This window comes from Podarcis cretensis, assembly GCF_951804945.1.
Source record: "Podarcis cretensis genome assembly, chromosome: 3".
Taxonomy (NCBI): domain Eukaryota; kingdom Metazoa; phylum Chordata; class Lepidosauria; order Squamata; family Lacertidae; genus Podarcis; species Podarcis cretensis.
This window is the reverse complement of record NC_137172.1, coordinates 8,231,366-8,303,454: the sequence shown is the minus strand read 5'-3', so window position 1 is coordinate 8,303,454 and position 72,089 is coordinate 8,231,366. Positions and strand designations below refer to the sequence as shown.

Here is a 72,089-nt window from a genome sequence, read left to right as displayed (position 1 = left end):
CAATTAAGAGTTCCACCCCTTACCTCCCTAGCCACACATGTCACTACCGCGTCTTGCCACCTGGTCTTGCAACCACTGTGCTTTCTGTGCTGCCACCTTATCTGCTCTCCTTGACCTTGGGCTGAGTGGGTGAACGCTTTCCTTTTTTTAAAATAAATATTTATTAAGCATTTTTTAAAACAATCAAAGACATAGGTAATAACATTGTATTTTCAAATATCCATGTTTCATGCACCTCCTTGGACTTCCTCACAGCTCTTGCTCCTGCATTCTAGACTTATAAATTTTGCTAGCAAATTATTAAATTAGTTCCATTCATATGATAAAATTTCCCCAAATTAATTCTCAAATTTCGGAATTTAAAATCACACTTATAAAGTACTTAATTATAAAATACTGTTTAACCAAAATTTATCTTTTCTTCCAATTACGCTTAAATTTATGTTTTTTATGTTTGATTTGTTGAAGCCATGTTGTTACTAATCTTACATCTTTCTTAACATTCATACAATTTGCAATATTTTTGTAAATAGTCCTTAAATTTGTTCCAATCCTCCTCCACCAGTTCTTCTCCCAGGTTTCGGATTCTGCCCGTCATTTCCGCCAATTCCATATAGTCCATCAGTTGCATCTGCCATTCTTCCAGTGTGGGCAAGTCTTGAGTTTTCCAGCATTTAGCGATGAGTATCCTTGCTGCTGTTGTAGCATACATAAAGAAAGTTCGATCCTTCTTTTGCACACTCTGGCCGACAATGCCTAAAAGAAAGGCCTCTGGTTTCTTAGGGAAGGTATACTTAAATACCTTTTTCAGCTCATTATATATCATTTCCCAGAAAGCCTTCACTCTAGGGCAGGTCCACCAGAGGTGAAAGAATGTTCCTTCAGCTTCTTTACACTTCCAACATTTATTATCAGACACATGGTATATCTTTGCAAGCTTGACTGGAGTCATGTACCACCTGTATATCATTTTCATAAAGTTTTCTTTCAAGGCATTACATGCCGTAAATTTCAAACCTGTGGTCCATAACTTTTCCCAGTCAGCAAACATGATGTTATGCCCTATGTCCTGTGCCCATTTTATCATAGCTGATTTGACCGTTTCATCCTGTGTATTCCATTTTAACAGCAAGTTATACATTCTTGAAAGTGTCTTAGAGCTGGATTCTAACAGTTCTGTTTCTAACTTTGATTTTTCCACCTGGAATCCTATCTTTTTGTCCAACTTGAAAACTTCTTTAATCTCAGCATAGTGTAACCAATCTCGCACTTTATCTTTTGTTTTCTCCAAACTGCAACCTCCAATTATCTCCATCTTTTTCTATTATTTCCCAATATTTCGGCCATTTGGCCTCCATATTGAGTCTTTTCGGGGCCTTAGCCTCCATTGGTGATAACCACCTTGGGGTCTTGTTTTCCAATAAATCTTTATATTTCAACCAGACATTAAACACTGCTTTTCTGACAACATGATTCTTGAAGTTCTTATGTATTTTAACCTTGTCGTACCACAGATATGCATGCCAACCAAAAGCATTGCTGAATCCTTCCAAATCCAAAACATCAGTGTTTTCAAGAAGTAGCCAATCCTTCAACCAGCAGAAAGCTGCTGATTCATAGTACAATTTTAAGTCTGGCAGGGCAAAGCCCCCTCTTTCTTTAGCATCAGTTAGTATTTTAAACTTAATTCTGGGCTTTTTGCCCTGCCAGACAAATTTAGAGATATCTCTTTGCCACTTCCGGAAACTTTCCATTTTATCCACAATCTGCAAAGTTTGAAACAAAAACAACATTTTTGGCAATACATTCATCTTAATAGCAGCAATACGTCCTGACAAGGAAAGTTTCAATCTTGACCAAACATCTAGATCCCTTTTGATTTCAGACCAACATTTTTCATAGTTATCCTTAAACAAGTTTCTGTTCTTCGCTGTTATATTTACCCCTAGATATCTTACTTTTTTGACCACATTTAATTCTGTCTCTTTCTGAAACCTTTCTGATTCTGAAAAAGTCAAGTTTTTTTCTAAAACCTTGGTTTTTTGCTTATTAAGTTTAAATCCCGCCACTCGACCAAACTCATGAATCAATTGCAAAACCCTTTTAGTACTAGGCTCTGGCTCCTGTAAGGTCAATACTAGGTCATCTGCAAATGCTTTCAGTTTATACTGTTTCTCTCCGACCTGAATACCCTCTACCAACCGGTCTCCTCTAATCATGTTTAAGAGCACTTCCAGGACCGATCTAAATAACAAAGGGGATATAGGGCAACCTTGTCGTGTACCTTTTTCAATTCTAAACTCTTCTGTCACCACATTGTTCACTATCAGTTTAGCCTTTTGCTCTGAATAAATTGCCTCTATCCCATTCTGGAACCCCCTCCCCACTCCCATTCCTTCCAAATTCTTCTTCATAAACTTCCAGGAGATATTATCAAAGGCCTTCTCCGCATCTATAAATATCAAAACTGCTTTCGTGTTGATATTTGTTTGCAAGAGTTCCAAAATGTCAATAATGTTCCTTGTATTATCAAACAAATGTCTACCTGGGAGAAAGCCTGCCTGGTCCTTATGAATTACTTCATTCAAAACTTTTTTAAATCTCCTTGCTAAAATGGGGTGAACGCTTTCCAATGACATTGAGTCTGTTAACTCTCTCTCTCTCTCTCTCTCTCTCTCTCTCTCTCTCAGTTCTCCTCCTCCTAGCTGTTCCCCACCCATTTCTTCTCAGCTTCTGCCTTCTGAACTATGCCCCTCTGCAAACCACTGTTCAAAATCTATACTGTCCTCCTGCTCCTGGGAAGATTCAGGATCCTGATCAGGAGCAGGGGGAGGCTCCTACCATTCCTCCTCTGTGCAGCCCTCCTCAACACGGTCCCTGACAGCAGCTGGCTCACGCAACGTAAAAGCCACTTCTGGGTGTGGCTTTTCCATTGTGTGGATGATGTGATGTTGATTAGCCAAATGGCGGAAATGTGTGATATGTGGAATGAAGGAGTTGGCAAAATGGCAGGGGTTCTTTAAAAGCCCATTCATGGATGGGATAATTGGCCCAGGCACCAGTCACTCATATCTGACTTTGTTTCAGCGGTGCCTGTTTTTGCATCGCTCCTCCCAGCTCTTTCCAGGGCTTGAAAGGGCAGAAGCTTTGAACACAACCCAGACTGCCAATGATGTGGTGAGTCCTTTCAATTCCAACCTCCTGGTCATGCCCTCCAGCTCCCATCAGATCCAGCCAGTATGACCAATAATCAGGAATGATGGGAGTTCCAGCCCAACAACATCTGCAGGCATGATGTTGGCTAATCCTGGGTTAGAGGGACTCAGAGTTCTATTGCCGGGGTGCAATCCAGACTCTGTGGACCACTCTCTGAGGTTCAGTTCCCATGAGGGTAAACCGCAAGGCTCTAAACTGTGCTACAACCTTGCCCCCTCCTTCAAAAACAGAAGGAATCACGGTTAAGCAGTTGCTCAGTGACAATGCTTTAAAGCAAACAAAGTCAAGATTTTTCTGTGGGGTTCATGAAAAACTCACAAGGAAGAAGAAGAAGAAGAAGAAGAAGAAGAAGAAGAAGAAGAAGATGATTTTGGATTTGATATCCCACCTTTCATTCCCTTTAAGGAGTCTCAAAGCGGCTAACATTCTCTTTTCCCTTCCTCCCTCACAACAAACACTCTGTGAGGTGAGTAGGGCTGAGAGACTTCAGAGAAGTGTGACTGGCCCAAGGTCACCCAGCAGCTGCATGTGGAGGAGCGGAGACACGAACCCGGTTCCCCAGATTACGAGACTACCGCTCTTAACCACTACACCACACTGTCTTCCAGGCTGCCATGGTAGCTGGAGGTGATGGTTTTCCAAGCAAAGCTGCGTGGGACATCTTCCTTCAGTCGTTGACTCTTAAAAACAAGAGAATGTGGGACTGCTGATTAATCACCAGGAAGGAAATTGTTACAGATCCAGTCCTGATTTCAAACCTCTAATCTGCACTGGTGGCGCTGTGGGTTGAACCACAGAGCCTAGGACTTGCCAATCGGAAGGTCGGCGGTTCAAATCCCCGCAACGGGGTGAGCCCCCGATGCTCGGTCCCTGCTCCTGCCAACCTAGCAGTTTGAAAGCACGTCAAAGTGCAAGTAGATAAATAGGTACCACTCCGGCGGGAAGGTAAACAGCGTTTCCATGCGCTGCTCTGGTTCGCCAGAAGCGGCTTAGTCATGCTGGCCACATGACCTGAAAGCTGTACGCCGGCTCCCTCAGCCAGTAAAGTGAGATGAGCGCCGCAACCCCAGAGTTGGCCACGACTGGACCTAACAGTCGGGAGTCCCCTTACCTTTTACCTTAATCTGCATAGCCCCGATTAAACATACATAGAATAATAGAATGGCAGAGTTGAAAGGGACCCCACTCCAACCCCCTGCAATGCAACATCTCAACCCTTTCCGCTCTTTTCTAAAAATACTAATTGAGACATTTATATAATGACTTAAACATCCACATTTCTAATCACTGTTTTTATACACATTACCTCTCTTCTGATGCATAAAGTCTGGCTCTCATCTCTACTGCTCTTTCATACTAAAACAACTTCTCCATCTCCATTTGTCCAGTTGCTTCCCTGTCCTAACTGAATATGAGGATTTAGTCCTACACATTGCCTGCATGTAGAGCATTCACATATTTAATTTGAACACCCTTTATGTTTTATGCCCCCTATCCCAATTTACATCATGCCCCCTTTCTCCAATGGCTGCATGTGACTGGAGAAATGCCTGCAGAGGGATCCTAACACTCAAGCAGTTTAAGCTCCCTGAAGTGAACTTCTTCAGCCAAGCCTTCTCAGAAACACCCAAAGGACCTTCTCATACACAGAAATTGTTTGACTGCTTTACCCCCTCTGATGGTCACAGCTCAGACTACAGCCACATTCACCTCTATGACGAAGCCATATGATACACTTTAAACAGTCACGGCTTTCCCCAAAGAATTCTGGGCACTGTAGATTATTAAGGGTGCTGAGAGTTGTTAGGAGACCCCTATTCCCCTTCCAGAGCTGTAACCCTAGGTACCACTGTACTGTCTTAGCAATAATTGTAAAAGACCACTAATATTGGCCAGTACTGAATTTATTTCTCCTGCACTGTTGGAGAGAGAGTGGTGGCGGAGAAAACCTGTCTCCATCATGTGCTGAATGAATTGTAGCTCCTTACAGACTCATTGGGAAATGTGATAAGAACGCCCTTTGCTGCAAAAAGAAAGTTACTTATATGGCAAGTATAGATTTCCTTCTAAATAATAATAACAATAATAATAATAATAATAATAATAATAATAATAATAATATATTATTATTATTATTATTATTATTATTATTATTATTATTATTTATACCCCGCCCATCTGGCTGGGCTTCCCCAGCCACTCTGGGTGCCTTCCAACAAAATATTAAAATACAGTAATCCATTAAACATTAAAAGCTTCCCTAAACAAGGCTGCCTTCAGATGTCTTCTAAAAGTCTCCCACTTCGGTGGGAGATGATGGCTGGCAACTATCAACAGATAAAAGCTTGCCTCCATCATGGACTGTGTGTGAGATCCCTCTGCTAAACCCCAGTCCTTTGCCTCGGAGGACTAAAGTGGACTCTGTTGACAAGGAGGAACATAAGGAGAGCCTGCTGAGTCAGGCCAATGGCGCATCCTAGACTAGCATCCTGTTCTCATAGTTGTCAGCCTGTGGGAAACCTGAAAGCAGGACCTTAGTGCTACAACACTCTCTCTTCCCATGGTTTCCTGCAATGCCAAGCAGAGCATAGGGACCGTGGCTAGTAGCCACTGATAACTTTCTCTGAGAATTTGTGCAATCCTCTTCTAAAGTCATCTAGGTTGATTGCTATCATTGCCTCCATAGTTTGACTATGTGCTGTGTGAAGAAATGTGGAAGGCATGTGTCCATTGGGACACCATGTTTTCTCTGTATTGTTATCAATCTTGATTGGGATTTTTCTTCAGGGAACCACTTTGAGGGTTTTTTAAAAACTGATGTTAAGAGAAGATTTTTTCAAGTGTAATTGTTATCTGATAAGGGGTGGTGGTGGATCTTTGCAGACACTGCAGCTAGGGAAGATAGGGTTAATACCCCTCCACAGCTGCAAAAATCCTCTCCCAGTAGGATCTTTCTCTCTCTCACACACAAATGAAATCTGATGAAATCCCTGTGCATACCGACTGATATATCACAAAATGGAGCAAATCCAGTTGCTCCACAGATGCCTTTCCACTGCATGCCTCGGGTAAGTTCTCTGAAAAGTGGTTTGTTGAAAAACCTTGCTCCAATAAAATGAATTTTCTGGGACATTCCCACATCTCATGGACAGCTGTTGGTTGTCATGAAACTTACCTGGTGTAATGAGGAGAACCAAAAGAGAGTGGAAGAAGTCTTCATGGTTTTAAGTCGTCTCGTGTCTTAAAATCATGTAGAGATAATAAAACAGCATAGCCTGAGAACAAGTCCGGTATTTATAGGTGGTTGTGAGATTGTGGAATGGTAGATTGTGCAATAGCATACATGGAGGGCGTATATGTGTTGGTCAGAGATTCGACAAAGCTGCACCAGATTAGCTGAGTGAAGCTAATCATTTTTGCAGGGTGTTGTGTGATTTCATGAAAATGTTAACCCACAGACCTGTTTTTCCTTTTCATAAATAGCTAACATATTCCATATCATCCTAAAGATAATTTCCATAGTTTCATTATCTGGCCGCAGTTTTTCAAAATGACATCTATGTGTGTGTAAATCAATCAGAACAGTGACATTCAAGATGACTCAGAATTCCTCTCTCTTTCCCCCCTCTAAAGTTCAGTTAAAGACCTCTCCAAGAAAACACACAACAGGTTCATAGCCCAAGATTGTATTGATAATTTTGCTTTCTCATTTGGTGAAATGACAAACAATTTAGCGTTAGGAGCAAAACCAGAGTATTTAGGACAATAAAACTTTGGCTGGTTGAACATGTTGCAATAGTTACCCCCCCCCCAAAAAAAAAAAAACACCCCTCAACAAATGAAAATAAATATTTTAATATATATTAACGTTATTCTTGTCTTTGAAGTTCTGAGGTTCTTTGGATTGGTTGGCATCCATCTGTCTCTTGGGAGACAATGGAGGAGTGCGCCTTTGTGCATGAAGTCAGCTCTGCCTCTGGTTCCTCCCAAAGTCCTCACAATGTTAGCCCTCCAAAAAAAATTCCCTCGCAAGCCGGTGCCTCTATTCATGGCCAACACATATACAGTATGAAGGCTTTGACACTGCAGGTTCATTCTCCAAGCTGTACTGGCCTCACCATATATGTGTAGAGCCCTAATGGCTCACAAGGTTAAAACCCACACAGCTGCGCCAGATACTTGTTCTCAAATGCAGTGAAGCCAACCTGTGATTGTGATTCAGTTTCTGAAGTTGTTCATGAATGGCAACAAAATGAGAAATATCACCTTTTTGGGGGGTGGGGTGGGGGGAGAGTTCACAGTGAGTTGGATTTCAGATGCCTATTTCTGCTTCCTCAAAGCACTGATGGTGGATTTCCCCACAGACTATGAAAGTGCCCAGCTAAACCGCAATGTGTTAACATAGCTAGATTACATACTGATTCTATCTCTTATCTAAACTAAACAAAGGTTTATGGTGCCCTGTCGAACTTCCACTAACTTGGTGTATGCTTCCATGTGCAGCAAAGGAATTGACCAAACGATCTGAGCAACATAGTTGAAATGTATTGCCTCCTGCAGCTTTGCTTTTCAGATGGGCCATAGATTTGGTTACGTGGCCACATATTTGCCCAATAGATGCAAGTTCTTGTGCAACGTTGGGTTTCTTTGTTTTTAGGTTTAAAATGTTTAAGTTATAGATATGTGTGTGTGTGTGTGTGTGTGTGTGAGAGAGAGAGAGAGAGAGAGATATATTAGAAGGTTGGTGGTTCGAATCTGCACAACGGGGTGAGCTCCTGTTGCTCTGCCCCAGCCCCTGCCTACCTAGCAGTTCAAAAGCACGCCAGTGCAAGTAGATAAATAGGTACAGCTGTGGCGGGAAGGTAAACGGAATTTCTGTGCGCTCTGGTTTCCATCACAGTGTCCTGTTGCACCAGAAGTGGTTTAGTCCTGCTGGCCACTGGAGTTCTGCAGTGACTGATGGGATACAATCAGTTGTAAAAAGTGATCTACCTGGTAACAACATTCTATGCTAATCGAAGTTTCCAAACACCTTTCAGAGCCAGGCCCATCTATAGCATTTTGGAGTGGCCTAACCTGGGCCGAGATCAAGAATTCAGAAACCATGATGATGGTTATTCTCTGCCCCCATGGCTGAAGGAAGTACTGCTTCTGCCACCACAGAAGGGGAGAGTGATCTTGTTCATGAATCCTATTTGTGGGTTTCCCTTTGAAGCATTTGCCACTGAGAGAACAGGATGCTGGAGTATATGGGCCTTTGGCCAGACCCAGCAGGCTCTTTGTACGTTCCTACAAAGGGGTGCAGCTTGCAAGCTATCATCAGGAGGTATTTTGATCTATGGTCATCTCATGTACGCAATTGAACTGCAGGGGTTGATCTTACAGCACAACCTGAGTCAAGATTGATAGAAGAACAAATCCCCAATGAACGTTATCACCTCCAAATGACACTTCTGTCCTGCCTGGATTGAGCTTCAGAATATTACCCCCCATGCCACCCCAATCCAATATATTACATAAGAATGCAAACTGGGTTAATGATTTCTTGCACCTGTTCACAGTTCCCCATTCTCTCACCTTGGTCAAATGAAAAGGAGAAGCAGAGTTTGTTGTCATGTGTTGATAGCCTCATTATAGTCAATTGGGTCATATGAAGCCTTCGATTTTCTACGACGATGGTTCATTTTTTATTTTTTTAAGCAATTTTTTTATCATGACAATAGACACATTTACTTGTCTTCTGACAATGGTTCCTTTCTGAGCCAAACTGTGTTGTGCCCAAGGCGTTCTGAGCTGAAGTGACTCACTTTCCAAGGTGACATGGGTTCAGAATTGAATCTTATTTTAGGTGCACCCCCTTAGGGCATATATCTCAAGACCTAACGTTCCAGAGGGACATCCCACAAGCCATGCAGGGACCTCACCACTCATGTATTGTGGCTTCATAAGAACAGCCCTGCTGGATCAGGGAAAACACATGCTTCCTGCAATGGCCAAACAAGGTGTTCTGGGAAGCAGAACATAAGCAAAACAGAAATATCCTACTCATGATCCCCACTTAGAGACCTACTGGAAGTAATATAACCACGGACTTCCGGTTGGCGCCAGCGCTGAATGGCGGCTCTTTCCCCGATCTCCGGAGAAAGAGCTGCTTCACGAGTTCGGGTCTGACCGCTACGGCGAAGCGGAGACCCCTAAAATCACAGGCGCGGAAGCCTGTGAACAAGGAGACTCGGTGGGCACCTTTTGCGCCCCCCTTTACTGCAAAAGAGCCTTTTTAAAGGCTCCGGAGGAGCATTGGGGGATCGTGCGGTGCTGAGAGTCGCTACCCAGCCCGTGAAGTGAAGCCGCGTCGCCATAAGCAGAGAGCGCCGATTCCTTCCTGAAATCTGGACTGAAATTGAAATACCCGTAAGTAGGATTGGGAAACCTACTGGGATTACAAAAAAAAAGCTTGAAATTTGACTGAAAACGGGGTTGGTAAATAAAGGAAGTCTGCCTCCCCCGGTTTGCATGGCTTTTAAAGCAACGGAACTGGAGAGCTGCAATTGAAGGAAAGGTAACTTTGAACTTTTGAATCACCTAACTTTGGCATTGAACTTTAACTACCCCTCCAGCAAGCAGGAGCAGGCGGGGAAGAAAATGAAATTTGGCTTAACCTGCGAGAGAGGAAATTTAAGTGATTAATTTCTGCTGTCTCTGACTCTGGGAACGGACTGCCTGGGTGAAGCGCTTTGACAGGAACTGTCTGATAGAACCTGCTGCAAAGCGGAGAGCTTAAACAGATACAATTTTTGGGACTTTACAGATACAATTTGTGGGACTTTACAGAAATAAATACTGTTGCAATTAGAAGATTGAAAGCTCTCTTTCTAAGAGGGCTTTTGTTTTTTTTTGTTTTTTTTCTGCTTATTGGATATAATGTACTGCTCCCTCTAGAGGGTGGAAAGGTTACAATTTGTAACATAGACTGTCAAATAAAAACAAGTCACTGGATTTTTCCACTTAAGAGCTGTTCCTGTGGGAACGACCTTGGGACATGAGTGGTTCCGCAGAAGACATAACAACCAGATCTAAGGCTAAAGCTGCACAAAAGAAAAGAGGCTCAATATCAGGCTTAGTTGGACAGGAGAAAGGAACAAACGTATTCATGGAATCAGTGACTCAAGCATTACTCAAAATAAATGAATCTTTAGAAAACCTGACCAAGCAGAGCACGGAGAATACCAAACAACTGACAGAACTTACAACAAAATTGGACTTGAATACGAAAAGTATTACATCTAACACAGAAACCATAAATAAATTGGTTCAAGAAAACGCTACAATTCGAAAAATTGCAGAAGAGGCTAAAGCCACGGCTGAAAATACACAGGAAAGATTAATACCAGTCTGCAAGAAGTTGGACCAACATGAGGCGGCCCTGTCTTTGTGGGAGATGCAGAGGAAAGAGAGGAATTTGAGATTTAGGCTGGTCCCTGAAAGTGAAGGGGACAACCTAGTGGACTTTCTCAAAAAAGAGTTATCAGAATTCTGGCAGGTAAATACAGAGGGAGATGACTTCAAGATAACAACCGCCTTCAGATTGGGCAGAAGGGAAGGCAGGAAGATTCTAAGGGATTGTCTGATAACTCTGAGATCCAAAGAGGAAAGAGATAAAATTTTAAATTTACATTACCAGAGAACCCCTCAGATTGGAAATGCTTCTGTTCAAATTTACAAGGATATCCCAAAATACATTCTGGAGGTAAGAACTTATTTTAAGAATCTGGTTGACCTGCTGAAGAAGAACAACATACCTTTCAGGTGGGAATTTCCACAAGGCTTGTCTTTTAATTACAAAGGAAAAAAAGTCAAAATAAGAACAGTGCAAGATAAAGAACGATTCCTAGACAGAAACGAGGAGGACCTTGTGAAAGGAGCCCTTGAATTGACCTCTGATGCAGACCTTGGAAACTTGACATTTGGACTGAAATCACCTTTGGAAGAAGATCAGCTGCAGGGAGCAGCTGGAGGCAACTAACTAAAAATGTCTCTGCAATTTTTAACCTGGAACTGTAATGGGCTTAACCTTCCCAGAAAAAGGCGTGAAGTTTTTCATATTTTGAAAAGAGAACAATTGGATTTGATATGTCTACAAGAAACTCACATAACAAGGGCACATAGAAGACTACTTATAAATAAAAGATTAGGACAGGAATTTATTTCATCAGATAAAGTCAAGAAAAGAGGAGTGGTGATCTATGCAAAGGAAAAATTGGCCCCAAAATTGATCTTTAAAGATGAATATGGGAGAATTTTGGCAATTGAGATACAAATCCAAGGAGAAAAAATCTTGATAGTTGGCATCTATGCACCTAATGAAGGGAAGGCAGAATTTTACAAGAAATTGCATGAGACATTAATGGATTACTTGGATCATAAGGTGATTTTACTAGGAGATATGAATGGCGTGGTCTCTACAAATATGGATAAAGCACAAAGACAGGTGGTCTCTAAAGACGGGAGACTACCTAAGACCTTCTTTGAAATGACTGAAAATATGGACCTGATTGATATCTGGAGAACAAGAAACCCTCTTGAGAGAGAGGGAACATTCTTTTCAGAGGCACAAATGACATGGACAAGAATAGATCAAATATGGACTACTAGTGGAATGGCTCCAAGGATAAAGAAGGTGGAAATCTGCCCAAAGACATGCTCCGACCATAACGCAGTGAAGATGGAAATGAAACTAACAACAGCTGGATCCTTCAGATGGAGAATGAATGACACCCTATTTAGAGATGTGGAGATTTACAAAAAGGCCCAAAAAACCTTGAAGGACTACTTTGAGATAAATCTGAGGACAGATGTTGAGAAAAGAGTGATCTGGGACGCAAGTAAGGCCATGATGTGAGGTTTTCTGATACAACAGAACTCTTTAAAGAGAAAGAAACAAAATGAAAGGAAGGATAAGATTTTGGAAAAAATAAAAGAAGGAGAAAAGAAACTGAGGTCTAAACCAAAGTCTCATGAGATTCTGAGAGAAATTAAGTTTTATCAGATGCAATATATGGAATTGATGAATCAGGAGATAGAATGGAAAATTAAGCAAATGAGACAGAGGACATTTGAATCGGCGGATAAATGTGGGAAACTTCTAGCATGGCAATTGAAGAAGAGACAGAAATTAAATACAGTCACAAGTTTGGAGGTGGATGGAAAGAACATTTTTAAACCAAATGAGATTAGTAATTCCTTTCAGAGTTATTTCAGGAGATTATATTCACAAGGGCCGGAAAATGAAGGAGACATGGAAGATTTTCTTAAGAAATATGGATTACAAAAAATTTCGCAACAAAGTAGGCTGATTTTAAATGAGAAAATAACAGACCAAGAAGTGGAGGGTGCCATTCAAAACATGCAACTAGGGAAATCTCCAGGACCAGACGGGCTAACCTCCAGATATTATAAAGCATTGAAAGAATGGTTAATACAGCCGCTGAAGGAGGTTTGTAATGAAATATTAGAGGGGAAAAAGGCACCTGAATGGTGAAAAGAAGCTTTTATCACACTTATACCAAAGACTGAAACTGAAATAAACCAGATCAAGAACTACCGCCCTATATCATTACTTAATGTGGATTACAAAATATTTGCTGACATTTTAGCAAAAAGACTGAAGAGGGTGTTAATGGAGGAGATTCATAAGGACCAGGCAGGCTTTCTCCCAGGAAGACACTTATCAGATAATGTAAGGAACATAATTGATATTATGGAACTGCTAACTGTAAATATTAACACGAAGGCAGTCCTGATTTTTGTGGATGCGGAGAAAGCCTTTGATAATATTTCTTGGAAGTTTATGAAGAAGAATCTCCATGGGATGGGGGTAGGCCAAAGGTTTGAAAATGGTATAAGTGCAATATATTCTGAACAAAAGGCTAAGTTAATTGTAAATAACGTGGTTACTGATGAACTATCCATAGAAAAAGGGACACGGCAGGGGTGCCCGATATCCCCATTACTTTTTATATCAGTCCTGGAGGTTTTGTTGAACATGATCAGGGGGGACCAGCTGGTAAAAGGAGTTCAGGTCGGAGCTAAACATTATAAATTGAAGGCATTTGCAGATGACCTAGTATTGACGTTACAAGAGCCAGACACTAGTTCAAAAAGAGTCTTAGAGTTAATTCAATTCTTTGGCCAGGTGGCAGGATTCAAGCTGAACAAACAAAAAACTAAAGTTCTGGAAAAAAACTTAACAAATGTTGAAAGAGAGAGATTCCAAAATGAAACTGGGTTAATGGTGGCAAAGAAAGTAAAATATTTGGGGATTAACATGACATCTAAAAATGTGAATTTATTTAAAGACAATTATGACAAATGTTGGACAGAGGTAAAGAAAGATCTAGAAATATGGTCGAATTTGAAGCTTTCCTTGTTAGGCCGAATTGCAGTGATTAAAATGAATGTACTGCCTAGAATGTTATTTTTGTTTCAGACATTACAAATTGTGGATAAACTGGATTGCTTCAAGAAGTGGCAGAAAGATATATCTAAATTTATCTGGCAGGGCAAAAAGCCCAGAATAAAATTTAAGATACTTACTGATGTTAAAGAAAGAGGGGGGTTTGCCCTGCCGGATTTGAGACTGTACTATGAATCGGCAGCTTTCTGCTGGTTGAAAGATTGGCTACTTCTTGAGAATGCAGATATTCTGGATTTGGAAGGATTTGATAATAGGTTTGGTTGGCATGCATATTTATGGTACGACAAGGTTAAAGTTCATAAGGGTTTTAAAAACCATATTGTTAGGAAAGCATTATATAATGTTTGGATTCGGTACAAGGATTTGTTGGAAAATAAAACTCCTAGGTGGTTATCACCTATGGAGGCTAAGGAGGTGAAGAAACTCAATATGGAATCCAAATGGCCAAAATACTCTGAAATCTTAGAACAAGAAAGCGGTGAATTTAAACTACAGAGTTTTGAGAAACTAAAGCCCAAGGTGTGAGATTGGCTTCATTATTATCAAATAATGGAAACTTTTAAACAAGACAGGAAAATTGGCTTCCAGGTGGAGAAATCGAAATTGGAAACAGAATTGCTAGAACCCAATACTAAGAATGTATCAAGAATGTATAATTTGTTGCTGAAGTGGAATTCAATAGATGAGACAGTTAAATCAGCTGCACCAGATTAGCTGAGTGAAGCTAATCATTTTTGCAGGGCGTTGTGTGATTTCATGAAAATGTTAACCCACAGACCTGTTTTTCCTTTTCATAAATAGCTAACATATTCCATATCATTCTAAAGATAATTTCCATAGTTTCATTATCTGGCCGCAGTTTTTCAAAATGACATCTATGTGTGTGTAAATCAATCAGAACAGTGACATTCAAGATGACTCAGAATTCCTCTCTCTTTCCCCCCTCTAAAGTTCAGTTAAAGACCTCTCCAAGAAAACACACAACAGGTTCATAGCCCAAGATTGTATTGATAATTTTGCTTTCTCATTTGGTGAAATGACAAACAATTTAGCGTTAGGAGCAAAACCAGAGTATTTAGGACAATAAAACTTTGGCTGGTTGAACATGTTGCAATAGTTACCCCCCCCAAAAAAAAACACCCCTCAACAAATGAAAATAAATATTTTAATATATATTAACGTTATTCTTGTCTTTGAAGTTCTGAGGTTCTTTGGATTGGTTGGCATCCATCTGTCTCTTGGGAGACAATGGAGGAGTGCGCCTTTGTGCATGAAGTCAGCTCTGCCTCTGGTTCCTCCCAAAGTCCTCACAATGTTAGCCCTCCAAAAAAAATTCCCTCGCAAGCCGGTGCCTCTATTCATGGCCAACACATATACAGTATGAAGGCTTTGACACTGCAGGTTCATTCTCCAAGCTGTACTGGCCTCACCATATATGTGTAGAGCCCTAATGGCTCACAAGGTTAAAACCCACACAGCTGCGCCAGATCCTTGTTCTCAAATGCAGTGAAGCCAACCTGTGATTGTGATTCAGTTTCTGAAGTTGTTCATGAATGGCAACAAAATGAGAAATATCACCTTTTTGGGGGGTGGGGTGGGGGGAGAGTTCACAGTGAGTTGGATTTCAGATGCCTATTTCTGCTTCCTCAAAGCACTGATGGTGGATTTCCCCACAGACTATGAAAGTGCCCAGCTAAACCGCAATGTGTTAACATAGCTAGATTACATACTGATTCTATCTCTTATCTAAACTAAACAAAGGTTTATGGTGCCCTGTCGAACTTCCACTAACTTGGTGTATGCTTCCATGTGCAGCAAAGGAATTGACCAAACGATCTGAGCAACATAGTTGAAATGTATTGCCTCCTGCAGCTTTGCTTTTCAGATGGGCCATAGATTTGGTTACGTGGCCACATATTTGCCCAATAGATGCAAGTTCTTGTGCAACGTTGGGTTTCTTTGTTTTTAGGTTTAAAATGTTTAAGTTATAGATATGTGTGTGTGTGTGTGTGTGTGTGTGTGAGAGAGAGAGAGAGAGAGAGAGAGAGAGAGAGAGATATTAGAAGGTTGGTGGTTCGAATCTGCACAACGGGGTGAGCTCCTGTTGCTCTGCCCCGGCCCCTGCCTACCTAGCAGTTCAAAAGCACGCCAGTGCAAGTAGATAAATAGGTACAGCTGTGGCGGGAAGGTAAACGGAATTTCTGTGCGCTCTGGTTTCCATCACAGTGTCCTGTTGCACCAGAAGTGGTTTAGTCCTGCTGGCCACTGGAGTTCTGCAGTGACTGATGGGATACAATCAGTTGTAAAAAGTGATCTACCTGGTAACAACATTCTATGCTAATCGAAGTTTCCAAACACCTTTCAGAGCCAGGCCCATCTATAGCATTTTGGAGTGGCCTAACCTGGGCCGAGATCAAGAATTCAGAAACCATGATGATGGTTATTCTCTGCCCCCATGGCTGAAGGAAGTACTGCTTCTGCCACCACAGAAGGGGAGAGTGATCTTGTTCATGAATCCTATTTGTGGGTTTCCCTTTGAAGCATTTGCCACTGAGAGAACAGGATGCTGGAGTATATGGGCCTTTGGCCAGACCCAGCAGGCTCTTTGTACGTTCCTACAAAGGGGTGCAGCTTGCAAGCTATCATCAGGAGGTATTTTGATCTATGGTCATCTCATGTACGCAATTGAACTGCAGGGGTTGATCTTACAGCACAACCTGAGTCAAGTTTGATAGAAGAACAAATCCCCAATGAACGTTATCACCTCCAAATGACACTTCTGTCCTGCCTGGATTGAGCTTCAGAATATTACCCCCCATGCCACCCCAATCCAATATATTACATAAGAATGCAAACTGGGTTAATGATTTCTTGCACCTGTTCACAGTTCCCCATTCTCTCACCTTGGTCAAATGAAAAGGAGAAGCAGAGTTTGTTGTCATGTGTTGATAGCCTCATTATAGTCAATTGGGTCATATGAAGCCTTCGATTTTCTACGACGATGGTTCCTTTTTTATTTTTTTAAGCAATTTTTTTATCATGACAATAGACACATTTACTTGTCTTCTGACAATGGTTCCTTTCTGAGCCAAACTGTGTCGTGCCCAAGGCGTTCTGAGCTGAAGTGACTCACTTTCCAAGGTGACATGGGTTCAGAATTGAATCTTATTTTAGGTGCACCCCCTTAGGGCATATATCTCAAGACCTAACGTTCCAGAGGGACATCCCACAAGCCATGCAGGGACCTCACCACTCATGTATTGTGGCTTCATAAGAACATCCCTGCTGGATCAGGGAAAACACATGCTTCCTGCAATGGCCAAACAGGGTGTTCTGGGAAGCAGAACATAAGCAAAACAGAAATATCCTACTCATGATCCCCACTTAGAGACCTACTGGAAGTAATATAGCCACATGGTTAAAGGTAAAGGTAAAGGTACCCCTGACCATTAGGTCCAGTCATGACCGACTCTGGGGTTGCGGCACTCATCTCGCTTTATTGGCCGAGGGAGCCGGCGTACAGCTTCCGGGGTCATGTGGCCAGCATGACTAAGCCGCTTCTGGCGAACCAGAGCAGCGCACGGAAACACCGTTTACCTTCCCGCCGGAGCGGTACCTATTTATCTACTTGCACTTTGACGTGCTTTTGAACTGCTAGGTTGGCAGGAGCAGGGACCGAGCATCAGGAGCTCACCCCATCACAGGGATTCGAACCGCCGACCTTCTGATTGGCAAGTCCTAGGCTCTGTGGTTTAACCCACAGCGCCACCCGCATCCCCTAGCCACATGATTAGAAGCCATTAAAAACCTTACTCTTCAATAATGGGCGTGTGTGTGTATGTGTGCATGTGTTTTAGAAAAATCTCTTTTGGTACAAGAGCGAAGTGTGTCTTCAGTGGGAATCCCAGAAACAATCATAATCACCTCTAACCAGCTTTTTGGGGAGAATGAAGGGGAAACTGCTTTTAAACTTGTAGTTCCCTTCCATCTCCTCAAACAGTTGATGGTGTATTTATTGAGAGCTTAAATGTTCACAGCCAGGTTTCAGAATGCTCTTGTAGAATATGCTGAATTAGGTCGTCTCTCGAAAAGATTAAAGGTAAGCCAAAACATGAGTTCATTGATAACTGGGAACCTCTAAAGAGCTATTTTAAAAATAAGTGTTGCACTTTAAAATCATTTGCAGCGTTTGAGTAATCTCTGTAGATAATTAAGGATATAAGGATAAAAATAGACACATAGACACAGATGTATGTTGTTGTTTAGTCATTTAGTCATGTCCGACTCTTCGTGACCCCATGTATCTTATTAGTTTATTATTAATACGTTAATATCTTAAGATAATAGGTTTACTAGAGTGAAAAGATGTTGAAAAGGATGGGAAGTCAAAAATATGTTCTAATTTTATGATCTGAAGACTTACATTTTTCTGTTTGAATTTTATTTTGATAACTTTGATATATAGATAGTGATATGTCTTGGATGTATGGATGCAATTATGGATAATAAAGAGTTGGGGAAGAGATTTTTAACATTTTATAGCTTAAAAAAAATAAATGAATGAAACTCTTTCCCCCTCTTTACAATGCCTATCTGTTTCCAGCAGTAGAAGAATTAGAACTGTTTATTGCATTCCTTATTTGTGCAAACGAAGAACTGGCCCATAACAGCAAGGGACCACCCAGGCAGCATATTTGAAATTCATGGCCTCCTGCTTATCTGCTTTGCAGATGGACCACAGATTTGGGCCATGAGTGACCTGCTCATCTTTTTGCCTAATGAAAGAAAGTTGTCTTGCAACTTTGTTTCTGAAAGTATGATGATATGGAGGCGATGGTTCATAACAAGTTGGCCACAATGCAAAAATCCCACATTCTATTATTCATTCATTCATTGCATTTATTTCCCATCTCTTTTTCCAAGTACCTCCAAGTGATGTACATCATTCTTCCCCTCCTCAATTAATCCCCACAACAACCCTGTGAGGTAGGTTAGACTGAGAGGCAGTGACAGGCCCAAGGTCACCCAGTGAGCTCCATGGCTGCATGGTGATTGGAAGGTTGGGTTGCCTGGATAAATTGACATTGTCAAAGAGAAAGTTAGGCACTAAAATAAATGATATGTCTAGGCTGTGTCAACAGACCTATAATGTCTAGATCAGGGGCCAGCAAGCTTTTTCAGCAGGGGCCGGTCCACTGTCCCTCATATCTTGTGGGGGGCCGGACTATATTTTGGGAAAGAAAAAATAGAGAATGAATTCCTATGTCCCACAAATAAGTTCCATGCAATTCTGGTGCTCAGAAGTCTTTGCTCCTTTTCTACACCTGTTTCAGTACTCATCTGGCCAAGCTCATGGAGTTCATCTCTGGATATGGCTGAACCCTCTCAGACCAGATCAAGGGTTCTCTTTGATCCAGCTGTGTCACTGGGGATATAAATTACATCAGGTGGTTGGTGACAATCTTTCAGCCATGGTCTTGTATGGATCACTGGCCATGATCATTCAAACTCTCTTAGTCTCCAAATGGACTAGAGTCGTATGTTTCTCAGAGTTGCCTTTGAAAACTATTTTGCTAAGACAGCTAATCCAAAATGCAGTTGGGAGCCTCTTGAACACAACAATAGTCACCTGGATTTTGAGAAAGTTCAAACCTGAACAGGAAACATCAGGAACATTCTATAATGTAATTGGGATGGAGTCGTATCTTGCAACACAAATTTTAAAAATAACTTTCACACCTGCATTATTTTTTACATGTTTTTATTGAGTGGAATACACTGCTTTATCTGTGTTGAGCTGAAATAAGCTTTCTTGGCTTCCGCGACCGAAGATCCATTTCTTCTTTTCAGGTAGTCAAGGTTAGGAAACATGCACTGGCCAGGAGCTGCACATCATTTTTACGTGCAGCACACTTGACCACTGGGACAGTCGCTTTTGATGATGTGTTTTTCTTTGGGGCAATTTCCATTCTTAGAAATGCAACTGCCTCCATAGTGTTCACAAAACCTTCCATTAATTCCTGTAAGAGGGGGAAATGGAACAATTTAGACAAATAAATAAGGAGAATGCGATTCAGACTTGCAAGGCAGTCTGATTAAAGAAAGAGAGAACAGGTGACTGAAAGAGAGAATATGAACAGAGTGAGATAGCATAGAGAGATTTATTGCTGTAATTGTTTTCCTTATTTTCCACATTTATTTTAAATTGGCCGTCACCAAATTGGACCCTGCTGCCTGGTGCATTGGTGTCGCCTATTCTTAGTTGACTAAAGTATTTTCCTTATTTTCCCATATTTACTTTAATTAGGATTGTCACCCAATTGAAGAAATATAATTCACTGAATTGAAGAATTGATTGAATTTCAATAAATTTGCTTGTAAGCAAATTCAGAGTCAGCATGCATCCACTAACTGTATATGATGTACTTATGTATATCGTCTTAGAGGAAACACCCTCAAGGGTGAAAACGTGGTTCTTTCCATCCATAGTTTTTAATGGAACATTATACCAAATTAAAAAATGCTGCCTGTTTAATTATTCTTATAATTATTTAACTGATTCAGTTAGGTTAGGAATGGTCAGTGCTATTTTTCCAGGAAAAGAGTTGCTAGAACTCACCACAAATGCCTCCCTTGTTCTCTTATAAGTTATAACAGCAATGGTGCCCACCTGAGAGGTTCTGGACCTGAGTTCTGGTGGGTTCAAGCTGAAAAAGGCTCTGGAGATGGGAAAATGTTGTTGCCACCCACAGTCAGCAAAGCCCATGAAGGGAGTTATATTCCAGAAACATCTCAAGGTCCACAGGTTTCCCATCCCCTGATCTATGCACATTACAGACACATATTTTATATTTTGTATTTATGATTAAATATCCAAGGAGAGCAATTAAGAATTGATTGACAAGATAGAAAGGTTAATTATCAAGTACTTAGGAATCAACAAAATATTACTGAACTGTCAAAAAATATACATACATTTTATAGATAAAAAAAAAGCTAATGGAAAAGAGCTGGAAGGAGAAATAAAATTCCTCAATGTAGTAAAGTATAATGTTAGGCCCAACATTTGTAAGGTTCAGAAAAACAATTTATCAACTTTCTTAAGAACTGAGATCAGGCAAAAGGGCAAAAAGAAGAACGACCCAGAGCCTGTAAGTATTTTTCATTCTCCCATTGCTGTTGGATCTCGTGATCCACACTGTTTACATTCCATACTTCTGGAAGTGAGAGAACGGAAGCTTAGACACTGAACTTCCTGTTAGGATATTCCGTTCCACCTTGAGAACAGTTGTGTGGATTGTTCTTTGTCACATGTCTGTTTACACTCCAGCACAGCTTGCTGGGAACTTCCGTTTTGTGTATAGCAATTGCTTATGCCGCTTGCTTGGACATGAAGGGGAGAAGACATGTTTTTTCTTTTGCCTTGATGTATGCTGGGATGCAGGTGGCGCTGTGGGTTAAACCACAGAGCCTAGGACTTGCCGATCAGAAGGTCGGCAGTTTGAATCCCCACGACGGGGTGAGCTCCCATTGCTCGGTCCCAGCTCCTGCCAACCTAGCAGTTCGAAAGCACGTCAAAGTGCAAGTAGATAAATAGGTACCACTCCAGCGGGAAGGTAAACGGCATTTCCGTGAGCTGCTCTGGTTCGCCAGAAGCGGCTTAGTCATGCTGGCCACATGACCCGGAAGCTGTACACTGGCTCCCTCGGCCAATAAAGCGAGATGAGCGCCGCAACCCCAGAGTCGGTCACCACTGGACCTAATGGTCATGGGTCCCTTTACTGTATGCTGAATAAACTGCTTGTAAATATGCTCATCACAGCCTCTCCCTGCCACCTCTGTTGCGTAGAGTTTACTCTGCTGATTAGAGCGTGCTCCAGCTTCTAAAGCTGGGGTCACTGACACTGAACCAAGGACTGGAGATTGCCTGGCACATCGGCCGGTGGGCTGGCGCCAGCTGGGGGCTTGCAAATTGCCCCCGTTTCCTTGGCTGCATCCCAACACTTCCATACTATGTGCTTTTGTTTTTGGGCTCTTTGTTCTGTCTCCTGGACAGACAGGATGTTTGTGTGAGCTTCTGCTCACAATGTTGTTATTTTCTTTACTATGGTTTGCTTTAATTTGGTTTGATTTGATGTACAGCAATAAAATTAGTGATACTACATACTTCCACAGCCAAGCTTTCGTTTACTCTGCTGTTTGCGTGCGCATATGAGCAGATATGGGTCGTTGAGAGAAGGACTGTTGCTGAACTCTTCTGTTACCGGAGGGAGAGGCTCCAATAGAGCCCCTCAGTTTACCACACATAATAAGGAAGGGCTATAGCTCAGTGCCAGAGCATTGGGGTGTGGATTTCTAATGAACAAACTTCTCTCTTTAAGGTTCAACGTCCCAGGTTCAATATAACCATTGCATAATAATAATAATAATAATAATAATAATAATAATAATAATAAATTTTATTTATATCCCGCCCACCCCAGCCGAAGCTGGGCTCAGGGCAGCTAACAATAATCAAATAATCAAACAATCAAATAATCACACATTCTAAAAATATTTCATTATAAAAATTAATTAAAATCAAATTAATGGCAACCGATTAAGCAAAATTCTGTGCAGGTTGCCAGAGGAGGGAGTCAGGCTGCGCCCTGACCAAAGGCCTGGTGGAACAACTCTGTCTTGCAGGCCCTGCGGAAAGATGTCAGGTCCCGCAGGTCCCTAGTCTCTTGTGACAGAGTGTTCCACCAGATTGGAGCCGCAGCCGAGAAGGCCCTGGCTCTAGTTGAGGCCAGCCTAACCTCTCTGAGGCCTGGGACCTTGAGGATGTTATTATTTGCAGACTGTAGGTTTCTCTGTGGGGCATACCAGGAGAGTCGGTCCCGTAGGTACGAGGGTCCTAGGCCGTATACGGCTTTAAAGGTTAAAACCAGCACCTTGAACCTGATCCTGTACTCCACCGGGAGCCAGTGCAGCTGGTATAGTACCGGATGAATGTGATCTTGCAGCGAAGACCCCATAAGGAGTCTCGCCGCGGCATTCTGCACCCGCTGGAGTTTCTGGGTCAGTCTCAAGGGCAGCCCCACGTAGAGCGAGTTACAATAATCCAGTCTGGAGGTGACCGTCGCATGGATCACAGTGGCTAGGTCAGGGCGAGAGAGATAAGGGGCCAACTGCTTATCTTGGTGGAGATGAAAAAATGCAGCCTTTGTTATAGCTGTAATCTGCGACTCCATAGAGAGGTAGGTATCGAAGATTACACCCAAACTCTTAACGGACGGTGCTGGCACTAATTGCACCCCCGCAAGAGATGGGAGTTGCCCCCTCAATCCCATATCGTCCCACCCCTGCCAGAGGACCTCTGTCTTCAAAGGATTTAACTTCAACCGGCTCCCATGTAAACATCCAGCCACAGCTTCCAGACATCTGGTCAGTGTGTCTGGGGCCGAGTCAGGATGGCCATCCATCAACAGATAGAGTTGGGTGTCATCGGCATACTGATGGCAACCCAGCCCCAAACTCCGGACAAGCTGGGTGAGGGGGCGCATAAAGATGTTAAAAAGCATCGGGGAGAGAATCGCACCCTAGGCACTCCACATACCAAGGAGTGGCGCGATGACAATTCCCCCCCAAGCGCCACCCTCTGTCCCCGACCAGAGAGAAACGAGGGCAGCCATTGAAGGACTGTGCCCTGGATCCCCACGTCGGCAAAGCGGTGGTCCAGGAGTTCGTGATCGACCATGTCGAAGGCTGCTGACAGATCTAAAAGAATCAGCAGCCCTGACCCGCCTCGATCCAGCTGCCTGCGGAGATCATCTGTTAGGGCGACCAGAGCCGTCTCGGTCCCATGACCAGCGCGGAAGCCGGGCAGGAATGGATCCAGAGCAGATGTTTCATCCAGAAACCTACCAAGCTGTTCAGCAACCGCTCTCTCAATCACCTTACCCAGGAATGGAAGATTCGAGACCGGGCGGTAATTGGATAGATCTAAGGGATCTAATGATGTTTTCTTTAAGAGCGGACGCACCACTGCCTCCTTCAGTACCCCTGGGAATATCCCGGTGCCAAGGGACAAATTGATGATATCCCCCAGGGGGGCCCGCACCTCGTCTGGACACGCTCTAATCAGCCATGACGGGCACGGGTCAAGAGGACAGGTGGTGGGCTTTCCAGCTCGGAGGAGTCTGTCCACATCGGCTGGAGATATCCGCTCAAAGTGGTCCAATACTGGACCCGAGGACAGTCGAGGGGCCTCCAGTTCCTTTATTGTATCCAAATTGGCAGGGAGGTCATGGCGGAGCAACAGGCAGCCCAAGATATTCGGAATAACTTTTATACTGATGTTACAGGTATTTATAATACAGTGGTACCTCGGGTTAAGTACTTAATTTACTCTGGAGGTCCATTCTTAACCTGAAGCACCACTTTAGCTAATGGGGTCTCCCACTGCCACTGCGTGATTTCTGTTCTCATCCTGAAGCAAAGTTCTTAACCCACAGTACTATTTCTGGGCTAGCGGAGTCTGTAAGTGAATCGTCTGTAACCTAAAGTGTATTTAACCTGAGGTACCACTGTCTATGTCTATGTACAGGGGCGGCCCATACTGTTTCACCGCCTGAGGCGAAAAGGGAAGATGGCTTCCCGTGCTGTCCGTCCCCACCAAAGCCTAGGTAACCTGGGTTGTGCAGTTGTGGCTTCCATAAGCCAGTGAGATCTCAAGGGGCTCCCATGAGATCTCTATGGAAACCAGAAGCCTCCTCAGCCATTTGTGCTCGCTTCTCCATTGGCACAGGAGGCAACTGTGGAGGTACCCACAGAGGGAAGAAGAAGAAGAGTTTGGATTTGATATCCCGCCTTTCACTCCCCTTCAGGAGTCTCAAAGCGGCTAACATTCTCCTTTCCCTTCCTCCCCCACAACAAACACTCTGTGAGGTGAGTGGGGCTGAGAGACTTCAAAGAAGTGTGACTGGCCCAAGGTCACCCAGCAGCTGCATGTGGAGGAGCGGAGACACGAACCCGGTTCCCCAGATTACGAAACTACCGCTCTTAACCACTACACCACACTGGCAGAGGGGCCCCTTGAATTAGGCCACCCGAGGCACCTACCTCAGCCTGCCTCATGGAGGGGACCAGGAGTAGTACATGCTTCCAGCCCTATTTTTTTTCTTTTGTCATTTATGTCCAAATGCTTTTAATTTCAATAAATGTTTTACCTGCGGAAAATGTGATCATCCCAGAAAACAGAAGGGCAACCATGAAGAGCCAGCGCAATTGCATTGTTGAAGCTTGACTTGGATCTCAAGTTGAGCAGCAAGAGCAGAATCTTGAGGCAGAATGTTCTGGTGAGAGTTCTGTGTCCTCTGAATGCCCAACTATTCATAGGGATTCGTGATATACTGACACGGAAGCCCTCTGCATGGATGAACTGGCATGAAATATGTGATGACAAAATCTATTCAGCAAGAAGAACCCAAAAAAGTTAATTACCGTATATGTTGCACATTATTCTTCAGAAAGCCATAATATTCAAAGATCAGAAAGTAAAATTCATGTCATTAAGCATGATGTGCACTCATAGCTCAGTGGTCCTCTGTCATCCCCTTCTCCTTGTGCCCTCCATCTTTCCCAACGTCAGGGTCTTTTCCAGGGAGTCTTCTCTTCTCATGAGGTGGCCAAAGTATTGGAGTCTCAGCTTCAGGATCTGTCCTTCCAGTGAACACTCAGGGCTGATTTCACAGAACCAAATGCCTTGAATGCAAAAGTGCTCAGTTTGCATAGGAGACTGTAGGAAAGATCTTGTTTTGGTGCTCTGAGAGCATCCACAATATGGTTGAATGCAACTGGGGGAGATTTCATAACAAGAAGAAACTACATTGCATTTAGTCAAATCATTATTTCCTTGCTATGGTACACTGTGTCTCCTTGAGGGGTACTAGGCATGGACTGCAGGAAATAACATATAGGCGGAAACTTTTAAAACAATAGATGCTATTGAACCCCAGAACCCTGAATAAATATAATGGATAATGCAATGGACTTTACTGTCTGCTCCTTGAACATTATGGCTTCCCAATGAATAAAATACAGAATATATGGCGATTAACTCTTTTTTGGTCTCCTTGATTAAGTTTATGTCATCACGAGTAATACATTTGAATCATCCATTCATAGGGCTTAGATGTCAGTACGTTAGAAAACCTCATCAATAGATCAGCATTCAGCCTTCCATAAGACACAGAACATTAATCAAAGTATTCTGCCTCAGTAGTGAACTTCTGCACCCAGGGCATGTGGGCCTGTATATGACAGCAGCCTCCCTAATTATTCCACTCAGTTGCCAAGCAAAGGGTCTGAAATGGAATTTACAGCTCACAGAATGCTGAATGTTAATGCACTGATCAGCACTTCCTTGATTTGGTACTGTATACTGTGTCTCCTTGAGCAGTAGTAGACATGGACCACATCACTTATATAATCCGAAATTGAGCAGCAAGAGCAGATTAGTGAAACAGAATGCTCTGGTGGGAGTTCTGTGTCTTCTGAATGCTCAACTATTTATAGGGATTCGTGATATACTGACACGTAAGCCCTCTGCATGGATGAACTGGCATGAAAGACATGATGACAAAATCTATTCACCAAGAGGAACCCAAAAAAGTTAATTACCATATATGTTGCACATTATTCTTCAGAAAGCCATAATATTCAAAGATCAGATAGTAAAATTCATGTCGTTGAGCATGATGTGCACTCATAGCTCAGTGGTTCTATAGCACTTATTGTTTTGAAAGTTTCTGTCTATATATTATTTCCTGCTTTGGGTATTGTGGTCCATGACTGCAACCACTCACGAAGACACATTGTACCAAAGCAAGGAAATACTGAACAGTGCATTAACCTGATGAAATCTTCGGGATTCAGTGGGCTGTCTGGAGGAGGTCAACGGCTTTGGAGGAGCCAGCCAATGAAGTTGAGCCGTGCGGTATGGTCATTAAGGTTTGAACTTGAGAAAAGACTTCATTCGGTGCAAAAGATGGTGTGGGGGGAGGGGAGCCTATGGTTTCTTTATAGAAAGTTTTCTTCTCTACATTTATGATTTGCCAACCCTCCCTTTGAATATTATTTCAAAATTATATTTCTACAGGTGAGGAGGGAAGAATTTGGATTACTGATATGGAATATGACATTAAACAGAACTATGTGTGTAAAAAACAGAAAAATTGAGGGAAGCTCTATATTGACAGAGGTTTACGGTGGAAACTTAGAGCTGACTCTTCTCCATCCTTTATATTATTCATGGAGTGAACTGAATAATGCTGAAAGGACTTTGAATTTCATTTAATTGGAAGTATAATACAGTGGTACCTCGGGACACGAACGGGATCCATTCTGGAGCCCTGTTCGCATCCTGAACATAACCTAAGATGCGACAGTGCGTCTGTGCGTGCTCGGGTTGCATTTCGTCGCTTCTGCGCATGCACGTTTTGCCGCTTCTGCACATGCGCGTTTCGCCACTTCCGCACGTGCGCGGGTGATGTCATTTTGACCATCTGCTCATGCACGAGCGCGAAATCTGGAAGTTTGGGACGCTTTACTCACTTTTGTATGGTTTAAGGTATCCAAATGTTTCTTGTACCTATGTAGAAAATATAATCCACTCAACAGAAGTTGCATCCACACCTACTAAAGCCCCTCCCCGCAGTGCGGTTAAGTCCAGTGAGAGGCGACTATGGGGTTTTGGCGCTCAGCTTGCTTTCAGGCTAAGGGAGCCTTTGTTTGTCCACAGGGAGCTTTCTGGGTCATGTGGCCAGCATGACTAAACGGGTTCTGGTGCAACAGGACACTGTGAAGAGTGCCAGAGTGCACAGAAACGCCATTTACCTTCCCGCCGCAGTGGCACCTATTTATCTATTTGCATTGGTGTGCTTTTAAACTGCAGAAGCTGGGACAGAGCAATGGGAGCTCACCCCGTTGCATGGATTCAAACTGCCGACCTTCTGATTGGCAAGTCCAAGAAACTCAGTGGTTTAGACCACAGCGCTACCTGCTCCCTTGCTGAATGGGGGCCTAAATAGCTGGATTAGATGCAAAGTCCCCCTGCGATTAATCCAATCTTCATTCTCAGGCATGAATGTGGATATGCATAGCTGTATTGTGCCTTTGAAATGGGGGCACCTGCCATTATAAAGTTTGGTTATAAATTGTGTCATGAAGAATAATGCATTCTCCTCCCACCTCCTTTTAACCCAAAGAGAAACGTGATCAATTGTTTAGATGACTGCAATGCTTTTATTGAGCAAAGAGTACTAAAGCAAACAAAGTCTAATTATCTTATCATTCTTTTGCTGAAGTTCAGCAGGTCAGGAGACGATTCTTTTAGCAGAATTGAGGCATCGATTAGATCCGCTCCAATCAGTTATTTCCTGGTGAGAGAAGGAATATGATAATCTAGGTTAGTGTCCACAAACACAATTTGACAATTTAATTGTCCTGCCATTGTTCCAAAGCTCTGTACACTTGATGATAGACATATCATCCCAGTTCATCTCCACACATCTATTAACAAAATCCTTTACTGCAAACTTCAGGTCTCTGCTATTCCACCTGCCCATCAGTATTCACCAAGTTGCTCAGTTGCCCACATTCAATTCCATCCATGAGTTCATGGACATGTTGAACCTGCACAATCATGTCTGATGTGGTTACATCCAAGGCTACCTAATTTGGCCTTCACATGTCACCACCCAGGTCCAAACTTTAGAGAAGCAATGCAAAATCTAAAAAGGAAGCATTGTGCTCCAGTGATGTAAACATGGTATTCATACAGCCTTGGGGTGGGGGCTTAATTGAGTTACACAGTTCGGAACATAATGCTCCTTCTGTATGGGCACTTGGGACAGAAGCTTTGCAGAGATAATGGTAATACAGTAGACATTCATTTCCATGAGCATCACATACTTATGGGTGATCAAACAGATTTTGCAGGGGGCTTCTGGAGCACCACAAAAGCCTGTTGCACCTAAGAGGAGCTCTACTGGATGAGGCCGATGGCCCATCAAGTCCAGCATCCTGTTCTCACAGTGGCCAACCAGATGCCTGGGGGAAGTTCACACATGCAAGATTTGAGCACAAGAACAATCTCCTCTCCTGTGGTTTTCAGCAACTGCTGTTCAGAAGCATTGCTGCCTCAAAGTGTCATGGTGTCATGTTGTGACAGAGGCCTTGGACCCGTCTAAGGCTCAGCTTCGAGGCTTCCACCAAGGCCCAGCATGGACACAGGCGTACCCCGGAAGCACGTCTGTGGCCAGAGTGTGCTCCAACATAGGCCCCTTGGCAGAGGCCCAGTCACCACTGTGGTGCTGGAGAGCCAGAAGGAAGGCAGTGGCTGGCAGCAGCGGCCGGCAGCTGGGAACCTACAGGGAAAATTTGGTGGGTGCTCGGGCCCCCAAGGGCCCCTGGAAATGGCTCCAGTGTTCCAACTTATACATTGATTTCTGGGTTCTGTGCTTTACCCCTTGCTTTTTAACATCTACATGCAGTCGCTGGGAGAGATTATCAGGGGGTTTGGGCTGGGTGTCCATCAATATGCGGATGATACCCAGCTCTACTTCTCTTTCAGATCAGAACAAGTGAAGGCGGTGAAGGTCTTGCATCAGTGTCTGGAGGTGGTTGGAGGATGGATGGTGGCTAACGGATTGAATCCTGACAAGACAGAAGTATTGTTTTTGAGGGACAGGAGGCAGGTGGGTGGGTGTGGAGGGCTCACTGGTCCTGAATGGGGAAACTGTGCCCCTGAAGAACCAGGTGCGCAGCCTGGGACTCACAGATCAAGTCTGTGTCCAGGGTAGCTGCTTACCAGCTCCATCTGGTATGCAGGCTGAGACCCTATCTGCGTGCGGACTGTCTCACCAGACTGGTGCATGCTCTAGTTATCCCTTGCTTGGATTACTACAATGCGCTCTACGTGGGGCTACCTTTGAAGGTGACCTGGAAACTACAACTAATTCAGAATGTGGCAGCTAGACTGGTGACTGGGAGCAGCCGCCGAGACCACATAACACAGGGTCTTGAAAGATTTACATTGGCTCCCAGTACGTTTCTGAGCACAATTCCAAGTGTTGGTGCTGACCTTTAAAGCCCTAGACGGCCTTGGTCCAGTATACCTGAAGGAGCGTCTCCACCCTCCTCGTTCTGCCTGGACACTGAAGTCCAGTGCCGAGGGCCTTCCCTCACTGCGAGAAGCCAAGTTACAGGGAACCAGGCAGAGGGCCTTCTCGGTAGTGGCACCCGCCCTGTGGAACGCCCTCTCACCAGATGTAAAAGAGAAGAACAACTACCAGACTTTTAGAAGCCATCTGAAGGCAGCCCTCTTTAGGGAAGCTTTTAATGTTTAACAGACCACTGTATTTTAAAACTTTGTTGGAGGCTGCCCAGAGTGTCTGGGGAAACCCAGCCAGATGGGCGGGGTATAAATAAATTATTATTATTATTGTTATTATTATTATTATTATTATTATTATTATTATTATTATTATTAATATTAAGAAGGAAATGTATACTTGCCATTTAAGTAGTTCACTTTTTGCAACAATGGGTGTTCTTATCACATTTCCCAATGGGTTTGTAAGGTGATAGACATTGTTTAAAACGCATGCAGCTCCCCCTTTTTTTTGAACACTGCCAAGCATTGTCTATTTTTTGAGAGGATGCTGCATACAGACAAAACAAAAGGAAGAAGAACTGGTCAGATAACAGCGTTGTCAACATTGCCATTAACCAACATATCTAATTCCTTTAGAATTAGCTAAGTGTAATGTACTTCATAAAATTTATATTCCACATGATTGTAAAAACAAACAAACCCTCAAAGCGGTTTACAAAACGCCCCCAGTAAAACTAAGAAAAAAATATGACCGTACTTTAAGACATACGTACGTTAAAGCGCTAACAGAAATTAGAATTACTTCAACTTTCTAAGCATTTGTGCAGGCTAGTCAAAACAAGAATGTTTTTAGCAGGCGCTGAAAGAGGGACTGCTTGGTTTCAATAGGAGTTTCAAAATGCAGGTTCTGCCCCACTAAACAATTGATCTGATTGATTGCAAAGCAATCTCGCAAGTAAGTGGCCCCAAGCTGTTAAGAGCTTTATATGCTAAGCAGAGCAATATTGTCCCTCATACCAGGCCTTTGACTCACCTGAAGAAATGAAGAGTAGAAGGAGGGAAAGCAGGAAGAGGCTGCAGAAGGTCTTCATGGTTTCCACAAACTGTCTTGTGTGCCTTAAGATCTTCCCAAAGGAGATGACAGGAGGTGAGACTGGAGAAATCTGCAGTCACTCTGTATTTATTGGAGAGTTTGTCAATAGTAGACGATGGTGACATTTGAGATGCTTGAGAAACCTGTCAGTAAAATATTTCATGAAGCTGATTGCAGCAAGGGACTGCTGTTTTTTTTAAAAAATAAAAAAATCTTCATACTTTGCATAGTGTGAGCTATGGCTTCAAGATAGGCCAAGTTCTTATTTTATTTTACAAGAAGAGAACTGAGGGTTGGAGAAAAGCAATGTGCTGAAAGAAACCCCCACCAACAAAACTAGTATTATTTATGCTATTTACCTCACTTGAGTCTCCTAGGTATTCAAAGGAACTCAGCATGAGACAATCTTTTTCACTCCTCACCATCAATCTAATCTTCCTTGGGGGGGTATTATGAGGTGAGTGATGTGAAAAATCATAAAGAAATGTGAGCCCTGAAAGTACTGTAAAAATTGTGACAAGTCACAATTCTTAGGCACACAAAATTTAGATACAGCGGTACCTCTAGTTGTGGACACGATCCATTCCAGAGTGTCATTTGCACCCCAAAAAGTCTGCAACTAGTGTGGCACTTCTGTGCAAGCGTGGAGTATGATAAAGCGCTTCTGCGCATGTGCGAAGCGCGCAGAACTCTTCCGCGCACATGCACGCAGTGAACCCCGGAAGTAAACACTTCAGGGTTTGCAGCGTTGGCAAGCCGAAAAGACGCAACATGAGCCTAACGCAACACGAGGTATGACTGTACAGGTTTTCATTCTCTGCCTCCCAAGGTAGTGGGCTTTTCTGTAGCTAGATTGACAGCTCTAAAGATGCTTTGCCAAAATTAAGTACAGTGGTACCTCGGGTTGCATACGCTTCAGGTTACAGACTCCGCTAACCCAGAAATATTACCTCGGGTTAAGAACTTTGCTTCAGGATGAGAACAGACATCGTGCTCCAGCGGCGCAGCAGCAGCAGGAGGCCCCATAGGCTAAAGTGGTGCTTCAGGTTAAGAACAGTTTCAGGTTAAGAACGGACCTCCAGAACGAATTAAGTACTTAACCCGAGGTACCACTGTGATGAGAAGAGGAGCCTGGGGAAGAGGAGGTTAAGGGGTGATATGATAGCCATGTTCAAATATATAAAAGGATGTCACATAGAGGAGCTCCCATTGCTCGGTCCCAGCTCCTGCCAACCTCCTGCCAGAGGAGGGCAACCAAAATGGTCAAAGGCCTGGAAACGATGCCTTATGAGGAACGGCTAAGGGAGCTGGGCATGTTTAGCCTGGAGAAGAGGAGGTTAAGGGGTGATATGATAGCCATGTTCAAATATATAAAAGGATGTCACATAGAGGAGGGAGAAAGGTTGTTTTCTGCTGCTCCAGAGAAGCGGACACGGAGCAATGGATCCAAACTACAAGAAAGAAGATTCCACCTAAACATTAGGAAAAACTTCCTGACAGTAAGAGCTGTTCGAGAGTGGAATTTGCTGCCAAGGAGTGTGGTGGAGTCTCCTTCTTTGGAGGTCTTTAAGCAGAGGCTTGACAACCATATGTCAGGAGTGCTCTGATGGTGTTTCCTGCTTGGCAGGGGGTTGGACTCGATGGCCCTTGTGGTCTCTTCCAACTCTATGATTCTATGATTCTATGATCACTGATGAATGCAGCAAGCAATAGAATGGACTCCCTTGGGAGGTTGTGGACTCTCCTTCCTTGGAGGTTTTTAAGCAGTCATGGATGCTTTAGCTGAGATTCCTGCTTCGCAGAGGGTTGGACTAGATGACCATTGGGTCCCTTCCAACTCTACAATTTTATGATGGAAATTGAAGACCGTGGTATCATAATGTATGGTGTGAATGTACCCCAGGCCTGCTGCTACCTGCCTTGAGGTTGCTATGACTTTGTTGAATTGTATTAATCATGTTGATGAATGATTTCTGATCTATGATTTTATTGAATCGCATTAATCATTTTGCTGAATTTATTATTTGCCTCATTTATGTGCCGTTGTGTTTGATCGTGTTGTGATTGCAATGTTTGTTGCTTTTTAATGCTACTGTGAATGTTGTGAGCTGCTTTGAGCTTGGCATTTGTCGCTGGAAAAGCGGGACACAAATATTAAATCAAATCAAATATCCCGAGGCCCAAAATTTGAATTAAAATGAAGAAATGCACCCTTCTTCCACTGTGAAGTTGGGGAAGTGTTATTTGAAATACACATGGACTCAGTGAGGCTCAGTAGACTTTGCCCACACAATTCGAGTGTTTGGCCCAGAAATAGGAAGGCCTGCTTTCTCAAAATATAGTGCTGCACCTCTCTTTCTCAACAAAAACAAATATCACAGTGCATTTTTTCAGTGAAAGAAATAAATTGACCCATGACTCTCATCCACCTAAGCAGCATATTTGAAATTCATTGCCCCCTGCTTCTTTGCTCTTCAGATTTGGGTTGTAAATTTAAAGTCACCAGGTCAGCTTTGAGGTCTATAAAACCAATTTCTCGTGCAGCTTTGGTTTTGAAATATTGGTGTGCACAGGGCAATGAGAAGATTCTGGTTCTACAGGTTCACCTGTATTTTGGATAAATATTAGTTCTCAGTTGGATGTGGGATGCAGAGTGCATCGTGTATATAGGACATTTTTTAAAAAAATGTTTAGCTTTTTATAATTTTATAATAGGCAAAAATAAAGATGGATAAATCTTAATCTCAGGGTTGTGGGTTTGAGCCCCATGTTGGGCAAAAGATTCCTGCATTGCAGGGGCTGGACTAGATGACCCTTGTGGGTCATCTATGATTCTATGATTATTTGGGCTTATTTCTAACTTTACAGTTCTGATTATTTGGGTTTCCTTTCTGCACACGAATTATTCGGCCAGCAAATGTCAACATAAAACATGTTCAAACTATTGCAATTGTCTGTGCTGCTTATCAATCTGACATAACTGTTGAATTTGCTGAAAGATAAATATTCTTGGGGCCATCCAATGCAGTATTCAGAACAGACAAAAGAAAAGCGTCTCAGCACATACATAAAAAATGGGAATCGCTCCTATAAGATGTGGAGACGGCTGCCAACATGAAAGGGTTTCAAAGAGTATAAAGAATATAAAGGGTTTTAAAGAGTGTAAATCCTAGTCTCCAAAAACAGATTTAGAGGCAGGATTGGGTAGGACTACAATGCAAAGTGCTGCTAAGATATCTACAAGAACAGAATGAATCTACAGAACACTTTGAATTGTGCTAAGAAACGTAATGGGAGCCAATGTATGTCTTTCAGGACCAGTGTTATATGGTCCTGGTGGCCACTCCCAATCACCAGTCTAGCTGCTGCATTCTGGATTAGTTGCAGTTTCCAGGTCACCTTCAAAGGTAGCCCCACGTAGAGTGCGTTGCAGTAGTCCAAGTTGGAGATAACCAGAGCATGCACCACTCTGGCAAGACAGTCTGCGGGCAGGTAGGGTCTCAGCCTGTGTACCAGATGGAGCTGGTAGACAGGTGCCCTGGACATCAAATTGACCTGTGCCTCCATGGACACCTGTAAGTCCAAAATGTCTCCCAGGCTGTGCACCTGCTCCTTCAGGGGCACAGTGATCCCATTCAGGACCAGGGAGTCCTCCACACCCACCTGCCTGCCCCATTCCCACAAAAACAGTACTTCTGTCTTATCAGGATTCAACCTCAAACTGTTAGCCACCATCCATCCTCCAACCGCCTCCAGGCACTCACACAGAACCTTCACCGCCTTCACTGGTTCCGATTTTAAAGACAGATAGAGCTGGGTATCATCCGCATACTGATGAACACCCAGCCCAAATCTGCTGATGATCTCTCCCAGTGGCTTCATATAGATGTTAAAAATCATGGGGGAGAGGATGAAACTCTGAGGTACCCCACAAGTGAGAGCACTCCACTGTTGGAGACAATATGGCTCTGAATGCTTGTCCGAAATCGCAAATGGAGAGAGTGCTGTCACACTTGTGAACTTCCCTTAGGTTGACCATTGCAAGAACAGGGTGCTGCAGTAGATGAGCCTTGTCCAACATGACTTTTCTTATGTTCAAATCCCTCCCCCCTTATTTTCATGTTCCAAAGACTCTGCATTTTATCTGAGTACTTTATTTACACCTGCCAATGTAGCATTTCAATTAACCCACCATTTACATTGTGGTTTTTATTTCTGCATTGTTACCAGCTGGTTATGAACAATAGCCGCAATTTGTTTCAGAAATGAAGTTGCTTTCCTTTCGGGGGGGGGGCAAAAAGATGAGGTCACTCACAGAGCAAATCTCTGATCCATCTGCAAAGTAAATGAGCAGGAGGCAATGAATGTAAAACATTCTGCTCATGTGGGGTTTTCCTTGGTGAGTTAATTTTTTCCATATATAAGGAATGCAATGAAATCTTTATCTTCGGCTGAAGATGATAACAGACCATCGTAAAGGGAGAAAATACTTCTCTTAAGTTAACATTTTAAAACTTGCAAAACACTGGTTAAAATGTAAGTGTAATAAATCAGCCCAGTTCAGCTGGAAGAGCAAACTGGATATGTGTGTTTAGGCCTCATCAGAAGATGCGCCACCTTAGAGCAGGAAGAAAAAGGAAATTACCTGTCTATCCAGGCTCCTCTGAACTCTCCCAAAATGACATTGTGACATTGACAGTTTTTTATTTTCCATTCCTTCCAAATGATATCTAGCATGGAATTTTCCTTTTTCATAGCTGCTGAAATCCCCAAGTTCTCGTTCCTGAGCAATCACTGCCAGTTCAAACTCCATGAGTGTATATGCGAAATTAATATTATTTTTAAAAGCCAGCAAAACTTGTCCTCCTTGAATTGCATGTGCCATTTTACTCCCCATTCGCTCAGTATGCAGAGCTCCTTTTGCAGCTCTTCACAATCTCTTTTTGCATTGTACGTAGAGCTGCCTCTGAAAACGGTTTGGAAACTTCAGCTGGTGCAGAATTCAGCGGTCAGGTTGCTCACTGGAACAAGACGGTCTGAGCATATTACACCTATCCTGGTCTGACTGCACTGGCTACCAATGAGTTTCCGGGCCCAATTCAAAGTGCTTGTTTTAGACCTATAAACCTTAATGGGCTCAGGATCACAATACCTCAAGGCCCGCCTCTTTCCATATGAACCACCCCAGACCCTGAGATCACCTTTTGAGGCCCTCCTTCGTGTGCCTCCTCCTTGAGAGGTCCAAATGGTGGCAACACGAGAACAGGGCCTTCTCTGCAGTGGCTCCCCATCTGTGGCATGTTCTCCCCAGGGAAGTTCGTCTGGCACATTCATCATGCACCTTTAGGCACCAGGCAAAAACGTTCCTTTTTAACCAGGCCTTTGGTTGATGTGTTTGACATCCTGTACCCTTTTAAAATATGGTTGTTTTCTGGAGGGGTGTTATTGGGTTGTTGTTTATATTTCTAATTATATATGTTGTGATCTTTTCTGTGAACTGCCCTGAAACTCTGGGTATAGGGTGGTAAATAAACTCAGTAAACAACAACAACAACAACAACAACAACAACAACAATTTATTACCAAAACTCAGCAACAAGAAGAATTTATTACCAGCAATCTTGGCCACTTTACTGTTTACTCAAGATCATTTATGAACAAGTTTAAAAACACAGGCCCCAATACTGATCCTTGAAGGACTCCATTTTCTACACCTGTCTATTGATAGAATTATCTGTTTGTTTCTAGTCTCTGCTTCCTGCTGCCGAACCAGTTTATGATGCACAAAAGGCACTCTCCTCTTATTCCATGACTGCTAACCTTACTCAGAGTCTGTGATGAGATACCTTGCTGAAAGTTTTTTGGAAGCCCAAGTACACTATGCCAACCAGATCATCTCACAATATATATACTTGTCAATCTATATTTTCAGGTAGGGCTGGGAATGTTCCCTGCCTGAAACCCAGGAGAGCTGCTGCCAGCCAGTGCAGACAATACTGAACCAGATGGGCCAATGGTCTTTCACCTTATGAAGCAGTTTCCTGTCCTTCTGAAAGTCATATTCCCACAGTGATTCAGCATGGTCCATTGTTCTAATCTTGCAATCCATGAAATAATGTTTATTTGATTTTACAAATATAGAATTATAACAATACAAAATACCTATCCATATTTAGAGGTTTCTCTGAATCACTTCCCACCTTCCCCTCTATGGATCCTATTGTCAACCTTTTCAACTGCATATTATTTCATAATCCATATTTTATGTCTCTCCAATTTGGTCCATAATACTTGCTATATTACAAGTGTTATTGCAATCCTGCTAATGTTCTCATCTGTTTACGGTGGTCTCCCAGATAAATTGTATTTTTTTCCTATTCTTTATTGAAGTTTTGGTCTTCTGGGTTCCTGAGCTTTCCGGTCAATTTTGCCATTTTGGCATAATCCAACAGCTTAGTGTCTTCTTTCCATCTCTGGGCTAGTAACATCCGTGTGGCTGTTGTCGCCTACATAAAAAGTATTTCCTGCTCCTTTTGAATATTGGTGCCTACAATTCCTGGACGCGGGTGGCGCTGTGGGTAAAACCACAGTGCCCAGGACTTGCTGATCATAAGGTCGGCGGTTCGAATCTCGGCGACGGGGTGAGCTCCCGTTGCTCAGTCCCTGCTCCTGCCAACCTAGCAGTTCGAAAGCACCCCAAAGTGCAAGTAGATAAATAGGGACCGCTCTCCAGCAGGAAGGTAAACGGCGTTTCCGTGTGCTGCGCTGGTTTGCCAGAAGCGGCTTAGTCATGCTGGCCACGTGACCTGGAAGCTGTCTGCGGAGAAGCACCGGTTCCCGGCCTCTTGAGCGAGATGAGCGCGAACCCTAGAGTCAATCACAACTGAACCTGTTGGTCAGGGGTACCTTTACCTTTACCTTTACCTACAATTCCTAGTAAAAAAGCTTCTGGTTTTGTTTTGTTTTATATTATTTTAAACATTCCCCCCCAATTCATTATATATCATTTTCCAGAACGCTTTTATCACCTTACACATCCACCACATATAGTAGAAGGTGCCTTCTTTTTCTTTACATTTCCAGCAGATATTTGTACTTGCTTTATACATTTTTGCTAACTTAATAGGAGTCAAATACCAACGGAACATCATTTTCATATAATTTTCTTTCAGCATACAACATGCTGAGAATTTCAAATCAGTTTTCCATAACCCTTCCCAATCTGAAAGTTGTATATTATGTATATTATATTAATCAGTTTGGGCTCAAGTGCTGGTCTGATATAGATTACAATTCCTCTCTTTTTTGTATCATTGGATGAGATAAATTCTAAACTTAATTTCTTATTTTTAGGAACTCTTTGGTGTTTTTTTGCTATATGGGTTTCTTGAAGACAAATTATATCTAAATTCTGTTTTTCAGTCACATGCTGTACTCTGTTCCTCTTGGTTTTTTAGTTTAATCCGTTCACATTCCAGCTCAAGATCTTTAAATTAGCCATTAGTGTCATCTAGTAGGATAGGTGAGCCCACTGAAGCTTTTTCAAATTCCTCCTTTAGTTTCTCCGTTACCAACTTTTGCTGCCCCAGTGGGCTATTCCCATACCTATCTGATTGACCTCTCTGTAAGTCTTTGCCTTCTTTCTCTAAGAATTTGTATGCTTGGGCGTCTGTCACAATTTTGAATCTTCTTGTCAAAAACGTGAAGAAAAGGCCTTCAGGGTACTCCCATTTGCTTTTATCAGTGTTGTTATTAGAGCTCTATATCTCTGTCTCTGAATTCTAATTTTATATGGAATCTCCCTGAAGACCTTGTCCCTACCACCAAGCCATCATTAAACCATTTCTGTACAACAATATTTTTTACTCTTTTGGTAAGAAAGGTCTCGTGGGCAAGACTTCTCCCTTCCTTTTTTGTTCTTCACATGGAAACAACTCTATATTACTTAATTTACCCATCTAATCATCATCATCAAACCTTTATTGGCATCACTTACAAACATTCAGAATAAATAAGCCAGTGTGATCTCATCGCCATTTCAACAGTACAGTCATTTGCCAAAGGGAAGAAGAGGCGAGCAATCTATTTCATCTCTGTGGGTCTCCAGCAAGGGCAAGATCCTGTAGCGTACTTCGGCGACAAAAAATCACACAGAGGAACTTAGCTACTATCTAATCCAGAATGTGGCAGCTAGACTGGTGACTGGGAGCAGCTGCCAAGACCACATAACACCGGTCTTGAAAGATCTGCTTTGGCTCCCAGTACGTTTCCGAGCACAATTCAAAGTGTTGGTGCTGACCTTAAAAGCCCTAAATGGCCTCGGTCCAGTATACCTGAAGGAGTGTCTCCACACCCATCGTTCTGCCCAGACACTGAGGTCCAGCACTGAGGGCCTTCTGGCAGTTCCCTCACTGTGAGAAGCCAAGTTATAGGGAACCAGGCAGAGGGCCTTCTCAGGCACCTGCCCTGTGGAATGCCCTCCCACCAGATGTCAAAGAGAAGAACAACTACAAGACTTTTAGAAGACTTCTGAAGGCAGCCCTGTTTAGGGAAGCTTTTCATGTTTAATAGACCACTGTATTTTAATATTTTGTTGGAAGCCGCCCAGAGTGGCTGGGGAAACCCAGCCAGATGGGCGGGGTATAAATAATAAATTATTATTAATATTAGCTTTCATCTTCCCCTAAGCTTTCTGCCAATATTTTTGATAAGTATTTTTCAAGGTTAATAGTTTGCTCCTGCTCCTGCTCCTGCTCCGGTATGTTCCTAAATCTCACCGTCCTCTCTGATTTTTTTTAGTTGCATCATCAAAACAGCATCACTCAAACTGTTCACTGTATCCAAAACCCATCCCACTGCTCCCTTAGATTCCTCATGCTCCTGTTTCAACTTTGTCACCTCCTCGGATAGCTTTTCAAAAGAATTTGTTTTCGATTCTAGCTCTCTTATTTTGGTGTCCAAGTTGGTGATTTGCCAAGACAGGGTATCTTTACTGTCTGAGATTTTATGAAACTGATTCTTATATATTTCTTCATCTGATAACCCAGTTCTTTTCACTGTTGAGCAAATTGTATAATCAAAAATTCAGTTATATCAGGCTTCCCTCCCTCCCTCTGGGCCTTCCACTTTCTCCAAATCATCTTGTTTCGAACCCCTTCTTGCTTCTGTCATCCCTATTTTTTTCCTTTGCGCCTGTATCAGTCATTCTCAAAACAAAGTTTTACAAAGTTTCACACTCAAGGTTACGGTACAATATGCAGCTGTTACTAGAGTTTTTCTCTTTTCCCTCTCCCCCTCCCTCTTTCCCAAAGATATTCTAAATAATGTAACAAAAAGAAAAGACAATTTAATTGGTACGTGGGAAGAGAGTAGAAGATAAGAAAAAATGTCTAAGATATAGATTCAAGATATTACAAGATTTGGTGGGTCTTTATGTTGCAATGTAATCCAATATGTCCCAGGTCTTTCCAAACTAGATTTAAATTCAAATATAGAGGCAAATATTGTATCCAAATTGTAATCCAAAACTTCCAATAAATCCAATTGTTGTATTCTGTAAATACAGAACTAAATTTCAACTCTGTCTCTTTTCACATCAGATGCTATGATGGGACTATGCTGAGAATCCTGGCTCCAATCACAGAAGGGCTTAGACATTTTGTTCGAAGGAGGAGTCAGGGTTTTGTTCTAATTGCCCATGGGCTGAACGTACTGAAACAGATTTGTCTTCTTGTTTGTCCAGTCCAAATGCAACTCGGACCGAGAACAAAGGCAGTCAATAGAAACAGCTTTCCACAAAGGTAAAAATGTTCCTCATAGTTTCAACTTGTCTGGTATTGGAAAATCTTACAAGCAGAGGGGACAGCAAAACTAACTTTACCAGGAGAGGCTCGTAAATAATCAGGTTATGGCGATTGCAACATGCCCTGGTCATCGCAGGAATGTTCTGGGATACATTGATTTCCTAACAGCCATTGCAATTCGTTATTCTAGTGAAGGGAATTGAAATATACTCTGAGTCGAGAGTGGATTTCATGCTCTTTATTCAGCTCATAGTGGTGAGGAGGAATGGAAGTTCCCCCATAATGTCTGCTTTATATATATTATTTACACAATAATGGTTATTGAAACAACCCTGTAAGATGGGCCACTTTATTCGCTTTTTTAAATGAATGGAGCTTAAAGATGAGGTTGCAGTCATGGGCCATCGGGGTGGCCACTTTAGTGCTGCTAACACAGTGGTGGTTGGAATTAACCCCCAGAGGCACACTGCATTGTCTTTCAAGACAGATGGATGTCAGCCACAATGTCACTGCACGATTTAATTTGTATGCCCGTCCTTTTTAAATAACTGCTAAGGCTGTGTGCCGCCCCATTACAGGGCCCGATCCACGCCCCCATAGCATGCCATTCTGCCACAGACCACCCAAAGGACCACCAGAATGGGACAGAAGGACCCACAAATGTAGGGTTGTTTTTTGGGGGAGCTACATTTGGAAGTGGGAGTTAATACACGCAGGGCCATCTAAAGTGGGAAGGTGCATTAAAGCCATTAAGCTCAGAGAAAGTTTGTTTTATTGCACAAGAGTGTAAAAAAGGAGACTTTGTTCCACTTGTTCTCTTTTGTCTCCCCCATTTCTCTTCTAAGGGTGTTGAGAAACAATATAAGTTTCAGCTATGAGGCCTTTCTTCTGCACCCTCATTTTTTTGGTACTCCTGACTATTACAGGTATGCTGGTCCCGTTCCCACCCCACCCCCCAGTTTTTATCTTTGCAGAAATGTGCTGTTACTTCCCTTTGTGGGAGGCAGTCCAACCCATGGATCGTTAAGTCACTCTCAGAATTTCCCGGTAGGGCTAGGAAAGGCCTCTGTCTGAAACACTGGGTTCGTTAATAGAGATGGAGGAGAAATTCAGTTTGGTCCACATTGCAATGTGGAGCTCCCTAATTCTCACTTTCCGAATCAATGCTTGAACCAAAACACATCTCTCTTTTGAAATTTGAAGATTTCCAAGCAAATAATATGCATAGAAATGAATATATTAGCAAAAATATCTTACGATATTGTAATGCTAATGCAAAACTGCATAACAGCAAGGGAAATAACTTGCAAAATATGTATATTATATACCGGTACTACTAGTAGTACTAATACATTTAGGGACGTGGGTGGCGCTGTGGTCTAAACCACTGAACCTCTTTGGGCTTGCTGATCGGAAGGTTGGCACTTCGAATCCCCACCACGGAGTGAGCTCCTGTTGCTCTGTCCCAACTCCTGCCAGCCTAGGAGTTCAAAAGCATATCAGCACAAGTAGATAAATAGGTACCGTTGCAGCATGAAGGTAAACGGCATTTCCGTGTGCTCTTGCTTCTGTCATGGTGTTTCATTGTGCCACAAGCGGTTTAGCCATGCTGGTCACATGGCCCGGAAAGCTGTCTGTAGACAAATGCCAGTTCCCTTGGCCTGAAAGCGAGATGAGTGTCGTAACCCCATAGTTGCCTTTGACTGGACTTAACCATCCAGGGGTCCTTTACCCTTTTCACCTTACTAATACATTTATTTATACCCCTCCTTTCTCCCAGACAGGGACTCAAGGCTGCTCATAGATAAAATAAGAACAGTTAAAAGCATAAGGGGAAGACCAAATCATTACAAAAACAATTAAACATTAATATAATTAATACTGGGCTGAGAAAGGTCCCCCAAACCTGACAGAAGACTTTATAGCTGGGCTGAAAACCCTCTGACATTCTCTTTCTTCTTTGCTTGCACAGGATTGTGTACTGACATTCGGAAGGCGAAGGATTGCAAAAAGGCCTACGGTAGATGCAGGCATGCCATGTGTTTGCATGACCCCTGGCAGCGGATTGGGAAGTGTGACTTCAAACGTTTGTGCTGTGTCAAGTAAGCTCGAAAGTCCAAGAGACAACAGGAGCATATTGGCAGTCAATGCATTTAAAAATGCAGGATTTTGGTGGGGGAGGGGTGTGTGCTTATTTCTGATCTGAACTGACCCTTCCCTGCAAAATTTAGAGGTTTTGCATTTTGTGCAAGCTGCATTCCTCCGCAACCACAGGAAGGGAGAGTGCAATTGTATTTGAATCCCGCTTGCGGGTTTCCCACAGGCATCTGGTTGGCTGCTGTAAGAGTCTAGGTGGGTCACTGGCCTGATTCAGCAGGATCTTCTTATGATCTTAGTCCCCCACCCCCCAAAATCTGGCGATTTGTGTGTGACTGAGGATGATCTTGGCTGCCACCTATGAAACATTTATGATGGAGTGCTTAAAACTAACTGAAAGTATTGGGGGGAAGAAGAAGAAGAAGAAGAGGAGGAGGAGTTTGGATTTGATATCCCGCTTTATCACTACCCAACGGAGTCTCAAAGCGGCTAACATTCTCCTTTCCCTTCCTCCCCCACAACAAACACTCTGTGAGGTGAGTGGGGCTGAGAGACTTCAAAGAAGTGTGACTGGCGCAAGGTCACCCAGCAGCTGCATGTGGAGGAGCGGAGACGCGAACCCGGTTCACCAGATTACAAGTCTACCGCTCTTAATCACTACACCACACTGGCTCACATTGGAAGACCACCTCTTCATTTCTGATCTGAGCAATATTTCGCAGTAGGGGCGGCCGAATCCTTTTTGGTCCCCTTAATATTTTTGGGGTAGCGGCTGCCCCCCAATGTCCCATGAGTGAAGCTCAAAGCCCAGTGTGGTGTGGCCCCATGGCCGGCTCCTTCTCTCCACCTTGTCTTGCCATGGAGGGGCAGGAGGGTCGAAGCAGCCTCCTTATGATGGCAGCACCAGGAGGACGTGGAGGAGGAGCCACGGGTCATTGAAGCTGCACTGCTGCTGGATATATTTCTGCCCCTTGCTCCTCCCAACATCCTGACATCATGCCCTGGACATCAGGATGTCATTTGATGTCATGTGTGTGACGTTGTTCCTCCCAATCGCCCTCGCAAGCTGGCGCCTCTGGTTTGCAGATATTGGTGGGAGACAGGGAGGGAAGGAAATTGACTAGTCAGGAGAAATGACACTAAGGATTTTAAATTAAGTACTACCAGCTTCATTGAGTAGGTGGTTGAGATCTTCCTGGCAGCAGTGGACATGTTGAGCAATTTCAAGTTCCCCCTGCCTGTTGGCTTTTCAGAAATGCTGAGCAGAACAACACACTGTTTGGATGCCAAATAAGAGGTCCAATAATGGAGCAGCAGTTCTGATTGCTGGATCCATGTATTGATGGGAGTTACCCCATCTGGAAGGCCACTATGATTTTATAGGGTTGAAGCCAATGTTACCCAATGCTCAGATTGGACCCCTTGAAAATAGAAGATGTTGCTCTTTTCTTTTGGCTGTTCTGAACCTTCCAAAATTCAATTTCATTGGATGGACCTGAGTTCCAGTATTAGGAGGAAGTAGATGTTTCTCCATCTACTTTTATTCCAAACCCCTTAGTTGTATTTTCTCTAAACTAAAAAGCCCCTAATGTTGAAACCTTTCCTTATAGCGGAGGTGCACTATTGTCTTGAAAATTTGGGTTGCCTTTTTCATGCTGCATGCATGAACACTTTTATAAGGGGGTAGGAATAAACAAATGATGAAGATATGTTACGCTGTAGTAATCTCTCCATGCCCAAACTGTTTAATCCTGGAGGAATCGTGTACTTGTCGTAACCTGGACAAGTAATTTCAGTGGAAAGACAGTACTTATAAACATTTGATTATCTCCTGGAATCCATGCTCTTAATATCCTCTCAGTCACCTTCCATGTAGGGATGCCTCAGCACAGTAAGCCTTGGGTTGATGGTAACAGAATTGTTTTCCCAAAACAGTGAACTCTCACAGTCTCTCTTGTCTTTGTAGGAAAACAACCAAGTAGCCTCCTGAATCATAACTTGCTGGGGATCATATCTCTTGCTTGAAATGTTTAAGATCTGCTTAAGCACTCTGGCCTCTGAGCAAATGTTGGCGGTGAGAGAAGATGGAGAAATCAATGCTCAAGGAATGCATTCTCTAAATATTCTCTAAAATAAAGCTGCTGTGCAATTTGTGTGTGTCTAAATGTCTGGGTGAAGGAAGCTTGTCTTAGAAGAAGAAGAAGAAGAAGAGTTTGGATTTGATATCCCGCTTTATCACTACCCTAAGGAGTCTCAAAGCGGCTAACAATCTCCTTTCCCTTCCTCCCCCACAACAAACACTCTGTGAGGTGAGTGGGGCTGAGAGACTTCAGAGAAGTGTGACTGGCCCAAGGTCACCCAGCAGCTGCATGTGGAGGAGCGGAGACGCGAACCCAGTTCACCAGATTACGAGTCCACTGCTCTTAACCACTACACCACACTGGCTCTCACCCACACTGGCTCTCACGCATCCCTCTTGCATCTTTATTGGAATCGTTTTATTTTTACTTGGGTTGTAAATTGCTTCTGGACTTAGGAAGCTACCTTAGACTCTCATTCTTCCTTGTCACAGGGGAGCTGTCATGCAGTGAAAATTGCAGTGGGTTAAGAGCAGTTACTTTTTACCCAATATCTCCAATATATGTTGTCTGCAGAGCACTGAAGAGGTCTGGGTTTTGTTCCACGTGATTTTTTTAAAAAAAAACTTAACAGTTTACTTTAAGTTTTTAGAAAAATTCTACAAGGCACTGCTTTAGCATAATGAACTCAGGGCTCCTCAGAGCTCCTTGGATAGCAGTTTAGACAGCCTCATGTCATTTAGCCTATTAGAAGTCTACCTCAGAGGATACAAATAAACACATGTTGTGGGAATACACAAGTTAACTATTGTTCTAAATTTTACTGTGAACTTGACATGTACTAATATATTTTCACCAAAGACTGGCTGCAAAAGGGGGAAAAAGTTTATGTCTAATGTGATATATTGCTGTACAGTGGTACCTCAGGTTACATACACTTCAGGTTACATACACTTCAGGTTACAGACTCTGCTAACCCAGAAATAGTACCTCGGGTTAAGAACTTTGCTTCAGGATGAGAACAGAAATCATGTTCTGGTGGCGTGGCGGCAGCAGGAGGCCCCATTAGCTAAAGTGGTGTTTCAGGTTAAGAACAGTTTCAGGTTAAGAATGGACCTCCAGAACGAATTACCGTATTTTTTGCTCTATAAGACACACTTTCCCCCTCCTATAAAGTAAGGGGAAATGTGTGTGCATCTTATGGAGCAAATGCAGGCTGTGTGGCAGAAAAGCAAGAGGCTATCCCAGAAGCCAGATCCCTCTTGCTATTCTGGCTTCTGGGATTCAGAATATTTTTTTTCTTGTTTTCCTCCTCCAAAAACTAGGCGCATCTTATCGTCTGGTGCGTCTTATAGAGCAAAAAATATGGTAAGTACTTAACCCAAGGTACCACTGTAATTCTTTTAGTAAAATCGCTCACTAGCTTTTGTTGACCCATCCAGTTGGGATGTACTTAAGGTAGGGCAAGCAGAAATTCTAACAAGGGTCAAACCAAGGTTTGCAACTGGTCACCTTTACATTTTGGCAATAAATACTCTTGAAAAGTGTCTGGTCTAAAGTATAAATAATGGAAGAATAGAAGTTTTCAGTTTTGTTAATTATTGTTTTTTTGTGTGTGTGCCGGCAGCTCTGATTTCACCCCCCCCCCAAAAAAAGATTAAGAACTTCTCAGGTGATCACCCCCAAATAACTCAACAACTTTTTACCTCTTGAAATATGGCAACCCTAATGATGATGATAGGAGACCCAATTTGTGAAACCCTGCCCTAGAGAATGTACTGCTTGCAGTTATGCTTCACCTTGTCCCAAATGGTTTCCTGGGAATTAACTTTCTTATGTGGACACTAGGGTAGTAGGGATTTCTGTGGAAGTCATTGCCTTGTGCACTTTTTGGTACATTGTATTTGTGCTTTTACTTGGATATAGGATAAATCTTGCTCTGGAGGGCTGGGAAGATCACTAAAAATTGTTTCCTTTTTTGGTGCCAGGAGCCTTTTCAGCAGATGAATATTGCTATGGTAATAGTGGTGGGTGAATCTGTTGCTTCTGGTTAGTCTCAGTTTCTCATTTTTCCAATCTTAAGTTTGGTTCTCCATATTTCCACATCATTCTGAATTTTTTTTATTTAATAATTATTCATGTCCCCCCCCCCATAATGTACACATTTTCCCAGGCAATTTGCACTGTCCTGCTCAAAGTGAACCCCACTAATATAATGCATTTTTTAGTTATTTTAACAACAACAACAACAATATTTATACACGGCCCATCTGGCTGGGTTTCCCCAGCCACTCTGGGTGGTTTCCAACAAAATATTAAAAATACATTAAAAGATCAGTCATTAAAAACCTCCCTAACAGGGCTGCCTTCAGATTTCTTCTAAAAGTCAGATAGTTGTTTATTTCCTTGACATCTGATGAGAGGGTGTTCCACAGGGTGGGTGCCACTACTGAGAAGCCCCTCTGCCTTGTTCTCTGTGTACATTTCTATGCACACTTTACCCAAACACATGCAATTTTTTTGCACACATAACTTAGTTGGAAAACTGCATTTCAAAATTCAGAGGAGTTAAAATTGCAAATGCTAGCTGTGTTTTGGTTGGCCCAAATAGTGTTTCAGAATCTTCAGATTAGATAGGTTCACCATTAAATGCAAATGGAATCAAATTTCTCCCTCATCCCTTGAATAGAATCAAGGGATTAAGAAATGTTCCAGGGCATTCAAGCCAATAATTACTTTAGTAATGAGACTGAGTTTTCATTTTGTACACTGTGAACTCAGTAGGTCTTTGAATGATAGCAAGTGTACTCTGTGTGATCAGGGATAAAATATACAGTAATCATTCTTCTTATCTTCTTCCATCATAAAAAGCTACCCCTGCCCGTACGGGCCAGTTGTGTCCGACTCTAGGGTTGTGCGCCCATCTCACTTAAGAGGCTGAGGGCCAGCGCTGTCCGGAGACACTTCCGAGTCACGTGGCCAGCGTGACAAAGCTGCTCTGGTGAGCCGGCACCAGCACAGCACATGGAAACGCCGTTTACCTTCCCGCTATAAAGCGGTACCTATTTATCTACTTGCACTTAGGGGTGCTTTCGAACTGCTAGGTGGGCAGGAGTTGGGACCAAAAGCTCACCCAGCCGTGAGGATTCGAACTGCTGACCATGCGATTGGCAAGCCCTAGGCGCTGAGGTTTTACACACAGCGCCACCCGCATCCCTTTTTCTTCAATCATACCTTTCATCTAAGAAGCTGAAGGCGGTACATGCACTTTTTCCCCTCCCTATTTTTGCTCACAAGAACCCTGCGAGGTATGTTTTGCTGAGAGATGGCAACTGACCCAAGATAACCCTGTTGCATAACATAGGCACTCCTTTTCACATTTCCTGCAGGGACAGAGGCTACACAGCAGTATTGGTGGTGGAGTCAGAAGCACATTGCCTGTGACCTCTGTGAAGGTATCTTCAGAGATGGTTCAAAACCTTGATTACACTTTCTCTACTTCTGAATTTTATAAGGATCAAGTCAAAATATAAACATCATCATTTTTGCAAAATCTGCCCCCATGTTTGTTGTTGTTTAGTCGTTTAGTCGTGTCCGACTCTTTGTGACCCCATGGACCAAAGCACGCCAGGCACTTCTGTCTTCCCCTGCCTCCCGCAGTTTAGTCAAACTCATGCTGGTAGCTTTGAGAACACTGTCCAACCATCTCATCCTCTGTCGTCCCCTTCTCCATGTGCCCTCCATCTTTCCCAACATCAGGGTCTTTTCCAAGGAGTCTTCTCTTCTCATGAGGTGGCCAAAGTATTGGAGCCTCAGCTTCAGAATCTGTCCTTCCAGTGAGCACTCCAGGCTGATTTCCTTAAGAATGGAGAGGTTTGATCTTCTTGCAGTCCACGGGACTCTCAAGAGTCTCCTCCAGCACCATAATTCAAAAGCATCAATTCTCCAGCGATCAGCCTTCTTTATGGTCCCCATGTTTAGGTAGGCCTAACCAAGCTGGTGCATTTAGAAATAGGATCAACACTGGGTAACGACTTAGCTAGTGTTTCCCGCCTTTCTAAAACAGGGAAAGTTGCAAAAGCCTTCCCTTAGGAATGCCCCATGACCATTCATAAAAGGTCTTGGAGGGCCCCGTTCCTATTTTGTTCTGATACCTCCCCTCCTCTTGTTGGGAGGGATATAACCAGGGCTTTTTTCTAGTCCAAACTCGCTGGAACTCAAGCACCTCTCACGTGGGCGCCATTGCCATTATAAGAGTACAAGGGAGGCATTCATGGTGAGTTCCAGCACCTCTTTTTCTAGAAAAATAGCACTCAGTCAAAAAAAAAAAAACATCTGCTTTGTATGCATGTAGGACACCACAACTTCTGTTGATGGCATCTCTAGGTAGGAGAAACCCTGGAGAGTTGCTTCCAGCTGGTTACACAATACTGAGCTAGATGGATGAATGGTATGATAAGGCAGCTTCCTACATCACTAACACTCTTCTCTAATGATTGTATTATTCCCTTTCTTTCATTGGTTTCTTTGGGGGAAAGGTTGGCTGGGAATTGAGTAGTACTTTGGGAAGCAAAACAATGAAACCTCAACTGAGATGCATGGAAACAATAAATGGTTTTTGGTGTGAGCTGGTGGAAGCTCATTAACCACAACCAGAAAGACAGGTAAGAAGTAAAGACAGTCACATGTCGAAGAAAAGACAGAGACACAGCTTTCTGGGGTTTTAGGAAAAAGCCATTCCCAGTCATACCTGGAAACACCTGGGATTGAACCTGGTCTGATGCTCTGTAATGGCAGAGCAGTTTCCATAACGGCCTTCCCAGTTTGGGGGAAACAAGGCTTCACCAGTCATAGTTTATGAAAGGGAAGGAGACTGGCTGAGCCTTGCTCATGCATTTCCATTTGCAGAGCAACTCACAACAGTATTTTCCAAGCACAATGTGTGTGAGGGGGTGGGGGAAGAGTTCTCCCACAGGAAGGAATGTTAAGCACTCTCATAGTCGGTAATATTTAAATCAGCTGATCTACCTGCTTCATTAGAACTGGAAGTGCACATTGGCATTCATATCTTATAATCTCTCTTTCTCTTTTTCTCTCAGCATTGAGGTGCCATGAGGAACTCTTACCTTGCTCTGATACTTCTTTTTGGGGATCTCTTTCTTGCTGCAGGTAAGTCATACACAGACATACAGTGGTACCTTGGGTTAAGAACTTAATTCGTTCTGGAGGTCGATTCTGAACCTGAAACTGTTCTTAACCTGGGGTACCACTTTAGCTAATGCTGCCACCGCGCTGCCAGAGCATGATTTCTGTTCTCATCCTGAAGCAAAGTTCTTAACCCGAGGTAGTATTTCTGGGTTAGCGGAGTCTGTAACCTGAAGCGTCTGTAACCTGAAGCATCTGTAACCTGAGGTACCACTATACAAGCTTCATAAACAATAAGTATGATAGGGATAAAGAACTGGAGACTAGTGGTGCTGGCGAGGCTAATCTCATGTTTCAAGGCTTCCCTTCTCAATCCCATCATAGAACCGAACCCCTCTCCCCTGCTAAGCACCTCTTATTTTGTTCTCCTGTGCTTTATGAAAGCAAAGACACAGTCCCCGGTTCAAAACTCATTGCCTGTTGGGAGGGCTATATGAAAGTATGGCTGCTCACCCTATGGAAAAGAAGGTAAGAGAAGTCTTTTTGCCTGGGACTTGGTTCAGGAGTGAGCCTGTGGGTGCGGTAAGTTGTATTCCTTCTTCATGGGGACAAAATTCTGCTTAAAATTAGCTGCAGACCAGGAGTTTGGGACACTGTGGAGAAATTCTCCGGCACAACATCACCCAGGAGAGCAATTGCATCACCCATGTCAGCAATTGCTTGTAAGATGCCGGTCATGTTCAATGTCATTTATTTTGCACTGGGGGTGGTGGTATTGTTTAATCATAAGGCGTGGGCTTTAGGTACGGACACATATTTAAAACAGGAGATTCTGTGAACTGAATTAGCAGCTTTTTACTCATGCAAGCCATAGACAATTTTTACCATTGAAATTATCTGAAGAACATGAATGTGTGATTCACCTTGTTTGTTCTGCATTGTCCTTTTTGCACACACTAATACCATCATTCCCATTGTCTGCCAAAGATTGTGTGCATGTGTGAACCAGCCCCAAGTGGAATATTTGAGTCGGCACTACTGAACTTATTTACAAGTGAAAATCAGGACTTTACTGACAAACCTTTAACTGGATTTCTTCTCGTGGTAGCATATATGATCATCAAGATCTTCTGGAAAGTTCTTAAAAGGGCTACTTTATTATTATTATTTTTTGTATTGATGAGTATGGCATACAGCCCTCACGGAAAAGCTCACACACATTATGATTGGCAAGATGAATAAAATACAAGGACACTTTTGCTGAAGGGTAGTGAAAGTCTACTGTCTTTATAAATATGCCACCAAGTGGAAGACATGTGGATTTCATGATAACCAAATAACAGTAGTAGTTTTATATTTCCTATTTATAGAAATCTTTGCCATTATTCCGCGGGAACTATTATTATCGCAAGGGTGAAGTTATCTCCAGAGTATGGAGTTGTAGTTTTTTTGTTTGTTGATAACAAGTTGGATTATGTAGCACAACTGCGGAATGACAATAAAAGGTTAGCCCCCCCCCCCAAAAAAAAGGAGAGTGAAATTGTTGGGTTCTACTTATTAACGTATGCTTGAAGTAGCCCTGATTAGTTACGCAAAAAGGCTTAATTTTAACTTGTTTTCTCTTTTCTTTTGTTGTTCCGCAGGACTCACAATTGATAGGAACCTCATAAAGAAGGAATGCATTTGGACAAGGCATTATGTTGGAAGCAGTCTAAGTGGTTTATATTGCTGCTATGAAACAGGTGAATATTACTGAACTTGCTTTTTTGTTACATTGCAAGTGTGGTTAAAATCCTGCTAATGTTTTCATCTGCTAATAATGGTCTCCTAAAATTATTATAAATTTTCCTCATTCTTTTCTGAAGTTCTTGTCCTTTTTGTTTCTGAGCTTCCCATTTAATTTTGCCATTTCAGCCTAGTCCATCAACTTTATTTGCCATTCTTCCTTGGCTGGAATTGTTTCTCCTTTCTATCTCTGAGCTAGCAACATCTGTGAGGCTGTTGTCACGTACATAAAAATTATTTGCTGGTCCCTTGGAATCTTGGTACCTGTTGTTGTTCAGTCGTTTAGTCATGCCCGACTCTTTGTGACCCCCTGGACCAGAGCACGCCAGGCACTCCTGTCTTCCACTGACTCCCGCAGTTTGGTCAAACTCATGTTAGTAGCTTCGAGAACACTGTCCAACCATCTTGTCCTCTGTCGTCCCCTTCTCCTTGTGCCCCCCATCTTTCCCAATGTCAGGGTCTTTTCCAGGGAGTCTTCTCTTCTTATGAGGTGACCAAAGTATTGGAGCCTCAGCTTCAGGATCTGTCCTTCCAGTGAGCACTCAGGGCTGATTTCCTTCAGAATGGATAGGTTTGAGCTTCTTGCAGTCCATGGGACTCTCAAGACTCTCCTCCAGCACTGTAATTCAAAAGTATCAATTCTTTGGTGATCAGCCTTCCTTCTGGTCCAGCTCTCACTTCCATACATCACTACTGGGAAAACCATAGGTTTAACTATACGGACCTTTGTTGGCAAGGTGATGTCTCTGCTTTTTAAGATGCTGTCTAGGTTTGTCATCACTTTTCTCCCAAGAAGCAGGCGTCTTTTAATTTTGTGACTACTGTCAGCATCTGCAGTAATCATGGAGCTCAAGAAAGTAAAATCACTCACTGCCTCCATTTCTTCCCCTTTTATTTGCCAGGAGGTGATGGGACTAGTGGCCATTATCTTAGTTTTTTTGATGTTAAGCTTCAGATCATATTTTGCGCTCTCCTCTTTCACCCTCATTAAAAGGTTCTTTAATTCCTTCTCACTTTCAGCCATTAAAGTTGTGTCATCTGCATATCTGAGGCTGTTGATATTTGGTACCTATAATTCATAATAAAAAAGCTTCTGGTTTTTAAAGAAAGGTTATTTTAAACATCTTTTTAATTTCATTATATATCAGTTTCCAAAAGGTTTTGATTACCTTACACTCCCACCACATTACCAAACTTACTTATAAACCAAAATCAGGACCTTTAATTGAATTTCTTCTGGTAGTAGCATATACGGTTGTCAATAACTTCTGGAAAGTTTTTAAAAGGGCTACTTTAAAATCTTGGTATAGATTAGTATGGTATACAGGCCTCACTGAAAAGCTAACACACATGTTGCAACTGGCCGGAAGAATAAAGCACATGAAGGGCAGTGGGGCTTTATTGTCCTTACAAATATGCCAGAAAGTTGAAGACATGGATTTCATAGTATCATAGTATCTTAGAATTGGGAGGGACCCAAGGGTCATCTAGTCCAATCCCCTGAAATGCAGGAATCTTAGCTAAAGACAAATGGCCACCCTACCTTTGCTTAAAAACCTCCAAGGAAGGAGAGTCCACAAGCTCCCGAGGGAGTTCGTTCCACTGCTGAACACTTACTTTCAGAAAGATTTTCCTGCTGTGTATTCGAAACTCCTTTCTTGTAACTTGAAGCCTTTGGTTCAATTCCTACCATCCAGAGCAGGAGAAAACAAGCTTTCCCCCTCTACCGTGTGACGGCCCTTGAGTCATTTGAAGATGGTTAACATATCTCCTCTAGGTCTTCTCTTCTCCAAGCTAAACATACCCAGCTCCCTTGATCATCTTGGTTGCCCTACCCCACACGTTTCAGATGATACTCAAATAATATTAATAATTTTGTATTTCCTCTTTATAGAAATGTTCACCATTTTTGTGTGGGAAGTGTTATTATCACAAGGGTGAAGTTATCTCCAGTGGAGAGTTGTAATTTTTTTGCTTGTTGAATATGATTTTGCTTATGTAACACAACTGCAAAATGGGTATAAAAACTTAGGGGGGAGAGAGAGAGAGAGAGAGAGAGAGAGAGAGAGAAGAGATTTGGGTTTTACTTATAATGTATGCTTTAAGTAGACCTAATCAGGTATACAAAAAGGCTTTAAAATAAATAAATTCATTTTGCTGTTCCACAGGACCCAAAACTCAGACCAACTCTGTATGCAATAATTATGGTTGCAGCTCCATAAAGATTATGTGTTTTTGGACAAGGGAGTTTGTCCGAAGCAATTTGAACGGTGTATATTGCTGCAGAAAAATGTAAGTCCAAATATTGTGGAAAACTCCATAAGATCAGAAACCTAACAATGCAGTCAATGATGATGATGATGATGATGCTTCTACCTGTATTCTACTGACCATAATTTGAAGCTCTGTTCAGGACTCCAAACTAAATGCATGCAAGTTTTCTATGCAGACAGTGATCTAGGTTGCAGGAATTGAATGTGTGACCTCACTATTCTTTTCACACATTTGCTTCAAAGGCCTGAAGAAGACTAAATAATTTTGGAGAGGCTATCATTTCCTCTTTTTGGTTGATATAATTATTAGCAAATCTTTGGGGTTAGAGCCAATAGTTTCTTTCTTTCTTTCTTTCTTTCTTTCTTTCTTTCTTTCTTTCTTTCTATCTATCTATCCATCCATCATCTATATCATATCTCTCTCTCTCTCTCTCTCTCTCTCTCTCTCATCTATCTATCTATCTATCTATCTATCTATCTATCTATCTATCTATTTATCTATCTATCTATCATCTATCTATCTATATCTATCATCTATCTATCTAATAATAATCCAGAGTTATATGTTACACCTAAGGTCTGTTTCTCAGGTGTCAAATGTCAGGATAAAGAGGTGCATCTTTAGCTTGGGTCACATGTTTATTTTCCATTTCAGAATGGAAATAGTATAACCTCCTCATCCAATGTCTCCTTGGTCAATATGTCCTCAGCTGGAACCTCCTCGGCCAAAACTTCCCCAGCCAATACCTCCTCCCATAGTAGACTCTCATCCTGTGAAAACAATTACAGAGTTACCATGGCCATATTACGAGTTTTTGTTAACTCCGCTTTCATGTTTTAAAACATTAAAACAACTTGCATGTTTTCATGTGGGAGTGGGTGAATGTTCAAGGATGCAGAAGCAAACCCATTCGCCAGGGTCCCAATTCCACATGCACTAAGCTGACTTTGCAACATTAAACGAAAAGTTCATAAAGGGGCTTCTAAGCATGTTCAGAAGAGTGCACTTAGAAACTTCCACATCATCCGGAACCCTGATAATGCTGGGTTCCTGCCTACATGGAGGTTTCTATCTGTATATAATCTGAAGCGCCATTCAAGCTTTTACACTATGAAAGTCTGTTTTGTGGGCTGGGATACCATGGTCAGGCTTTTATGTGCAAACCCTCTGCTCTCTTCACACATTCTCTCTGAAAGCCAAAAACTCTTGACATTCAGACAGGCAATTTTGCAATTGCGTGGTCTTCTGTTGTTCCGCATGATATTTTACAGGAAATATCTTGGGTTCCACCTTTAATAGCTCTACAGATATCAGTGGTGCCTCTTGCAATGTTATGGTATTATTATTTTACTTAGAATTTCAAAAGAAATTTAAAGTTCACTCCACATTGTTACTCACAGGCCCTCCAAGTGTCCTTATTTTCCTGGGATGTCCCTGATTTAGAGAAGCTACACCGGTTTCTTTTTTATTATATATATATAATTTTTATTTATTTTCCATTTAATATTATGCATTCACATCACCATTATCCACTTTACTGCCCTTGACTTCCTTCCCTCCTGCCTCATGACTTTTGAAATTAACCATTATATCATTGCAATTTATACGTTTTCCAATTCTAATTACAGAAGCAGCCGCAGCCGCTGAAGAAGAAGAAGATGCACAATCCTAAGACTATATAATAAAACTGTAATTAGAAACAGAAATGGCTATGAAATTATGGACATGGAATGTTAATGGACTAAATAATAAAGTTAAAAGAAATAAAAATTGAACGAATTTTATTGAAGAGAAAATTGAACATTATTTGTTTACAAGAAACAGGTGGCAAGGAAGCACAGAAAAAAGATTAACAAAAAAATAGGAAATGAATTTATATCTTGAGATAAAAGTAAAAAAAGAGGTGTGGTTTTGTGTATTAGAGATAGATATGAAGCATGGCAGATCTTCAAGGATGAGGAGGGACGGCAAAAAATTAATAATAGTTGGAATTTATGCACCAAATGGCTCAAAGCCTGAATTTAATAAATCATTGAACAAGAAACTTTTAGATTATATGGATTAAAAAAAATCATAATGGGGGACTTAAATGGGGTGGTTTCATTGGAAATGGACAGATCAAAAAGAAAAGCAGAATCTAAGGAGGAGAAACTACCTAAGACTTTCTTCTCTTTGGTAGAAAGCTGCAATCTAATAGACATTTGGAGATTAAGACACCCATTGGACAAGCAATTCCCGTTCTTCTCAGAGCCTAATCAATCAGCTGGAAGGACAAACTACTTTTGGATATCCAGCGAATTAGCAATAAGGATTACAAAAGTAGAAATTCAACCAAAAACTTTATTGGAGCATAATTCTTTTTTTTTATTATTAAGAGGAATAGATAAATCAACTTTTCGATGGAGATTGAATGGTAGATTGAATGGTAGATCAGGAAATAAATGAAAAGGCACAAAAAACCTTAAAAGACTATTTCAAAATTAATCTGAATGAAGAGACAAAAAATTAGTACAAAGGTGTAATGAGAGGTTTTTCCATACAGCAAAATAGTTTTTTGTATTCTAGTTCAATTAGTTATTTCAGCAAATCCTTTCCATTTTTGCTTTTATCTTAATAATTTATCTTAATATATTATAACTTTACATTCTCACCTGTTAACAATCCATCTTTAAATACTCCTTTATAACATTACTGCTAAAACCACATAACTTCATTCCAACATCCTTCTAACATTCCTTAATTTTACAATATTTCTGTAGATAGTCTTTAAATTTCTTCCAATCTTCTTCTACCGACTCTTCTCCCAGGTCTCGGATTCTGCCAGTTATTTCCGCCAGCTCCATGTACTCCATTCATTCAGCTCCATGTATTCCATCACCTTCATTCAGCCAAGAGCATAAGGTCAAACAGATTCCTCACTGGCCTTGCAGACAACTTCATTGTCCAGAAAGTGGGAGAAGCAACAAGAGGAACAGCCATTTTAGATCTGGTCCTAACCAATGTTGATGACCTGGTTAGTGGGGTAGAAGTGGAATTAGGCGCGAGTGATCATGCTCTTCTGAAGTTTACTATACAGCGGAAAGGAGCAGCCAAGCATACTAGGACTCAATTTCTTGACTTTAAGAAAGCCGACTTCATAAAACTTAGGGAAGTGCTGGGTGAGATCCCATGGACAGTAATACTAAAAGGAAAGGGAGTTCATGATGGCTGGGAGTTTGTTAAGAGTGAGATAGTAAAAGCACAACTTCAGGCAATACCAATGAGACGGAAACATGGAAGGTGCCTAAAGAAGCCAGGGTGGCTATCTAAAGAACTTTTAACTGAGTTAAGATTAAAAAAGGATGTGTACAAAAAATGGAAAAGGGGGGAAACCACCAAAGAGGAATTCAAACAAATAGCCAGCACGTGTAGACACAAAGTCAGAAAAGCTAAAGCACAGAATGAACTCAGGCTTGCTAGAGAGGTTAAAAGCAACAAAAAAGGCTTTTAAGAAACAGTGGGGTCACTCAGAGGAGAAGATGGTGAAATGCAAACAGGGGACACAGAAAGGGCTGAACTCCTCAATGCCTTCTTTGCCTCAGTCTTCTCCGATAAAGAAAACAATGCCCAATCTGAAGAATTTGGAGCAAATGATTCAGCAGAGTAAACACAGCCCAGAATAACTAAGGAGATAGTACAAGAATACTTGGCTAGTTTAGATGTATTCAAGTCTCCAGGGCCAGATGAACTGCATCCAAGAGTATTAAAAGAACTGGCAGATGTGATCTCAGAACCACTGGCAGTCATCTTTGAGAATGCCCCTTCCGACCTTCAGGAGGAGGGGGGGTTGTGGGATCACGACCCCGCCCACACTCTGCGAGGCTGGCGTCAGCCTCGCAGGAGACAGGGATTCACCCAATTAGCATACCCTGTGGCGCCAGCCAATTGGCTGGCGGCAGGGGCGGGCCTTCCTAGGGCCACTTAAGGTCAGGGCAGCCCCTGGCTCACCCCCTTTCTTCCCTGGAGACGACGCATTTTTTTTTTTTTCAGTGTTAAAGGGCTAGCGTTAAGTGTTTCCGCACATGTTCCTTGCCGCTAGGCAGTGGGAACGCATTACGGCCGCCATTTTGATTGCCCACGTGGCCTTGCGGCGGCGGCCATTTTAGGAGAGGCAAAACCACGTGGGATCTACTTTTTGAGTGCCCCTCACTTTCTAGTTGGTTTTAAATTCAAAAGCAATATAAACAATATAAACAAAGGAAATAAACACAAGCTATATAAACAAAGGATGATAGCGCAACTATTAATAGAGCCTAGCTTAAATATGAGCATGCAAGGGGCTGCAGGGAGCCCCTCCTCTTGGTGCATAAGCTTGCATAGAGCTGGCTACAGCGTCTCTGGCTAGGCTAATCTTAGAATTAATATCCTCTAATTAATTTGACTGCTTTTGTTTATACTTACACTCTCGAGAATTTCATTCTGGGAATTTAGGAAACACATTTAAATCAAATTGAAGCATTAGTGCATAGTATATTGGAATTCAAATTATTTCATTCAGCTTGCGGTGCTCTGTGGAGCTGTGTCATTTACTCTCTGCCTAGGCTTTAATTTTATAATTTGGTATAGTCAATTCATAGTTATAAGGAAAAGAGATCCAGGTTTTACATCATTTGATTTATTAAAGGGTGTCTTCGCCTGCAATCTCTTGCGAGCTTTGCATACAGGTTATAGGGAATCTAAAGCAAATAGCTCATGCCTCTTTTACGTTCATCTCTTTCTGGTATTTCATCAGTTAGTTTATAAGTATATATTTAATCTGGCAATTTTAAATCATTTGGTTGATTTTGATAATAGTGCTTAAGGGCTTTTGGGAGCTTTGCTTTGCTTATAGGTTTGTTGCATAAGTCAACTTATCATCTTTCACTGCTGTATTGCTGGGTTACAATGTATAATTCTACCTCTAGCTTGCTGCATAGCTGCTGACATTATCAAAGGTGCTCTTCTGTTTATTATAGACTCAGTATTCCTCTAAATACATTGCTTGAGGTGTGGGCTGGTATTTTGGTTTGCTATCCAGTGCAGATAATAATGAGCTACGGTGATATTGTTTGCAGCTAAATACAATTTGTTGGAGATTAGTTAGGCATCTTTGATTCCTTTAGACTCACCAGTGCAGACAATACTGAACTACTGTGATATTGCTCGCACCTCACCCATATAATCCAAGCTAGTTGGCGTTGATTTTACTGAACCAGGCTAATTAAGGGTATCAAACTATGTCTGCTCAAAATGCCGCTATATCTGGGGTGGCACAAGGGAACCAGGAGGGGTCCCAGGCTTTGTAATGCCTACTGTATCGGGGGGGGGGGGGCATAAGGGAACCAAGAGGGGCCTCAGGCCTTCGTAGTGCCTAGTAACCCACATACTTTGGCACAGTTTTTCAATGCTCTTAGACATTTTATAGGCAATATAGGCCCGCAGACCAGGTGGCAGCGGCACCTCTTGCGCTCACCCAAGAATGCATCCCGGATACGCCACCTACGTTGTGGACCGCCCTGGTACCTCCGCGGCCACCGCAGCAGTGCTGAGAGCAGCCAATGATTCAACAGTGAGTCCTGTGTCCAAGATGGGTTAGGGTAGCCTCCTGTGCCCTGCAATCCACAGGCCTAGTCAGTGTTTCCTCTGCTTTGGAAACCTTTTACCAACAATTCAGGCCCATGGTCACTACGGCCTCTTCCGAAATAGTGAGGAGCTCCTTTGCACTTTGGCCTCCTTATTTAGGGTTCCACATTTGGGTAGCAATCCATTTATGCATCCTCACACATAATTACAGTCTACGTGTCCCTGGGTTTCCAATGACAGATCCTCGGGAGGTAGGGCTCATGCTTACAATTATAACCTTTCTGCCTCTCAGTATACCCCAGACTTTCCCAGTATTCCACAGGGAATGCTGTGGAAGGGAGAAAGAAGTCTAAGTAAGAAGAAGCATTCGGCCAAGAAGAGCAAAAGAAGTAAGCCTTCTGATGCTGAGGACGATTCAGAAAAGCTTCCTGCTGCCCACCACCTGCTGTGTTCCGAGCGACCAGAATTACTGGATGGAGCATATGGGTCCCTATGTGGGAAAAGGAAAGTCAGAAAATTTGAAGCCAAGCGAGTCCCTCACCATGAGGTTTGCTGGGAGTACAACACGGGTGTGTGCCAAGGGCCAAATTGTAAGTATGTGCATGAATGTGAGAAGTGCCTAGGTAACCACCCAGCATCTTCGTGTTTTAAAGGTAAACAGCCTTTTCCGGGCAGCAGGGGGCATTTCCATCAGGGGTCTTGAAAAGCTCACAGACCCGCCAAAAAGAACAGCCAGAAACTGGTATTAATTTGGCCCTTGACTGGGATGTTCTCTTCTGTTGAGCCCTCACCTCTTAGAACCCTTCTCGACAGATACCCTAAAAATAGAGGCAGCAAAGAGTTTCTCTTATGGCCTCAGGATCCTCATTTCATTACCCCCTAACTCGGGGAACCCCCCCCAAACCAAAGAATCAGTTCGGGAAGTGTCCCGTCTAAACAATTATCGCACTCCTAGAGTGGCAAACCTGTCCTGGACCTTTGTCCTTTAGTGCTTAGAAATAAACATCTATTTCTCTACCAAATTTACCCCTGGGGTTAACAAGGGCATCACGGATGCACAGGTGCAGCGAATTGCCACAGCCATTCCGGGAGCACCTTTGGAGCCTTGGGAACATGATGTCCTGAAGGGAGTATTAGCTTCAGGAGCCAAGCCCACGCTTAGATCTTTTAATAGGGCTTGGGTGGACTTTATGGAGTTTCAAGGCAAACTTATAAAATAATAATAATAAAATATGATAATGATAATAATAATAATAATAATGACAATAATAATAATAGTAAAAAACAAAACAAAAACAAAAACAAAAACAAAAAAAAACCAAAAACCTACGCTTGACACACCTCAAGGTAAATTAAAAAATCCTAAGCTTCACACGCCTCCTACCAAGGCTGAAGCTCTGCGATACTTGGTACATTGGAGGGTGCTGGATCGTGCAGCAAAGACTCTTAAACATCCAGTAGGCGGCAATCTCTTTTTTCTGTAAGGTTGTTTAATCCAGAGACCCTGGTGTGGCCTTCTTAGTGTGAAGGGCACTGTGGGGCTGGCGCAGGCCGCAGCCTTCTAAAAGTGATGGTAGAAGGCCCTTAACTTATGACATTCTATGCTAATTCATAAATAAATAAATAAATCTAAAATAATAATAATAATAATAATAATAATAATAATAATAAACCATAAAAAAAAAAACAAGAAGGAAGAAAATTAAGAAGTATCTGTTGGTCCGAGGACAAGGCCCAGTTATTTACAGCTGCATACTCCATTGCCTTTGGCGCTATGCGCAGTGGCGAAGTGGTTTGTAAGGGCCAACCAGATTCCATTGCCCGAGGTAGTTTGAGAGACCTGACCTTGTTCAGATCCAATTTAGTCCTGCATGTCCAATGTTCCAAAACCGATCAGCAGTAAAGGACACTAAACAATTCATGTACATGGGACCAACCGTCTCAGGTCCATTCCTCGAACATTGGGATGGCTCCGGCCTTGCACGGCATCAGTCCATGCACGTTATGCAAAGGGCGATTGCTGCCTGAGGTTTACCCTCAGCTAAATTCACGGTTAACTCCTTTCGGATTGGGGCCGCCACCACAGCAGTGCATTTGGGACTCTCATCTGAAAGGATGAAGGACTTGGGGGCAGTGGAAGTCTGATGCATTAAGGGAAGTCTGATGCATATAAAGGATATATTCATAAGACCTTGTGATTGTTCACAGTATACCTGACCTGGCTTTGTTACCTTCTTTTGCTTTCAGGTGACGTTGTGATGCATATTTGGAGTATAGGCCCTGCACCGTCCACTGGGATATAAACCATGCCGCTAATGGGGACCTAGGGTGCAGGAGCTACGAGGGCGCGCATCTGGATAATCGGGCACAGCATGGTGCATTGGGCCAGGGTCCGCGCCATCAATTCCGGTCTCGGGCCGCACCTTAGCTACATAAATATATCTTGGATCTCTCGAAGGAGAATGCGCTGGGCCAAAAAATGTTGCCCGCTATTAGGGCCAGAGAGGCGGCGGAGGGGCCCCCAGATGCTTTAGATATCCAATTAGGCGAAAAGTGTTAGCTTACAGAAAGGCAGTCGACTTGATGTGGCATATCTTTAGTGACTTGGAGGAACTTAAGGCCTCTTACCCAAACGTCACTACTAGTTTATTTGGGGCCTCGTGGATGGAGAGGCGGGTTTGGAGAGATTGCAGGTGCCCGATAGCCATAAACAGGGCTAGGAAAGCCTGGCATTGGGCGGTGGTGCGTAGAGTGGCAGCCCTGGGTGGGAGTGGCATTGAGGGCCCACCCAGTGCCATGGTCATCCAGCTGAGCGAGAACGACTTGGCGTATAGGAAAGGGGTGGACTTGATATGGAACATTATCAATGACTTGGAATTGTTGAGGGCATCCCATGAAAACATTACAATAATCTGGTCATCTTTGCTGGAAAGGCGATGTTGGAAAGGGATGCAGAAAAACCCGTGGCTGTGAACAAAGCTAGGAGGATTGTGGAGCGCACGGTGGCTCGTAGAGTGGCCGCATGGGGCGGTCGGGTCATTCAGCACCCATGCATACGGTTTGACAAGGAAATGCTTTATCACTGGGATGGCGTGCATACGGTTTGACAAGGAAATGCTTTATCACTGGGATGGCGTGCATCTATCTGATGCTGGCAATGCTATTTGGTTGGCAGATAATTTTCAAGGCGTTAGGGATTGGTTACAGGTCTGAGGGTATTGGCGGCGAGCCGGCTTGCGGCTCGGTGGCGGTAGGCATTGGCCGGGGTATTATCATGCAGATGAGGTTGGGGGGGAGGAACGCCATCACCTCCCCCAATGCTTGAAGGGTAGTTCGTTAAAGGACTCCGAGGGGCGACGCCTCGTCCGAAACCTACGGAGGCTAGGGCCTAAAGCGCGCCCCCGAGCGGTAACCCCTTGGGGAGCGCCCAGGGATATGCATCTCGGGTGGCTCCCCCTGTTGGTGTTTAACCCTTCCCGGTCAGACCGGATAGTCGGTTAGGGCCAATGCCTAAAGCCAATACCCTTCTTTCCTGTAATCAATAAAGTTGTGGCCATTTTTCGCCCATTAACCTAAAACTCTGTGTCCGTTGTCTTCATTTATTCCACCTGTGGGGGGGAGGGAATAGCCACACAATGCCCCTTCCGACCTTCAGGAGGAGGGGGGGTTGTGGGATCACGACCCCGCCCACACTCTGCGAGGCTGGCGTCAGCCTCGCAGGAGACAGGGATTCACCCAATTAGCATACCCTGTGGCGCCAGCCAATTGGCTGGCGGCAGGGGCGGGCCTTCCTAGGGCCACTTAAGGTCAGGGCAGCCCCTGGCTCACCCCCTTTCTTCCCTGGAGACGACGCAGTTTCCCACCCACCCGCCCTTTAGGTTTTGCCACTGACCTTGCTATGGGCTTCGGCTGGTCGCCGCAAGGGGCCTGGTAGGAGTTTTTCCATTTGGCTAATTGGCTGGTTTTGTGAGCCACTTGGTTTTTTCGCCTACCTCGTAGCAAATCGTCACAACTCCCTCGGTTTTGGCGGTAGGCATTGGCCGGGGTATTATCATGCAGATGAGGTTGGGGGGGAGGAACGCCATCACCTCCCCCAATGCTTGAAGGGTAGTTCGTTAAAGGACTCCGAGGGGCGACGCCTCGTCCGAAACCTACGGAGGCTAGGGCCTAAAGCGCGCCCCCGAGCGGTAACCCCTTGGGGAGCGCCCAGGGATATGCATCTCGGGTGGCTCCCCCTGTTGGTGTTTAACCCTTCCCGGTCAGACCGGATAGTCGGTTAGGGCCAATGCCTAAAGCCAATACCCTTCTTTCCTGTAATCAATAAAGTTGTGGCCATTTTTCGCCCATTAACCTAAAACTCTGTGTCCGTTGTCTTCATTTATTCCACCTGTGGGGGGGAGGGAATAGCCACACAATTCCTGGAGAACAGGTGAAGTCCCGGCAGACTGGAGGAGGGCAAATGTTGTCCCTATTTTCAAAAAGGGGAAAAGAGAGGACCCAAATAATTACCGCCCAGTCAGTCTGACATCAATTCCAGGGAAGATTCTGGAGCAGGTCATTAAGCAAACAGTCTGTGAGCACCTAGAAAGGAATGCTGTGATCACCAATAGTCAGCATGGATTTCTGAGAAATAAGTCATGTCAGACTAACCTGATCTCATTTTTTGACAGAATTACAAGCCTGGTAGATGAAGGGAATGCAGTGGATGTAGCCTACCTTGATTTCAGCAAGGCATTTGACAAGGTGCCCCATGATATTCTTGTAAAGAAGCTGGTAAAATGCGGACTTGACTATGCTACCACTCAGTGGATTTGTAACTGGCTGACTGACCGAACCCAAAGGGTGCTCATCAATGGTTCCTCTTCATCCTGGAGAAGAGTGACTAGTGGTGTGCCACAGGGTTCTGTCTTGGGCCTGGTCTTATTCAACATCTTTATCAATGACTTGGATGATGGACTCAAGGGCATCCTGATCAAATTTGCAGATGACACCAAACTGGGAGGGGTGGCTAACACCCCAGAGGACAGGATCACACTTCAAAACGACCTTGACAGATTAGAGAAGTGGGTCAAAACAAACAAGATGAATTTTAACAGGGAGAAATGTAAAGTATTGCACTTGGGCAAAAAAAATGAGAGGCACAAATACAAGATGGGGGACACCTGGCTTGAGAGCAGTACGTGTGAAAAGGATCTAGGAGTCTTGGTTGACCACAAACTTGACATGAGCCAACAGTGTGACGCGGCAGCTAAAAAAGCCAATGCAATTCTGGGCTGCATCAATAGGAGTATAGCATCTAGATCAAGGGAAGTAATAGTGCCACTGTATTCTGCTCTGGTCAGACCTCACCTGGAGTACTGTGTCCAGTTCTGGGCACCACAGTTCAAGAAGGACACTGACAAACTGGAACGTGTCCAGAGGAGGGCATCCAAAATGGTCAAAGGCCTGGAAACGATGCCTTATGAGGAACGGCGAAGGGAGCTGGGCATGTTTAGCCTGGAGAAGAGGAGGTTAGGGGTGATATGATAGCCATGTTCAAATATATAAAAGGATGTCACATGGAGGAGGGAGAAAGGTTGTTTTCTGCTGCTCCAGAGAAGCGGACACGGAGCAATGGATCCAAACTACAAGAAAGAAGATTCCACCTAAACATTAGGAAGAACTTCCTGACAGTAAGAGCTGTTTGACAGTGGAATTTGCTGCCAAGGAGTGTGGTGGAGTCTCCTTCTTTGGAGGTCTTTAAGCAGAGGCTTGACAACCATATGTCAGGAGTGCTCTGATGGTGTTTCCTGCTTGGCAGGGGGTTGGACTCGATGGCCCTTGTGGTCTCTTCCAACTCTATGATTCTATGATTCTATGATCTGCCATTCTTCCCGGGTGGGTAGATCTTGTGTCTTCCAATACTTTGTGATGAGTATTCTTGCTGCTGTTGTGGCATACATAAAAAAAATTCTATCCTTCTTTGACACCAATTGGCCGACCATGCCCAGGAGAAAGGCCTCTGGTTTCTTCAGGAAGGTATATTTAAATACCTTTTTCATTTCATTATAGATATCTCCCAGAAAGCCTTAATCCTTGGGCACGTCCACCAAAGGTGAAAGAATGTACCTTCAGTCTCTTTACATTTCCAACATTTATTATCGGGCAAATGATATATTTTTGCAAGCTTGACTGGTGTCATGTACCACCTGTATATCATTTTCATAATATTCTCTCTTAAGGCATTACATGCTGTAAACTTCATACCTGTGGTCCATAACTGTTCCCAGTCAGCCAGCATAATGTTGTGTCCCACATCTTGTGCCCATTTTATCATAGCAGATTTCACCATTTCATCCTGAGTGTTCCATTTCAACAGCAAGTTATACATTCTTGACAGTCTTAGTTTTGGGATCTAACAGTTCTGTTTCCAATTTTGATTTTTCCACCTGGAAGCCAATTTTCTTGTCCAATTTGTATGCCTCCATTATTTGATAATAGTGAAGCCAATCTCGCACTTTGTCTTTTAGTTTTTCAAAGCTCTGCAATTTCAGTTAATCTCCCTCTTGTTCCAAACAGAGCCTGTATTTCCCAGCTCAATCACTGAGAGCACTGGCTTCAAATAAAAGTATTTCGTGTCACCAGTCCTGTTCTGTGGAACACTTCCGAGGGTAGATTTCGCAGGCATCCTTGCTATTGACTTTCAGACATCTCCTGAGAAGCTTTTTATGTCAACAAGCCTCTGCAACTCTTTAAATTTTCTTAATTGGCCATAGTCACCTTCAATGATCATGTCACATTGTTATTAATTGTCTTTTGTTTCATTGTGCACATATTTTATGAGATGGTGGCATATAAATACTTCTAAAAATAAATGCATTTCCAAGAAACTCCACAAAATTCTGCAATAAACTGTCAGAACATTTCAATCACCCTGCAAGTACATACAACAATTAATCGTTTGATCTAAATTGCTGAGACCATAAAGTCCAAACACAAGAGGAGGGGAGAGACCTAAATGTAATTGAGCTTCTCCTTGATTTAAAATGTCTGAGACCATAAAATCCTAAATTGAAAAATGAGACAGAAATGTAATTTCAGATCATTTCTAATTTAAGTGTTGCCTGTAGCTACTCACCCAATCCAGGCAGACCCTGTTACTCTCCAGTTCAGTTCCCCTTCTTATATCCTTCCATCATAATAAAGCTGTATGACCTTTTTCTGTGACATGGTTTATGATAATGTGACAAACTTACTGGCTTTTCTGTACGGTTCCTGGATGTGCTTCGCTAACGCAGCAGCCAATAACACCCACATCCAATTTGAGGCCATTGCATCCCTGTGGGAGTTGTTATCATTCATGGTTCTGAAACAATCCTCCAACTCAGTTGCTCTACGCTTTCCTTGATGAGATAAAAGAAACTTTTCCTACCCCCTTAAAAAGGGGAGTTAAATAAAGTAGATCTATTTATATATTTATATATATTTATATACAAGCTCTATTCATAATAATACAAGCTCTATTCATATAATCCAATGGAATAAAATGGCCACATAACCCACACGTTAAACCAAGGGTGGTGAAACTTTTTCAGTCCACGGACTACATTTCCTCGGAAACCAACTTTCTGTTGGAAACCAACTTTTCAGGGGACACCTGTTATTAGTTTTTGAGAACAGAAGCAAAAATGGGTGTAGCAGGGGATGTTGATTTAGTATCATATTATTTATTCCCCATCTAGATAAGCTAAAAGCATTATCATAATTCTAGAACACGTTTTAGCCAGGCAAAAGCACTACGGTAAAGGTAAAGGACCCCTGGATGGTAAAGTCCAGTCAAAGGCGACTACGGGATTGTGGCGCTCATCTCGCTTTCATGCTGAGGGATCCAGAATTTGTCCACAGAAAGCTTTCTGGGTCATGTGGCCAGCATGACTAAACCACTTCTGGCACAATGGGATACTGTGATGGAAACCAGAGCACACGGAAGCACCGTTTACCTTCCCGTCGCAGCGGTACCTATTTATCTACTTGCACTGGTGTGCTTTTGAACTGCTAGGTGTCTAAACAACTCATTTATCAATCACAAGGCTGTGTTTATGGAAGAAACCTCCATCAGGTTATATATGTGTGTAAATAAACCATATATCATAAAGACACCACAGTCTCTGCTATGCCTCATTTCCCAGAACGAAACATGGGTAATGCGCCTGGAACTCCCTAGAAAACTGAACTGCTCTGAGATCAGAGGTGGTGTGTAAAATTATCCTGGATATAAGTTGTCCAGGGCTTTGTATAGCAACACACAAGCTTTGAAGCTAGCCTAGTAGCATATAGGCAGGCAGTGCAGGTTGTCACATGCTGTTGGCTGTCTGCCCCCACCAGCAGTCCAGCTGCTACATTCTGTAATTAAGCATCTCACGATGCTGTTCTATTGAGTTCTGTGGGACTCAGCCTGCAATGTTTTGGTAGCTTGCTTGTGAATCAGTCCCACTTAATGCAAAGGTATTTGCTTCGGAATATATGTATAGGGCTGTGTTATTAGGCAGCAATTCTAGAAACACTTACTTGGGAGAAGGTTACAGATAGGTAGCCATGTTGGTCTGCCATAGTCAGAACAAAATAAAAAAATTCCTTCCAGTAGCACCTTAAAGACCAACTAAGTTAGTTCTTGGTATGAGCTTTCGTGTGCATGCAGATATCTGAAGAAGTGTGCATGCACACGAAAGCTCATACCAAGAACTAACTTAGTTGGTCTTTAAGGTGCTACTGGAAGGAATTTTTTTATTTTGGGAGAAGGTATTCGGGAGTTCCAGGGACGCGGGTGGCGCTGTGGGTAAAAGCCTCAGCGCCTAGGGCTTGCCGATCGGAAGGTCGGCGGTTCGAATCCCCGCGGCGGGGTGCGCTCCCGCTGCTCGGTCCCAGCGCCTGCCAACCTAGCAGTTCGAAAGCACCCCCGGGTGCAAGTAGATAAATAGGGACCACTTACTGGCGGGAAGGTAAACGGCGTTTCCGTGTGCTGCGCTGGCTTGCCAGATGCAGCTTTGTCACGCTGGCCACGTGACCCGGAAGTGTCTCCAGACAGCGCTGGCCCCTGGCATCTTGAGTGAGATGGGCGCACCAACCCCAGAGTCTGTCAAGACTGGCCCGTACGGGCAGGGGTACCTTTACCTTTACCTTTTATTCGGGAGTTCCACATACCCCTACATGATCTCCATGCATGTTTATTATTCATTCATTTAGCAAGATATATAAACTGCTCAAAGAGCTTTAAGTGGTGTGCATAAGGGAATTATTATTGACCGAAGGTGAAAAATAAGAGTGTGTGTCTCACTTTGGCTTCTTGTTCCCTCCTCTCTTTTAAGATACAACATCCTGCCATGAAGATCTTGTCTATTCTTTCTGTTGTTTTCATCCTGTCATTTCTGGTTGCTCCAGGTAAGTTGTATTTAAACTTGCAAAGAGATTCTTTTGTGGCAAGGCAGATGACTCCACAATGAACTGAAGAGATTTGAGATTCCTACTGTTCTTCTTCCTACCTGGAAACTATTTTTAAACTGACCTCTAACATCTCTGAAAAATCAGGAAAATTCTGCATGGATCCATGACCTTTTGCACCTTGCCCTGGTGAATATTCCAAATATTATGTAGATTAAATTGCTTGTGAGATGACAGCATAGTTAAATTTAGCAGTTAACAAATGGAGTATTTTTCTCTCTCTCTGTCTGTTTTTTTAAGTAGTCAGAGTGAGAGTGAGAATGAGAGTGAGAGAAGGAGAGACCAGTAGTCCAGAACTCCAAGATCTGGGGTGAAATTTGCATGTATCCCTAATTCTGACCAACTCTTTCTTTCTATACAGGATTCACACACATAGGAATTACCAGTTGCGAACAATGTGAATATTTTAAAGGCAAATGCCTTCTATTCCAATGTGAAGAAAACTGGAGAAAAGTTGGGAAATGTGCTGCAGATGTGTATTGTTGCAGTCAAGAGTAAGTGCAAAAAATCAAGATTCCCAGTTATTAATGCAGCTTTGTTTACTCCACTAGCAACTTGGGGGCCATAGACTCCCATTTCTGGCTCACACTAAAAGATGTTTGATCTTCAGATATAAATAGATGCTGCATGTGCTCAGTGACTGACTCTGCCAGGAATAGAGAGAATGGTGTTTGCCTTGTCTTAAGCAGCTTTTCCGTAGACCAGAGGGAACTTCGCCTTCCAGCATTACTGACCTCACTCATTTTGGTCCCCATGTTCTTCTTCCCACAGCCCTAGTATTCCAGAAATGAAAGAAGAAAGCCTGATTTGCATTTTAAATAATATTTATTAAAGTTTCCAAGAAAAAGGAGAAAAAAGAAAAAAGAAAAAAAATTACATAGTCCAAAAAAGAGAGAAAAAAGTACAAAATACAGAAAAAAAGAGAAAAGGATAAATAAGAACAAGTTAAAAACAAATCCCTCTTTCTCTGTCTTATAATTCATTTACTTATTTCCATGACTTCCCCACACCTCCCTCCTTTGTATTCCAATTCAAATAATTAATTCAGCAAATTTTCCCCTCTTGTTTTATCTTAGTTCTTTATCTTAAACATATTATATCATTCTATTTTTCATCTAATTATCAAGCCATTTTTTGCATATTCCTTTTTAACCTTATTGTTAGAAATCACTTCGTTTCATTCCTACTTCATTTTGACATCCATTGATTTTACACTTTTTCTGCAAATAGTCCTTAAATTTCTTCCCATAAAGTTTCAAAATTTAAACCATATTTATACCTAACTTCTTCAAACCTTTCTACTAATGCCAATTATTTCCTTTCCAACAAATTCCCTGTTCTTTCATTAATATCAAACTAATTCCAAAAATAAATAAAAGTTCTCCTCAAATTTTTATCCAACGTCCCTTTTTCCTGGTTTCGGGTTATGTCAGTCCTTTCAAGTCTCATGTCCAGTCCATCAATCTGGTGTTCTGATATCCAAGGCTCTTAAGTCTCTTCCATGCCCCGAAGAAAGCCTGATTTGCCAGCAAGATTTGCAAGTGAATGAATGCACTGTTGCTGCCCTTGCGGCTGCTAAGCCCATCACTTCCACCGAATATGACCCAAACACTTCAGCAGTTCAGCTTTCCTTCTTTTCTTCTCCATGTGTTGTGTGAATTTTAGTAATAAAAATGGATGCAACAGCTTCTTGGATTTTATATTTTCAAACACAAGGGACTTGTCATTCTGTGTTTCCCAGCATTGCTCTCACACACCTGAAAGAAAGAGTTGTTACACAAGTACTTGGATAATTAACACTATAATTCAGTGCTCCCCCCCAAAAAAAAAGTTTAGGGGTGTTGGGCTGGCTGATAGCAGCACCTCCTCCGACCCTCAGAAGACTCCTCCGGTAATGGGAACACCAAACGCAGCATTCTTGAGGAGCGGGTCCTGTTGCTATGGACTCACAGCTGCTCATGTGAGCACCCAAACTCAGCAGAGTAAAACAGAAGTGGAGCTGTGGAGGTTTTGCAGCATACCTAATTTATTTCTACTAATTAGCCAAATTAAAGAGCATAACAAACATGTATGAGAGGAGCAGCTCTCATACAGACATCCTGTCTCTTTGCAAGACAGAACAAAGAGTACAAAAAAACCCCAGTAACGGAAATCTCACAGACTGGCTTCCGTCTCTTCGTTTCCCACAGAACAGAAAGTAAACAATAGGATCATGTGATCCTTGCAATGGGAAGAATGAAAATACTGACAAGGGGTACTCTCATTTTCCTACTCCTATTGACATACTGCCCCTCAATGAGGCCAAACTTTGACTCACAAAATGTTTAGGGGTATGCGTACCCCAGGGTGAAAAAGAAGCACTGCTATAACTGTAATCCTCTTTTAAAGCAATCCAAGTTGGTCGCCATGACTACCTCTTATAGCAACTAATGTCGTAGTTTAATTATGAGTTGTGCAGGGGTGCCAACTTGAATAAAATATTCTGGGGGCCCCACATAATCAATCACATGATTCAGTGCACACATACCATTTGAATGGGAATGACCATCAACTTTGGGGGGCCCAGCCCCCTCAAATATTTTACTGTGGGGGCCGAAGCCCTCACAGCCCCTAGAAGGAGCCAGTGTGGTGTAGTGGTTAAGAGTGGTAGTCACGTAATCTGGGGAACCGGGTTCGCGTCTCCGCTCCTCCACATGCAGCTGCTGGGTGACCTTGGGCCAGTCACACTTCTTTGAAGTCTCTCAGCCCCACTCACCTCACAGTGTGTTTGTTGTGGGGGAGGAAGGGAAAGGAGATTGTTAGCTGCTTTGGGACTCCTGAAGGGGAGTGAAAGGCGGGATATCAAATCCAAACTACTCTTCTTCTTCTTCTTCTTCTTCTTCTTCTT

The 72,089-nt window shown here is 42.8% G+C and overlaps 2 long non-coding RNA genes across 3 annotated transcripts; both read left to right on the top strand.

Annotated features, from left to right (window-relative positions):
• Window positions 1-40,666: 40,666 nt before the first annotated feature.
• LOC307213130 lies at window positions 40,667-44,993 on the top strand. The gene is made up of 4 exons (XR_013837404.1): window positions 40,667-40,742; window positions 41,591-41,671; window positions 42,718-42,847; window positions 44,809-44,993. It is a non-coding gene; the product is annotated as an uncharacterized lncRNA (long non-coding RNA).
• Window positions 44,994-49,950: 4,957 nt separating this feature from the next.
• Window positions 49,951-70,010, top strand: LOC307212067. 2 transcript variants are annotated; one of them, XR_013836790.1, is made up of 6 exons: window positions 49,951-50,089; window positions 51,709-51,807; window positions 54,019-54,142; window positions 69,070-69,142; window positions 69,564-69,696; window positions 69,974-70,010. It is a non-coding gene; the product is annotated as an uncharacterized lncRNA (long non-coding RNA). The 2 variants fall into 2 exon arrangements; XR_013836791.1 differs by lacking the exon at window positions 49,951-50,089 and adding an exon at window positions 50,494-50,593.
• The last annotated feature ends 2,079 nt before the right edge of the window (window positions 70,011-72,089 follow it).